The sequence below is a fragment of the Medicago sativa genome, chromosome 1 (assembly GCF_051527215.1).
Source record: "Medicago sativa cultivar Bolivia chromosome 1, Bolivia_mono, whole genome shotgun sequence".
Taxonomy (NCBI): Eukaryota; Viridiplantae; Streptophyta; class Magnoliopsida; order Fabales; family Fabaceae; genus Medicago; species Medicago sativa.
In genome coordinates, this window is record NC_140749.1 from 94609748 (window position 1) to 94670695 (window position 60948).

Sequence of the window (60948 nt, forward strand, 5' to 3'; positions counted from 1 at the left end):
AAGCCCCCAACTTTAATGAGTATGCAATGAACTCAACTTCCAACAACTTAGACAACGACGTGTACAACTCATACGACTCATAATCATGGACAACTTCTTAAATTCCAACAACATAGACCGACTCATGCAACCTCAAGACACTAACAGTCGACAACAGAAAACAGCAGCAGCATACAACAATTAACAACGCTTGAATGTGTTAACATTCACATAAATAATTAATTACATCAATATAAATATCATAAAACATCATTATAGCATTCATGCAGCAACACTTCTAATTTCAGTCACCATAACAGACTTCTGGAGCTTATGAAAGCATCCTAAACAGCTCTCTAACTTACTTCTAAGGTCATCTCAAGACTACACGTGCGAAAGGATCGCATCGGGACAATTTTGGGCAACTAACAGCCTAACTCGCAGTGGCGAGTAACTTCACTCGCAATGGCGAGCAAGTGTGCATTCTGGGTCCCTACGTATTTACTCGCAGTGGCGAGTTATTCTGCTCGCAGTTGCGAGCTCACAGGTCACTCGCAGTTGCGAGTTGTGTTGCTCGCAGTTGCGAGTTCTGGGTTCTAGCTCGCAGTTGCGAGTGTTCTTGCTCGCAGGTGCGAGCGATGAATGTCAGTACGGCCAGAAACCTAAAAATCACAACTTTTCACCTATATTCATGATTCCTTCATCCAAATAGCATCTAATTATCATCTTAACTCATATCTAAGGTCTGTACACTAATTTTGCATCAATCTAACATCTGTTCTTGATTCATTCATCAAAATTGATCCTAAACCTAATTCTCAATTCTCACCAAAACTTAACCTAATCATGCTAAATTCATCCTATAGAATTATACTCTTAATAATATTGAAAATTAGTCTCACCCTTACCTGGTTATGATGAAATCGCAGCTCTCCCTCTAGTTCTCCTCTTTTCTGCCTTTTCTCCCTTTTTCTCCAAAAAACGTACGTATTCTGTTTCCTAACTTTTGTTGTCTATTTATCTCTCCTAATTACTCTTATCACTACTAATTGCTCATCTCACAACACAGCCCAATTTTAATATTTTTATTTTATTTATCAAATCTTATTTTATTTAATAATAAAATAAGTCATAACAACATAACAACTTCACCACAACAAAATATCCCTCATAATTCAGTTATAAATCATATAACCCACTCAACTTCATGAATCATAAAATTCACACATATCAGTCATGAAAATCACGTAAATCATATATATAAATATATTTTTAAATAATCGAATAATTAAGACGGGCGTTACACGGCTCACATACAACTGACACATTAAGAGCTTCAATAGTACAAGAGATTAAGTTAAACTAAGCATCTGTTACACTCCCCCTCAATCACGAGGGGACTATGTAGCATGAAAGCAGTAACCCTGAGCTTTGATCGAAACTGGAGAAATAAAGAAGAAGGAAGAGGCTTGGTGATGATATCAGCCTTTTGATTACAACCAGGAATGTGAGAAACATGCAACACCTTGCTGAGAACCTTCTCTTTAACAAAAGAAAAAGGTAAATTTTCATATGTTCTGTTTTAGCATGATAAACTGGGTTGTGGGCCATGACAACAATACTCTAGTTGTCACAATAGATGATAGAAGAAGAAAATATCACTCCTAGTTCTTTGAGAAGGGTCTGAACCCACAACACCTCAGTTGTGTGTTGAGCTATATACTTAGCTTCTGCACTGGATCATGTATAAATATCAATTTAGTGATTCTCCCAGCTTCAGCTGCTTTGTAGATTTTCTCGGCTTCAGTTTCAACACTGGATTTTTATATATAACAAATAAACAAACCCGTGTATGAGAGAGAAAAAAATTGAACAAAAGTTGATATAGTTTTGTATTATTATGTCTTTGATTTTGTTGTTGTAATGATAGCTCATAAAAAGAAGGCGACTAGATCCACGACGAATATGAAATTTTGAGAAGGATGGTGTATTTTTTTCATGGTTGGGGGACTGACGAAAGAATCATTGTTTTTATGTTTGAAGAATAAATAATACATGTTGAGACAGAGTTTGAGAGAGATGAAAAGAGAGAAAGAAGAAGATGCAATAGAAGAAAGAAACCGTACGTATGAAAGAAAGAAAGAAAGAAAAAAGGCGTGAGCCAGAGAAAGGAAGGATGGGTTGGTCTACAGTTTTTATTAATTAATATCTTTATTCAATATAGCTATTACAATTTTAAAAAGGAAAAATACCAAAAAATGTCTTTAAGACACTTGTTAAGAAACTTAAAGAAGTAATTTTGTCTTAGGATTGATGCATTCAATACATTGAAATTTGAAAAAGTAACTTTTTCTACATAAAATTTATCAATTATTTCTATTTTAGAATCCTTAAAGACACTTGTTAGCAAGACCCTTTTAAAAACTATTTTTATACTCATGATATTAATATAATTATTAAATAATTGATTAATTATTAAATATTACAATAACTTTTTAATTTTCAATGTGAAGACATGAGACATGATATTTGGATGGGATATAGCGTGCTTAACATGTTTGGTTGTTGAAATGAAAAACATTAAGAAGTAGATGAGACATTATTTGCATGAATCAGAAATGATAAGTGGACACAAGTTTTTTTACACATACAAGACACCATGGGCAAATAAGTAATTTTGACTTTAAAATATAGGGACAATTTTGTAATTTCATTCCCATCCTCTTCTTCTCCATTGCGACCCCTCTCTTCTTCTTCTTCTTCTTCTTCTTCTTCTTCTTTTTTTTTTTTTTGAATCTGATACCCCTCTCTTCTTCTTCCACCAGCCAGAACTTCTTCCTCCCCATTCTTCTTATTCCCGTGTTTACTCCGACCACCACCCAGAACCTCTTCTTCCCGTTTTCACTATACCAACCCACATCCATGTCGGCCGCTTTCCGGCTAAATACCCACCGCCCTTCAGATATCTACTCTTGCACCATTTTCACACCGTCGGAGTAATCAGATCGAAGTTTCTTGGTTCTCCTTGATCTGGGTCGGACTCAGACCCTGCACGTCCTTCTTCCATGTTTATTCGTTCAATAATGACATAAGGGTTATCTCTCTCACGCCGCTGGAGAATGACGACGGTGAGAAAGAGGTTGCGCGGCGAGTGACACAGACGACGATAGAGATGTTGCCGGCGAGTGACACGGAATAGGAAGATGAGAGAATATCAGAGAAGAGAAAAGGAAGAGAGTGACAGCAAAAAAAAAAAATATTAGTGAACAGTGGAATACGGTATATGGTGTCGTATTTGTGTTTGAGCTTTTGTGTTTGTTTATCAATCCTGTTGCATGAATAGTGTTCAACATGTTTGGATGCTGAAATGAGAAAAATATCGGTGTCTCATTTGCTTAGTCTTTTTATTTTTTTTAAAGAAACGGCTACAAGTGTTGTCGGGACATAATACATTTGACTTCTTTTAAAAATAATTTATCATTTTAGAATCCTTACATAATATATTTGACTCATTAGCAACAATTTTTATTATATGATCACTTGATTAGTCTTGCTTGGTTACCCCTCATCTCCCTTCTTAGGATGCAAGAGAAAAGATATCTTACCTTATTCCCATCCCCCTCCATCTTATTCTACTAGAGATTTATCCTTAGGTGTGAAATAATTTCTCATACTAAACTATATGTTAATATAAATATTATTTTTTTTCCTGAAGGAATGTTAATATAAATATATTATGAAAGTATTGATCAATTAATAAAACAAGTCAAATTATTGAAAATTTGTATCATGTCTCTCTACCTTTATTTTATTTTTTTTGTCATTTTCAATTACGTAATCTTAATGATATATGTCATAATTGTTTTTAAATAATAGTCAAAACAAGTTTTCGGGATTTATAATCTGAACATCCCTATAAAAAAATTCATATTATATAACCCAAGCAAGGTGTTTTACGGAAAGAAAAAAAAAGACACATGAGAAAAATATAAGGTGAGAAAAGTTATAGTCATGTTTTTTTAATAGCGTGAAGGTAAGATGTGAAGAACTCAAATATAAAATATTTGTTTTTTGTTATATAACCGATTATAAATTATTATCCAAATTACATGAACTATTTAAAGTATGAGAAATGTTAAAGAGTGTCTTATATGATATCAATTAAGAGGATAAAAATAAAAATATTACATTGAAAAATAATGAATTTAACCTTTTAAAAGTTAAAATATTGTCTAATATTTTTTGTTTCCTTAAGAAATGTCATAAAAGCCCTTGGGAGCATAACTCAAAATATTGATCCACTGATTAATTTTGATTGTAAAAAATAAAAACAAAATAAAGGAGTAATTAATCGAGTTTTAAGGAGGGAGTGACGCGTGTACATGCGCGCATCTAAAATCGAAACCGTCCGTTTGTTGCATGGAAATCTAGCCGCCCAATATATTCTCATCAGAGTATATAACACTCTGTTCGGTTAGCGTGACCATATCAAAATCAAATCAAGAAGAAGAAATAAGATCCATTTTCAACCAACGAACGAACGATAACCACACTTTTCTTTCTTTCAATCCATAATACTTAATAATCAAATCAAAACCTCCTCATTCCTCTGTGAAATCTCAATACAATACACGATTTCACCTCTACAACAACAACTCTTTAATTTCTCCAATCTGATTCTTAATTTAGGGTTTCCAATCGATCGCTGCCGATCAAGATTTTTCTGATCGGCAATTAATTTTTGTTTAACCAAATTTGAAGATATCGTTGTTAATTTGTTGTACGTAGGGTTTTGTGGTAACGATGAACGATCAATCTCAGATGATGATGAATTTGAACCAGATGATGAATCCTCAGATGATGAATCCTCCGCCTCCTCAGGTAATTAACAACCAATCTCAGCAACAACAACAACCTCAGTTACTCTCTCACCAACCGCAGATGAAGATGATGACTCAGAATCAACAACAGCTTCCTCCTCCTCCGATGATGACCCAGAATCGTGGTGGTGGTGGATATAATAACAAGGTTTGGTCTCAACAGCAGCTTCCTCTGGATCCTAACATGAAATTTCAGAACCCTAATATCAAACCTAATTTCCTTAATTCCAAGCCGGGACGAAGTAATAATAACAATAACTGGAAGGGAAAGAAGGTTAGCGACAAGCGCAAAGATATTAGGAGAATGGAAAAACCCAACCAAACTATTCCAAATAATATTCTTGGTTACCAACCACCTACTCTTCAGGAGTTACAATCTCAGAATCGTTTGAAAGCGCGTAAGTTTTACCCTAAGAAGAAGTTTAATGCTAGATTTGCTCCTTATGCCCCTAGGAATACCACTTCCTTTATTATCCGTGCTAAGAAATCCGGTGGTATTGCATCGCTCGTGTCACCTTGTCCTGTGACTCCCGCGGTGCTTCCTACACCTATTTTGTCTCCTTCTAGGGAGATGTTGGGAGACATGGCGAAGGAAGAGTGGGGTGTGGATGGATACGGATCCATGAAGGGTTTGATTAGGCTGAGAGATGTTCATGATGATGAAGATGAGGAGGATGGTGGTAGTGGGTCGAGTGAGAGTGATGTGGAGGAACATGTGGAGGTGGAAAGGAGGCTTGACCAAGATTTGAGCAGGTTTGAGATGATTTACCCTAATTATGGAGGTGGTGACTATAATAATGTCTTAGAGAATAGGGTAGATGATCAGGATTCTCATATAGCACAATTGGAGGAAGAGAATTTGACATTGAGGGAGCGTCTTTTCTTAATGGAGAGGGAGTTAGGGGATCTGCGAAGGAGGATGCTGTTTCTTGAGAGGCAAAACCAGGCTGTGGTTGAAGATGTTAATGAGGAAGTGGTGGAGAATGGGTCTGATAATGAAAGTGAAGGGGGGTCTGATGTTCCTGTCATGGGAATTGAGAACAATGTTGAGATGGTTGATTCAATGCTGGAAAGTGGGAGAAATGAAAACATTGAGGCCAATGTTGCTGTTAAGTTAGACAATGATGGAGTATCAGAAGCTGAAGGTGTCGATGATGTTTTTATGGAAGAGTCTGTTCCAAGCGAGATGGTTTCAAATCAGGATGAGATTAAAAGCAATAAATTGGGAGGTGGCTTTATGTTTGATGATGTGAAGGAAGAGAAGGATAAGCAGAAGAACGAATTAGCTACACAACAATGTTTGACAGATGAAGGTTTTGCCAAGGAAAACGATCCTGTGAATCGAAAAGAGAGTGGCGATGAAATGATCGATAGAAATGACGAATTGAAAACCGACGAAGAAGCAAATGAAAGTATAGATGGCTTAGTGAGTGAGACGGATGAGTGCAAGAATCAGATAGTTGGGAAAAATTCAGAGACTGCCAGAGATGATGATTTATCTGTTGCTCAGTAGCTGAAGCCATTCCTCAAGTAGGCTTTTGAGGGAAAGGCTAGTGAGCGAATTCTACTGCTTTTAAATGCATACATTGTTGGTATTTGCAGACCCGTAGATTAGTAGTTTACTCTTATTGTTTTTTTTTTTTTTTTTTTAATTGTATGGTTTGGTTAAATGAAAGATTAGAGAAGGGTTGTCTTCACCGTCACATCTCTTGGTTTGAGAGATGCGACTGTAGCTGAGTTTCCTTCTTTCCTTTTTTTTTTTTTTTTTTTTTTCTTCCTTCAGGGCCGGGGTATGGGTTTGGTTGGCTAAGTCTCTGTAGAAAATAGTAGGAGAGGTACCTAAGTTTGCAGGTTCCTTTGTGTACAAGGGATTAAAGTGTATGTCAAAATATTCTATGCAGTGGCATGTAAAGAACCTGTGAATTTGTAAGGAGAACTAATGATTACCATGTACTTTTTCTATTTTTAGTTAATTCATGAAATTAATTTTCTTTATATTATTTGTTGTTCACGATACTCCCTTAAATTATTTGTTGTTCATTATACTCCCTTCTCTTGATGAATTTTTCTTATTCTTAGAAAATTATCTTAGATATTCACGAATTACCATTTAATACGAGATACCTGTTTTATGTCAATTTGATTGGGTGATTGGATTGTACAAAGGTTGTGCTTATTCCATGTGATGATGGCAGAAGTATTTTTTAACCCATAGATTAATTATATATGTAGTATTTGTTAATTAATTCAGACTTACAAATTAATCGAAGTCACTTTTAGCATGAATTGTTAAGTGGTAATGACATTTTCCTTGCGAGTGTAAGTGGATGGAAGTCTTAGCATGACCATGGTACATATACAGGGAGCTGTCATCACACTGAAATTGATGTGAAACCTGGCTATTGCTCTTGTAGTTTGGGAGCTTGAACTCCAGTTTGATTCGAAGCAGTATTTCTGTCGGATCTTACAAAGAGGTGTCCAATTTCAAAGTTTGATTTGCCAATTTTCTGGAGTTAAGCTGAATGATGTACATGGATTTGCACGGAAAAGGATGCTGAGAAACCACTTCAGAGGAGAAAATGGAAGTGATTATGATGGTAACTGTATTTTTTTCTTTTGAATAGGTTGAATAGAAGGATCTTTGATCTTTTTTGCATGCAACACTTGGTCATCCGGTTGATAATTTGTCTCAAGCCTGTTACACTTCTGTATTGTCTATCCTAGCTTATATATACCGTTGTTTACTATGTTTGCAGATACTATTCGAGCTACAAGGTCAAGGGTGGAAAATGCACCACTGTATAATATCTGGTTACATATTCCACAATAGATTTCATAATAAAATATTGTGATTATATGGTATCAGAAAGACATGGCAATATCTTTGAATTTACGAACTGATTGGGGAACGCATAACTGTTGCTGCTTCAATTCAAACTTCAGTTAGAGGGGATCTTTATCTAGCCTCTAGGCTTTCATTTTTTCAAATCCAATGTAACTGAACGGCATTATGTCATGAGATCCTTGCAACTTGCAAGGGTCAGTTAATTTGAATGGCATGCTTTACATTTCGTGTTTTCAATCATGTTTCTTTTGAGCATTGTGAGAATGTGCCACAGTTTGATTTACAAATGGCTTGTGCATAGGAAACTCCTACTTTAGGGTGGGTGCATTTTTTGAAAAAAGACAATAGATGAAATACTGGTTGGCAGCGTGTTCATTAAGCATTCTCTACAAAAAAACGGTTACAGTATATATTGTAAAACAGCTTCTCCTTAGAAAAAATCCAGCCAGGATAATCCATCTGTTTTGCCCAACCGAAATAAATTAGTCACGGTTAAATGAATGATTTGTACTTGTAACAAGTTTTTGTTTGTTTTATGGAAAAGGCTAATAAATGCCGTTATTTTTATTTATGTTGCGGATAAACGGTGCATAACAAGGAGACTAAATAAAGAAGGATTTAATTGATATGCACGACCAATGTAATGTAAATATCTTATAAACTATTGAGTGTCTATTTTAAAAGTGAAACAAATGATACATTGTGATTTTATATAATGAGTAATTTAAAGGGAGAATCAAAATTAATCTCAATAAAGAACTAAAAAAAATAAAAAAAAATCCATATGGATATTGTGTGATGAATGATTGGCAAGAGTGGGACAGACATAAACATAATCTTGGCGCCAGCCACACACATAATAACATAACAGAAAAACACTCTCTCTGTCTGTCTGTCTGTCTGTAACAATGGCTCTCACTCTCAGAGTTGTGAATGTAAACAGTATAGGATTTGAGTCATGTTCACGTTGTTCAACTTTTGTTTCTCCCAATCCCTCAAATTCTCGCTTCGTGTCTGCTGGGTGTTCTAAAGTTGAGCAAATTTCAATAGTTACTGAAGAATCTGAAAACTCACTCATCCAAGCTCTTGTTGGCATCCAAGGACGTGGACGTTCTTCTTCTCCACAACAACTCAACGTCTCTCTCTCTCTCTCTCTTTCTTACTTTCATAATTTTATATCAATATGTATGTTCCTTCCTGAATTTTACCATCACCTTTCAGGCTATTGAGCGTGCTATTCAAGTCCTAGAACGTATAGGGGGTGTGTCTGATCCGGTTTGTCTTCAATTTTGCTCTCTTTGTTTAACTTATTCATTATCCTTTTTCATGAGATGATAGACCAATCTATTTTCTCTTCTCTTTCTGTTCTGCAGACAAATTCAAGTTTGATTGAGGGTCGCTGGCAGCTCATTTTCACTACAAGACCTGGAACAGCATCACCCATTCAGGTTGTTATTATTATTATTATTATTATTATTATTATTATGTTACTGTAAAGCTGCATATATTATGTTTCTCATCTTTAAATTTAGAAATATACTTCCAACTTGATAATACCTACCTAACACAACAAGGATCACTCACCTGCTTAATCATCATATCACTCAATATGGTATTCTTTCTATATTGCTCTTTCAGAGAACATTTGTTGGGGTTGATTTTTTTAGTGTATTTCAAGAGGTTTATCTTCAAACAAATGATCCACGCGTAACCAATATTGTGTCATTTTCTGATGCCATCGGTGAGCTCAAAGTTGAGGTAATACTAAGTAACTACAATTGGAGTTATCATAAATTTAATACACACCTCTGCTTTAAACTCTACTTCATTTTTTTTTTTTTTTTTTTTGTAATACTATGCGAGACAGACTGAAACTAGTAAGTTTTTTAGTTTAAGAGGCTTAGTCAATATTGTGAAATGAATTATGCCACATAATTCTAAGGTTGGCTACCTCTTCAAAAATTTGTTAATAGTATTGTTAAAAATTACAGCGAATTTACTTGCTATGTGCTTCTAAAGAATCAAGAGTTAATATAGATAGCTTTCTGGCTTTCTTCGTGTCTATCAGGATAGTTGAATTCCCGTTTGTGTTTGTGCTTGTCATACAAAAAACCATTATATCATATAGCTGTTCATATATTTTACTATTTTATTCTCTGATCTTTTGAGACTTTGGTTTTTTGATAGAGTGAATTGATGTTGTTTGATCTATATGTCTGACCCTATCTCGTGGGACAAAGACTTCATTATTGCTCTCGCTCTTGTTCTTATACTCATGTCCTTCAATTTAAACAGGCAGCAGCATCCATTGGAGATGGAAAAAGAATCCTTTTTAGGTTTGACAGAGCTGCCTTTTCTTTCAAATTTCTTCCATTTAAAGTTCCATATCCAGTTCCATTTAAGCTACTCGGAGATGAAGCAAAGGGTTGGTTAGACACCACATACTTGTCGCATTCAGGAAACCTTCGTATCTCGAGAGGGAATAAGGTGATTAGGCATTTCCAATATAAACATCGTCATAATATATAGTCTTTTGTTCCTCCCCTCAATTAAAATGCTAGTTCGTCTAGCACATCAAATCGAAGCATTTTTATAAAAACAATGTTTCCAAGACTTAACAGCAACATATATATAGTGCAGGGAACCACATTTGTGCTGCAGAAGCAAACTGAACCTAGACAAAAGTTATTAACAGCAATTTCATTGGGGGTGGGTGTTCGAGAGGTAAGGGTGCTGGTTTTTTTTCAATAAACATAACTGGAATATTTCCATTGTCGCTATTTTTCACATCCTTAATTCCAACAGGCAATAGATAAACTCATTTCCTTAAATAAGAATTCTGGGGAAGAAGATCCAGAACTAGAAGAGGGCGAGTGGCAGATGATATGGAATTCACAGGTAGAGATTTTGAAATACAAACTAAAAGTTCCAACTAATAATTTTGTTTTTCTCATTTGAAGTTAATTTTTTTAGGGAGTACTGTTTGAAGATGATTTAAATGTAAACAATTATCTTACAAGGTTTTATTTTTCTGATGTAAACAACTTATTCTCTTTAGACTGTGACGGATAGTTGGTTAGAGAATGCTGCCAATGGTCTGATGGGAAAGCAGGTATCAAGTTCATCTTGTGCATTTAATTTAATTGCCACAAGTTCTGCCTCACGTTTACAGTTTGTGTATTACAATGAGTGTTACAGATTGTTGGGAAGAATGGACAAATAAAGTACGTGGTTAATATCTTGCTTGGGCTGAAGTTCTCCATGTCTGGAATTTTTGTGTAAGTTTCCATTGTTTAAAGTTTGCTAATGTTCAGGGGAGGGTCCTTACAAACACAATAAATATGAAGGAATGTAGACAATGAAGATAGGAATCTCTGAATTTTGAGAGTAAGAGAGAGAGAGAGAGAGAGAGAGAGAGAGGGTAGAAGTAATAACTGGAACCTGGGTTAGCATGTTAGGAAAGACTTCATATATTATACGAATGCTTTATGGTTATTAACGCCTTTCAGCAAGGACTCTTTTCTGTCTGCATGTCCTTGAAGTGGAGATGTAACGTAGGGGATTTCATGTTGGAATGTGATAAAGCTGGAACTCGATTCAATCAGAATGGGTTGCCTTCTATAAGTGGTTAAGACTAGACTTTTACTAGGTGTGCAGCTTAAATATTTTAGGGCATGGTTAAGGTTATAAAGTATAGGTTATAAAACAAAGTTGGTTTTCCTTCAAATCTCTTAATTACCATTTTCCCTGTGTGAAAATGAAAACTTTTAATAGTCATCACTAGATTATCAGGGATAAGGGGTCAGCGATTTTAGTTTTAGACATTAACAGAGATGAACTGAATATTTTTTACTTGACAGAAAAAGTAGGCCCAAAGTGTACGAGGTTACAATGGATGATGCAGCCATAATTGGTGGCCCATTTGGATATCCCCTGGAATTTGGCAAGAAGTTCATCTTGGAGATTCTGTAAGATAACAACATCTTCTAAGAAATAATGTTCTCTCTTAATCCATTTGCTGCTTAAAATAGTAGATTTTGTATGCTGGTTTAAGGTCTTTCTATTTATTCCTTTGCAGATTCAATGATGGTAAGGTCAGAATTAGCCGAGGAGACAATCAAATTATTTTCGTACATACTCGCACAAATGCATAGTGGTCACTTATTTGTCAACCACATATCATTGCTAGCTAAATCAGTATTCTAAATACAACATGGAAGGTCTATTACTCTACTCCCTCCGGTCATTATTATAAGCAAAAAACTACTTTTTAGTTCATTGAATGAGGGATGTATGTGGTCATTAATATAGACACATACGTCATTTATTCAATGAACCTAAAAAGTAGTTTTTTTGCTTATAATAGTGACCGGAGGGAGTATTTAGTATTAGCTTTCATTTTTAGCTGCGATATGAAAGATAGCTACAGTATGTTATTACGTTTTTGCACGTTCTTGGGGAACTTTAATATTAATATGAATTTAATTTTTATTTTAACCTTTTTTTTTGTTGGTCAAAGCAATGTTTAAAGCTTAATTTTTAATATTTTTTTCCTTCTTCATTTGGTTAAAATAAAGATTTCATTAAACTAAGTGTTTGACTCAAGTAGTTAACAAACTTTTATAGGAGTTGAAGGAATTTTTGAAGAGAAGGAATCAGAGGATTAAAGACAAAAAGACTTCTTAGTGGTGTATTTAAAAGTGATAAAAATAAATAACATTACAAATTAGTAAAATTTAAACTTATGGTGCATGTTTCGCAAAGGTAATATAGTCAAAATAATAAAAACAGCAACATTTTTTTTGACAAAAGTAAATGATATTCATTCATTTAAATTGATAGAGTGCATCGATACAATACAAATCCAAATTCGCTAAAAACAAAAAGGATGAATCTATGAACAAACTCACAACATCCATGTTAATAGCATAAAACGGCAAAGTATCCATGTTAAAAAGGATTTCCAATACTATATTCAAGTCTCCAGAATACTCATGTCTCCGGATCTGCAACGTTGATGACGCCAAAGTCATTGTCATTGATCGAATCTGCACTTGTTCAAAGTTAATCTTTCAACCTGGATCAAATAAACACCGCACTAAGACGGGAAATCAAAAACACACCGCACAAAGACGGGAAATCAAAACAAACAGAGTCGTTCAGAGACGACGAAATCACAAAACAAACGAAAGAAAACAAAAAATATGTGAAATCACTTATTCAATTAGTATAGAAGGAAAAACAACTCGGAGGGGTGATTTTTGGGTCAAAATTGACCCTAAATCACCCCTCTGACAAGAAGAAGAAGAAAAGGGTGACAACTAGGGTTTGAGAAGGAGAGGAGAGAGAGGAACTATCAACTTCTTTAATAAAAACGGCAACATGTCATGTCAAAACACGGGTAGCATTAATAAGATTATTATTTTAATCAAAGTACAACAAGAATTGGGTTATTTCAGAAAGATGAGTGTTATTTGAACAACCAATTTAGTTGACATCTTTTATGACAACCATAATTTACAAAGAAAAGGTTGGTATTTGCACAGAAATCAAAGCAATAGAGAGATAAAGTAAAAAATAATGTGAGTATGAGAGAGAAGTTGTCACAAAAGTTGTCATCAAATGGATGTTCAAATATCATTTCTCTTTCAGAAAATAACGAGAGCTACAATTTTCGAGTGGTGATAGGGATACATCCCAGGTGGCAAACCCCCATTCTACACCTCTCAAGTGGCATTTTTTATTCATTAGATTAAGGGCAATTTTGTATAACTACAAAAATTGAGGGGCAATTCAGTAACATAAACATACGAGTCCTTTCCATCTTCTTCTCTCTGTCTTATGTGCTATTTTCCACGTTTAATCAATCCAAACTGATAAAATGAGAAAAATAAAAAATAAAAACAATCAAGCTAGAATCAAGTATCAAGCGACGGATCTGTCATCGCCACCGACTACACACGACAACGACGAGATGGTCTTCAAATGTGCACCACTTTACACGGCGGTGGAGGGCGAGTTTTCACGGCGACGGCGTCGTGTCATTTGTCAGGCCAGATCCTTCTACGCAAAAACAAATTATGTTATGCAGGAAAAATATTTTGGTAGTGAAAATGGAGAGCATTTCGTATTTCAGGAAAAATAAAACACAAGGCTTTTTAAGAAGATAAAACAATGATTTCTTCTTCTTTCCCCTCTATTCAATTCAATTACAAATTTCTCAAAATTCTATCATTTTAAGATTCTTAATTTAATTTAATCCATTGGTGAATAAACGGGATTTGTGTGGCATGAGTGTATAGAGGGGTGTACAGAAAAGAATGGTCCATGTATCTTATCTTTTTCCTTTCCGAATTGAATCTCATTTTCTTTTTCCTTCTCACTTTTATATATAATAATAATCTGTGCAAAACACATAGTATTATGATCTGTATAAAGGTGAGATCCATCACAATTCATACACTTTCTTTCCAATACTATTATTCTTTTTTTTTTTTGTTGATGAATCCAATACTATATTATCCTATGACATAATAAAGAACAAACAATTAATGAAATATATGAAAATATATGTTCGCCTATAACAAAATTACAGACAGGGAACTGATTTCTTGCTCCTCAAACCGTCTGGGGAAGGGCAAAGTGAAATATTGATACTATCTTGTTTCCAACTCATCTTGTACTTTAACGCCATTTCCCTCATGTTGACTTACAGGGCTTTCTACTACAGCTGGTTCTTCCACATTAGTAGGTTTCCCCTATTCAAAGTCAACACATAACAAGGTTTTTAGCCACAATAAAGAACATTAGCAATTATAATGATAAATCATTGAATCTTGCTGTTGAAACAAACCTTGTTTCGATCACCCCATCCAAGTCCAAATGGTCGAGAAAGCAAACTTATCCTCCTGGTAGGGGTATCCGTCGTAGGCTCTTGATTGTTTCTAGATCCGGGAGATTCTGGCTGTGAAGATCTATAAAGCAAGACGGCAAAAAGACAAGGTCATCTATAGAGGGCTCTAAGCATAAACAATATAGAGCAGTTATTTTTCATTTCCTTTCCGATATTTCTCCAGCAACTTTTGACATTTTTATTAAATAGAAGAAATTGGTGTTTATTTTTGGGGAACTCAACCATGTTAAGGTTTAGGGGACGGTTTAACCACTATTTGTGGTGCTTACTAGATACTGAATGTCGGTAGTGATTTTAACTTCGAAGAGAGAATAAATCTAAAGCTAAACCCAAAAAAAATTGAGGGTTCACATGTATTTAGGAGTCAAATATTTTGAACACTTAAAACATACCGTGGAGATGGTTGCAGTTTAGTTTGGCCAGACTGATACTGCAAAGTAGCTTCCAGCATAGACTCAGCCATAACTGCTCTCTTCTCCATTTCTGCAAGTGCAACAGTTGCTTCTTCATACTTTTCCTGCAAAACAATAATATATGATGTATGCTAGTAAGATGTTACGGTTCAAAAATTCACCATTGTGATGATTGAAATATAATTTAGCAGTACAAGGAAGCATAAAGCATTAACAGGGACATGACATAACGTAGTTCAGCATATAGATTTCTAACTACTAGTGCATTCAAAAGAAGCATGGAACAATGCAACTCGTGTGATGCTAGAGGAAGCTATTTTTATCCAGCATTCAAATTATTATTACAGAAGGGTCATCAACATTAATGTGGCATAAAATTTTACCCTTAATGTAGGGATTCCAGTACAACCTATGGCAGAATAATTGTGAAATTGATGCCACACCACTACAATACAACGACACTCAGAGGAAAGAATGGCTTTGAGATATGAGTCACATCATCGAACAACTCAGACACTCCTAACGAATACCATAATGAAAAAATATTATGTTAAATGTACAAAATGAACAACAAAACCAAAGTAATTGTCCCAACTACAGACCAAAACTGATTTCTATAACCTGAAAGCACCACATCTTATCAAGACAAGTGTTGAATTGATATGCTTGCGTTTGAGGTAGATACTGATGGAATAGAATGGCAATAATAAAATTTGAAAGAGAAAAGGTAACCTGAAGCACTTGGGAAGCATATCTCTGTGCAGTTGCATCTTGCTCAGCAAATCTGCGAGCATCCTCTGTAACCTTTTGTTCTTGCTCTACCCGCATCAAGACCTATCAGAAATAAATTCTTACATTGTCAGTGACACAACCTATTTTGCCTAAAGAAAGTATAAAATTATGAGTAAAAATGAAACCTGAAGCATTGCAGTTTCCTGTTCTTGTTTATCAGAAAGTGCTTGTCGAAGCTCAGCAACCTCTTCTTCTAGTCGCTCTACCTGGAGATGATAAGAATTTACACATAAACTTTGTAAAGAACAATATCATAACTCACACTGCAAGATAGCTAATGTAACAAATTGGGTTCATAAAGAGTTATTTAACAATATAAGCACTGCAGACAACTTAAACTAATCTGCATCCTGGATAGTAACTGTGCTTTGAAGGTGGTAGGTATACCAAGAAAATATAGAATATGCCAAAAATTGATAACGCAATATTATTGTTTCAGCGTAGCATACAAATATAATAAGAAAACACCAATTTTGGCATATTGGTGCATCATACAAGACAATAATTAATGATCATATTTGCCACAAGCACAGGTCTAGCAATAGTCACCTAGTGAGATTCTGACAAATCGACAAGTTTACAATATCTACCTATTCAACACTGTAATAGTTGGTTTTTATTCTTCAAATTGGGGCATGGATATGATAATAAACCATGGTTGATTGGCAGTTTATGCAAATGAGATGAAGTCTTCCCACAACAGGCTATCGGTTGAGAAGCCCATCAAAAAAAATAAAAATATTTAAGTGGGAAAGAAGCAAAGCAAAGGTTCGCCACAATCTATCCGAGGAGGCAAGTTGCCAATTCAACTGCTTGATAAGTGATTACTAGAGAAGGAAAATTTCCTCCTATTTGCAGTACAATGAGAAAGCAGCAAATGCAGAGGATATGCATTGCAATGAATATTTATTGATGCACGAAGCAAAATCCATTCTGGACTAGTGCCTTACCTTGGCGCTCAGTTCCCGCCTGTTGTCCTGCTTAACCATCTCCATTAATGCTGTTTCAAGCTCCTCTGCTCTGGTAAAAAGGAAGAAATTTGAAGGCATAAATGTTACATGCAAAAGTGGGGGAGAAAACCTTTTGTAATTTAAATTGATACTCTCATTGTAAAGGAGGGTACATTAACCACGCTAATCTTATTATTATGTATACAACATTAACCACTGTAGTGGGTAGGGTAATCCCCCAAGTGGTTATAGAGTATGATCACCCACTGGACTTTCAGATACAAACTCCTTAAAGAAACAAGACTCCTACACCAATGGCCATGTCCAAGCTCTTCAAATGTAAAAAACATAATAATTTGTGTTACTAAAATTACAGATTTGAACTTCTCCACTGCCCAGTAAATCAACATTTGTGTTACATCAGATAAGACTATAGGACTCTAAGACTTTTCCACTCAACTTTAGTCTGGAGTCCAGACTGCCAAGCCTAAGTCTATAGTGCAATAACGGAAGTAATCAATTCTAAATTTAGAACACTCACGGAATCCCCCGTTTCCAGGCCAAGTGAGACCACGGTTCGAGTGTGTCCTTAGTTTCTTGCATAGGAATTGCCTTGATACAATAGACTATCTTTTTCCTTAGTTATGTGTAAATTCTGCTTTCTCTATAGTGTGTAATTCTGTTTATGTTGGAAATATATTCTACCATCAATAAAAGTCAGTTTCTACAATTAGATTGTATTTTGGTACCAATTTCTACCACCACATTCCTGCTTCTCCTATATCTTTCTTTATTTTCTTCCATACTTTCATATCTCCATTTAAAAAAAATTAATTCTTACCAAAGAGCCAATACCATTTTAAGTACCTGAGAATAGCTGATCTTTTCTCTTCTAATAATCTGCAAAGTTCAACTTTCAACCATGCAATCTGCATAAAGTGAGCAACATAAGATCAATACCACGTCGTGGTTAGTTGCTTTCTTCCTTTAGATTGATGATTATTAAGGTTAGACTTCTGGGTCAATGCAATAAGAAAAATTTAATCATGTATTGTATATATAGCTTTGACAGCAGTCATTTTTAACAAAGATACAAATAAAACAAGATATATGGTCATTTATGGATTTTAAAGTATAATTGTATTCCGTGGCCAAGTTATTTAAAAAAAATCAAATAGAATTTATCCTCTATTTTAACTTAGTGACTTCATGTTACTAATAAAGATTTCACATGGGAAAAAAAAATCATTTTCATTCTCGTTTTGTTTAAGTAGCGTGTATCTATAACCATAAAAACCTAAATAACAGCATCATGTAATGAAACCACCCTTACTTAAGAGGGTCACATTATGCATGAACTTTTCTCCTTTCACTATCTGTTTTTTTTTTGTTCGGTAATGACCATTCATTCAAGTAAAACTAAAAACCGAGTTCCTAACCTTTCCTAAACTTTTTATAGGAGATAAAATTGAAAAAAACCCCAAACAGTTCTCATGTTCGCATTGTCCTAGTTTTCTGGTATGCATTTGCCGTAGTCCTTTTCAAATTTAGGTTTTCAAAGTAACAGGTTGTGGTGATAAATAATTAACTGAACCGAGTGCTATACAGTAAAACAAAACCAACATCTTACATCAATGTCGCATGGAACACAATATCCCAAGTCACTAGAAATTGTGCATTCAATATTTAACAATAATGTACCAAAACACTGTCCAACTTTGATAAAATGCAGAGGCATTGAATTAAAAGTAGAAACCAAAAACATTTTCACATGTTTATCAAGGAATAAAATTGAGGTGAAGGACCAGTTAAGGACAAAAATTATCCTCAACAGCCAACAAACCCACTTGAACTAATTACATACCAAAACACTGCCCAACTCTGACAAACATAGAGGCATTGAATTAATAATTGATACCATAAGTATTATGCAAATGTTTATCAAGGTATAAAGTTGTTGAGAGAAAGGACCAGTTGAGGACCACAATTATCCTCAACGGGGCACTAACTGCACTTGAACTCATTGAAAATTTGTGGCGAACAGTTCAGTTAAAGATAAATGCACTAATTGGTGGATCCTCATGAACATGTTATATAACTGTTTTTTTAACTTTCTGTCTTGGTAATTAGTGTCATTACTTTTTTTTATAAGAGAATGTCATTAATTGTCAAGATTATTAATGCATCCTTCAACTTCATGTTCTAACAACAGAAGGGGCGGCGGGGATAAAATGAAAGACGGAATTAACCTGCTCTGGAAGATCTGGAGCTGAATCTATCTCACCCTCTCCAGTAAGACTAATCAAAATTTCATCTGCATTTGTAGAACCAGATTCTGTACGGGATAAATTCCCAAGCACTTGCGCATTATTCGATTGCTCAAATAGCTTTGATACCAGACCCTTAGCATCCCTCAAAGCTTTAAGCCCTTTTGATCTTTCTTCAATTGCAGCTATTACAGCTGGCCTATGTTTATTCCTCAGCTCCTGCAATCGAACTTCATTTATATTTTGGTAACCCATGCAAGCTGTCAAAACAAGCTGACTGCTATCAAATGTGGAGCCGGCTAATGACTGAAGTAAAGTTACTGCATCTCCAGCATCCTTTGTTGTTACCAAGGCTGGACCTACAGGACAAGGTGCAATTAAGTCTCGTGAAGATATGGATAACTTAAGCATCTAGTTTACTTTTTTCCAATAAACAACAAACATTTTCAGCCAATACCATATAGCTCCATTAAAGCAACTGCAGTTCTAAATAGCATGACTCGGTTTCCTTCAAAAAGAAGCACATCCCACACTCGAAGCACTGAAGTACAAATAATTACAATAAATCAGGAGGAAGCTTAGGTTATAGAATACAGGCGCTCATTTGAAAGAAAAAAAACTAAGCTACAGTATTCAGTAGATAAAACATAAAACCTGACCACTTTCCCAGGGAAGCATGTTCACAAAAATGGAAAGAAACCATGGTCCAGTCACCCATGCAACCTGCACTCCCAGATAATCTAGATGATTGGCTGCAAAAGAAGCACACACAAGAAATTAATAATTAATTATGGTACACTAAGAACAAACTTCGCCTGGTGAGTTCAAAGACATGAAAAAGATTTAAATCGGTATACAAACCCAATTTGGGAAACCTCTCCCGCACCAACTCTTCAAAAACAAGTTGATCCACCTGATAAAATGAATATGTATTTGAATATATGTCAAATTCAAACAACAGTTATTTGTAAGCATTATTGAATTTACTCAAATGTCTTTATAAGAATAAATAAATACCTGAGACTCTATCATATCCTCTGAATAATAGCCATCAAAATAATCATCTAAAATGCCCATCAAGGTCCTGACAAAAAACCATAGCTAGTACAAATTAGTACAGATTTACAATATGAAAGCTGCAAAAGTAGGGTGCCATTCCTTCATGACAGCAACGGTCGTCATATGCAGGAACCTTTAAAAGGATGAATACAGTCTATACTTCGAAAAAGTGCACATACTAAATATATACCCTAGAAATCCAAGAAAGCTTAATAAGGACCTACCAAAAGGCATTTTCCTCAGGCATCAAAAGCAACAATAAGCCAGCAAAAAAATTCATGGCCTGCAATTTGAATTATCCCAACAAGTCATTAAAATATTGAAAAATACCGGGGAAAACTTCTTTTATAAAAATACGTAAAAACATGAAATTATTTTTCGAATCAAAGACCTGACAGTAACCAACAGAGGGATTATGTCGAGCATATGCAGTAAGTAATCGTCTCAAAGCATTTCTACCATCCTCGTCCAAAGCAGGGTGACCAGGAAATGTCCGCGGCAGATCCTGCACAAACAATCAACAATTGGAGCCTTTTGACGAGATCTTATTTGATAGCGTCGTAAAGATAATATCATAGCATCATGAGCTACGAGGTGAAGTGTCACAGGTACGGACCTTCTCAATCTGTCCTTTCCATTTTTCTGGTACATGTATGAATTCTGCATTTGTTTTCCCATCATTGTCATCTAACTGCCCGTTTTGATGATTACTTTTAATTCCAGAATCACCATTGGAGGCCAGTAGATCCTGATAATACTTCTCTACCCGCCTTGCTTTGACACCCACAAAAGCTTGCCAGAGCTAAAGCACGAGAGAAAACATGAGGGTAGCTTTCTAAAAAATAAAAACACTTGACAAGAAATGAATATCTTGTATCTCATATTTATAATATAATGGGTACCTCTCCCCTCAGTGCCATTGGAACTCCCCCACGAACAAGAACTTCCAACTCTTCTTTCCAAGGACACGAAGCCTCTAGTGGTGCAGCAATACCATTTGTTGAGGTACTCAAGCCATCAACAAGAGGAGTATCTAGACTAGGGTCTGACCTCTCAACATCATAGAACTCCTCGTCAGAATCTTCCTCACATGCTCCTTTTGGTGATTTTGCACCATCAGCAAGAGATAGTGACTCAGTTTCAGTGACCAGCTCATCTTTTACCACACCTTTCTTGTTTCTTTCATCTTTTACTGACCCAGTTTTCTTCTTAACACGAATGCTCATCATATCCTCAATAGTATTAAGAGATGATCTTATGGTTGACCATAACTGGACTCTATGAATTCTAGTCTCCTCAGATGCCGGTAACTCCTCCTTTTGACTACCATTTTCAGGTGGAGTATCAGCGCTTGCTTGTTGCCCATCAACACCCTTCTCTGAGCTAGCATCAGGCTCTTGTCCTACAGATTCAGCACCAGAAACTTTGTCCTCTTCCCCCACAGGTGTTCTGTTTGTGTCCATTACAGAAGACTCTGTCTCGGCCTGCCTATCTAAAAATGACTTCCACCGCTCAGACCTTTCCTCTTCTTCCTCCTGAAATCACAATTAAGTACACAAAAGAAGTGGGAAATCAGGAAATACAGATTTTCTGATTTGATAAAGTTAAGAAAAACAATTAGAAGAAACGTGTAATGCACATATTGTAAAGATATAAGATAATAAAGTTAAGAGAAAGGGATTTCCACTGAAAATTGAAATGTGGCAAAGGATGGAATGGAATGAGAATACCTTGTAAATGCTAGCGTACTCACGGTATCTTTGCAGGTGTTGAGGTCGCACAGTAAATCCATAGGCATCCCTGTTGACACACACACACACACACATATTAAGAAATGGATGAAAACAACAAAAATAATAAAAAAGAAGCAAAACACACTCACGACTCAGCATTGTATCATTCTCAATAACGATTCTAACTAAACGAAACGATTGAACTGAGCAGCAAGTGAGAGTGAATTGAGTGAGATGGATGGATCGATTAATTTGATAATTAGAAAGATAAATGCAAAAAGGGTTTAAAATTGAAAAAGGTATAAATCGTGAACCCTAAAAATGCGATGAGAAAGTAGAATTAGATGGATCTAGTAGAGTAGAGTAGAGTAGAGAATGAAGTGAATAATAATACCTCTTGTGATCGAATGTAATTACAGGAGAATTTGAAGAAGAAGAAGAAGATTTGCGAGTCTTGTTCATTTTGTGGATCGGAAGAAGAAGAGGATCTTGTTGAAATTAACTGTATTTCTTCTATTCAATGAGCGTAAGTAAGCAGATACTGCTAGTAGTAAGAAGAGAGCACATGCATACTCATCAAGCGGTGTGGTGTGGGACTATGTTATGTGAGCGAGAATGGCGTCACGTTATTAAAAATATGTGCTGCGTGAGATACCTTCACGGAACGCCAAAAGCTATAAACTTTTCCTCATTTTCCACTTTTCCTATCCTCTTTTCTTACTTGACCACTTCCTCCACAGTCAACTTACCCCATCCATTTTCACCCATATATTCTTTTTTTGTCTAATATTAATAATAATCAACTTCTCATTTGTTCTATTTTCTTCTATTAGTAGAATCACATCACATTTAATCAATCAAATTGGAAATATCTTCTCCCATTAACTAATTCAATTTATACTCCTATTATGCTATTCTAACAAATAATTTGTACACTTTGTGTCGTGCCTTTTTACCCGAGAGTTGGTGTGATTCAGATTCAGGTGGACCCCGCCAATTTCATTGTCCTGCTTTCATTTCCACACCGACACTAAATTATTTCTTCCCCGTCGTAATAAATTCTCAATAAACTTCTTTCTTTTTCATTATTGTCTTACTACTACTCCTTCCATTTCAAAATGAGTGTCGCTTTAGCCAAAAGAAATTGTTTCAAAATGAGTGTCGCTTTACATTTCCAATACAACTTTAATTTTTTTCTTCCAACTTTACCCTCTCCAACTTTTCTCTCACACAATTTTCAATGCAACTTTAATTTTGTCTTTTTCTTATAAAGTAAGGGCGGTTTAGTAAAAACGTTATATCCAATGATTATTTCATTCTATTTCTTAATCTGTGTGCCAAAGCCTAAAGCGACACTCATTTTGAAACGGAGAGAGTAGTAAATTTCGAAATTAATTAATTAATTAATGAAAATGCAAAGAATGTTGTAGCAACTGACAATTCTATTGTTTTGCAGGAAATTGTTCACTTCATGAGAAGATCCAAAAAGAAGAAAGGGTTTGTGGCTTTTAAACTGGACCTTGAAAAGGCATTTGATAATGTCAACTGAGAGTTTCTTAAAAATTATCTGCATGATTTTGGCTTCCCAGACATTACCAGCAAGCTCATTATGCATTGCGTCACTTCATCTACTTTCTCAATTTTATGGAATGGAAACAAGCTTCCGCAATTCAAGCCAACTCATGGTCTTCGCCAGGGCGACCCGCTCTCTCCTTACCTATTCATCTTGTGTATGGAAAAGCTCTCTATTGCCATCAACAATGTTGTCAGTCAGAGAAGGTGGGATCCAATTCGTATCAATAATATCGGGTCGTACCTTTCCCACCTCCTTATTGCGGATGATGTTCTCCTTTTTACTAAGGCTAAAAGCTCCCAATTCCGAGTTGTTTTTGACTTATTTGATGGTTTCAGTATGGCTTCAGGGTTAAATATTAATTTGTCCAAATCCATAGCTTTTTTCTCTTCAGGGACTCTTCAGGCTAAGATCCACAAGCTCACTTCTATTTCCGGAATTCGAAGTACTACCTCTCTTGATAAATACCTTGGCTTCCCCATCCTCAAGGGGCGGCCAAAAAGAAGTGATTTTACTTTCATCATTGAGAAAATGCAGAATAGACTGGCTTCCTGGAAAGGCAAACTTCTCAACAAAGCAGGTAGACTAACTCTTGCTTCTTCGGTCTTGTCATCTATTCCCACATATTATATGCAGATTAATTGGCTCCGCCAAAACATTTGTGGTAGCATTGACCAAACAACTCGCAATTTTATTTGGAGAGGCAATAATAACAGAGGTGTGCATCTGGTTAATTGGAATAAAGTCGCTAGCCCGAAGCAATTTGGGGGGTTAGGCCTTAGAGCATCTAGAGAAGCAAACACAAGCCTTCTTGGTAAACTTGTTTGGAACTTGGTGCAAAACAATGATAAGCTCTGGGTTAATCTCCTTTATAGCATTTATGCGGGTGGATCCGATTTTCTTTTTAATGCCTCCACTCATCGTAATAGTTCCCCTACTTGGTCTTCAATAATTCGTGCAAAAAATGTGATAAAAGACGGATACACTTGGAGAGCAGGTTCAGGAAACTCCTCTTTTTGGTATAGCAACTGGAGTCCGCTTGGTTCTATTAGCCCTCAGGTTCCTTATGTAGGTATTCATGATATCCACCTCACCATTCATGATGTTATCACCAATGACGGTAACCACACTCATTCTCTCTACACCATTCTCCCTTCCCACTTTGCTGATATAATTAACAACACAAGGTTTCTTTTTAATCAAACCATTAAGGATGCTTTTATTTGGCCTCAAAACAAGACTGGTATTTACTCCGCCAAGAGTGGTTACAACTGGTTAATCTCTCAGCAGGCTCCTCATCAACACCAAATTGATTATTGGACTTGGATTTGGAGACTCAAAGTTCCGGACAAATTCAAATTTTTGCTTTGGTTAGCTTGCCATGAAGCTGTTCCCACGTTAACTTTGCTTAATCACAGGAATATGGTGCCTTCGCCTACTTGCTCAAGATGTGGTGTTCATGATGAATCTTTTTTCCATTGCATGAGGGACTGTAAATTTTCAATGATTATTTGGAAAAAAATTGGTTTTTCATCCCCTTATTTCTTCTCTTCCAACTCGGTCCAGGATTGGTTAAAGGATGGAGCATCTTCCAATCAGTCTACTCTTTTTTTATCTGGATTATGGTGGATTTGGAGGCATAGAAATATCATGTGCATTGGAAATGAAACGTTATCTCCGACGTATTTGTGCTCCAATATTCATGCTCTAGCTGAAGCAATCAGACCGGCCTTTCATGTCCCCGTCGCAGCGCCTGCTTCAAACAGATACATTCGATGGAACAGCAATAATCATCATTGCACTATATTGAACGTTGACGGTAGCTGTAATGGTGCCCCCATCCGAACTGGTTTTGGCGGTATTATTAGAACTCACGAAGGAAGCTTCATCTCAGCATTCTCAGACCGTATTCATCACTCTGAAGATATTCTTCTTGCGGAGCTCACAGCTCTCTATCAGGGCTTGGTCTTAGCGGACAGTCTGAATTTCAACGAGTTGGCATGCTACTCAGATTCTCTTCTTACTGTTAATCTCATCAAGCAAGATTTAAATCATTACCATGTCTATGTTGTGCTCATCCAGAACATTAGGGACCTCATCAGCTCTAGAAATTACTCTCTTCATCACTCGCTAAGAGAAGGCAATCAGTGTGCAGATTTCATGGCCAAGATTGGAGCTTCAAATGATGTTGATCTGTTAATTCACTCCCACCCTCCAGAGGAGCTCCTCCCTTTGCTGCATTCTGATGAATTAGGAACGCTCTTTTTGAGGCGTTAGTTTCTGTTTGTTTCTTTTGTTTCTGTGGTTTTTGTTTCTTTTTATTAGCCTTGTAACCAAAAAAAACTCTGTCATGGGAGGACGTGAGTTTGAACTTGATTGGCGTTTGAGAATAAGCAGCTTTGTAACTTGTAGTATCTGATTTCCAAAATCCCCGAGCCAAGTAAAAATAGATTTCCGGACATCTAATGCCGCATAGCAAGAAAATAGTAACAATTTCTTTGTCTTGAGATAGTAAATGAACCATGGTTTCAAAGAGTAGATATCCTAATTCGTTATCATTCTAAAACAAGATGGTGTCTACTTTACCCAACATTTTTTGAATAATCCAAGTAAACCAATTAATTTTAAATTTACCAGCTTTTCCAAGTAATCGTAATGTATCTCCACAGTCCTTCAAAAGTTAATAAATTTGATTTAAAATTTGTATTAAATCAAATATGTTCTTCATCGGTCAGAAAACTACTCAGCACGTGGCCTAAATTTATACGCGTCTTAAGGCACATCAGCTTAATTGCACCGTGCCACACAGAAACGCGCCCGCGCGTGAAGATATCATACATGTGTCCTCCTCCGTCCCTAATCACGTGTCGCATAACTCGGAGACGATTATGACCAACACCAACACGCCTATATAAGGGTGAACTTGCTTCACCCTCAAGGTATGATTCACTTTTCACAACACTCTTTCTTAGTTCCATTATTGACTTGAGCGTCAAAGTGCTAACGTGCATGCATACACCTTTCGTTCCATCGCGGAAACTCATCGCCACCGTACCGGAAGTCGTTGCTGTCACACCGGAGCATTCTCTGCCGTCGTTGCCACTCATTCGTTCTCACCAGACAGATCATTTGGTGCTAGAAGGAGGGATCATTCGCTAACCGCCACGGTCCAACAATCCTCAACCGTAACCGTTTTCAGTTACACATTCCTACACTGCAATGGTTAAGAGTTACCCTCCTTTCTCAGAAGTAATGGCTAGGACTCGCAAGAGAACCTCCGCGAGTTGTTCCTCCACCACACAAGCACCGTGTTCCACGATCCAGATCCTCCAAAGTCGAACGGTTCTGATTTTTGAACTGGTGAATCCTGAACGAGACGCCGCTATCCTCCAAAGTTGTGGTTACCATTCTCCAAGCGTGAAGAGATGTGTTGGAAATTTCGTCTTTATTATGATTCGTCTAATTGCAACATTTGAGTTTCCTCGTGTTGACTTTGAGTGAGTAGATTTAATCTCACATCAATGATAAAAATCTTTAGTAGAATTTTTAAATAGATGACATTCTTCACTTTACAAATCGATTTTATAAGGATGAATAATGAATTAGACAGTGAAAATCTACATTACATAATGTGTGAGGACATATACATAATGTGTGACTTGACAGTAAGTAAAAAAGTACTCTAGGTATTGAGATGACAATAGTTACATATCTAAATGAATATCACCCTGTGAAGCCCGGATACAAGACACAATACGGATACGATACTGCACCGATACGTTGATACAAAAAAATTTAAAAATCAAGATACGATACGGCTGAGATACGTTAATAAAAAATGATATAATTAAATGTACAATATAATTATAGCCATTTTTTTAATATGCAAATATATTAACAAACAAAAGAAACCAGTCATAGACTCGTAGCACATCAACATAAATATAAATAATATTGACGATTAAGAGAGTACTGCTATACTATATCCAAAAGGAACATTGTTAGTGTTATACTATATCGATCAAAAAAAGAAGCACTATATCCAAAAGAAGAACACATCAGTACTACTCAAGAGTTAAGTTATTTTAGTTAACATTGATCAGGAAGGATCGGTGCGGGAAAAAAATAATTTTTGGATACTCTTCTGATACACAACGGAAATTATCGGATAGGTATCGGTGCAAGATACGCAAGAGATACAATACAACGTCGGGTCCCATTTAGAATGGACAAATGCAATACTTGTGCACAAAACACAACTTGTGCATTTACCTACAGCTGCAGGTTTTGGTGGGGTCCAGTGACCTGCTAAAAATAAATAATTAATAAAATAAAATATATTATATTGGGAAATATTGGTTTTATTGTTTTTGCTAGAAACACCCCCCAAAACTGAAAATGTAGAGTAGCAATTCAAACTTACTAACTACCAACCCCCATTTTGAATCTCACGTGAGTCTTCTTTCTCTCTTCCTTCACTTGAATCTCACAAAGAATCATTTTCATCTACCACCATTTTCTTCATATTTTCATAAATTGATACTCACTATCAACCTACCCATTAACTTAAATTTCACCCTCTTGAACAAGATTGTTAAATTTTATTTCACTTTCCATTAAAGTTTGGAGATTGCAACTTAGTTTGGTTTCTAGATCTGGATTCATTAAATCTCATTGTTGATTTCTGAAATCTTTGAACTTGAAGGCATGTATAAGAATTTGTTAAACATATTTAATTTTTTATTATGATGTAAGGTTGTTGAATACTAGTAGTGCTCGTTTGGATGAGCGTTGGAAGGCACTGAACCCACGTTTAGAGGGCTTAACGTGATTTTATTTTATTATGAAGTTGTTTGGATTGAAAACGGTGAAGTGATTCTACAACTCAAACTCGATTCTAGGTAAAGCTCAAAATTGGAGCTTCTGCGGCACTTTGAATTGATTCTGAAAATTTACTGATCCGTGGGACGTCTATATTTTCTTTATTCCAAAATTATCCTTTGTATTTTTATTGCTTAGTTACTACTTTCTGTACTAGCTGACCTTTGAGCTATTGCTGCAATGAATTAACTGGATAAGCTTCTACAAAATGTGTACAGTAGTAGTGGTACGTGGAGCATTTAAATATTATTTATAATAGAAATGAATATATGATTCTTTTCAGTGCAAGAAATGTCTATTTTTAAATGATTAAAACACCCTCTTAAAAAAATACAATTAAAATTCATTTTGGTAATTTAACATCTAAAAGCAATTTTGATGTAAATTATCCAAACAACATGAGTAGATAAGAATCAAGTTTTGAAATAATTATCTAAACTGAGAATGGAAATTTAGTTAAATATAAAAAAAAAACCGATAATTACTTCATTGATGGTTGTTCTGGGACAGCAAAACACTTGGTTTAACATAGCAAAGATTAATTGATTAAATCTTAATTATTTTACGCATCAGGGTAAGAAACATAATAGAAGAAATCAATAAACGTTGACTGTAGTTTTCATAATTGGATTAGTTATTGCAGATGAAAACTATGAATATCATCATTAGATTATGGCAGCAAGAATTTATAGGTATTTTAGAAGTTCAGGAAATACAAGGGTTTTTACTCATTCACAACTTTAACAAAGGTGTAGCTTATGATTGAGTAACACTCCAATAATCCAGCACTGATAGCACTTTCATTTTCAAAAAGGAACAAGAGTATTAAAAAAAATGAAATTATTAGTGTTTTACATATTCCACCAAATGTCTGACTGAAACACATCATATTTCAATCCATAGTAATAGCCGCAAATTATGAGATGTGTGTGGGGTTTCTTTGGTCAGATGCAACCACTATTATACTCCAATTTCAACAATGAGCTTAAATGAATTTTGATATTAATTCCTGCAAATACATATTCATCTTCTTTGGGGCCCTTATTTTATTAGAATCCCACAGATTGTGTACTGAGAGTAAGCTCCTGATTGCTTGGCGATAGGTGCCCTTGTTAGTTGTTACATGATCCGGAAGATCAAATGCATCAACAAGTTCCTTTGCAATATTCCTCACTTGGAAACTTAGATATTCTGACAGTTTGTGGATTGCTTGTGAAATGGAAAAACATCATTATTCAACAGTAATTTAGATTATAGTTTTAAAGAGAGCAAGGTCTACATCCTAAATCTCAGATTCAACTCTGTGCTTCTGGCGTTGTTTTCCCTTGTTTTATAATAATTTTATTTCAAAGAAATTTTTTATGTACCTTGGCTTTGTTGGGAGCCACATAATCAACATTGCAGTACGTTCCAATGTCATTCCATATTCGATGAAGAGCATAAAGATAGCAGACAAGCTTCAGAGCAGCTTGAGCGCTTTGATCAGGACAACTGGTGCAGAAATAGGCCGTGTTAAAATTCGAAAAATTCTGCAATAAAAGGTTAAACTAGTCTCTAATAATAAAGTCATGTAACGAAATCCAAACCATATGCAAGCGTATCACAATTCCTTCATTCATCTATATACAAGAAAATGACATGAATTAAACAATTCTTTTCAGTTTTAAATTGAAGTCACATTGTTGCTAATAATCATGGATTACTTTTAAGGTTTTCTGGTGGCTAACAACATTTAAAAAGATTACCTGGTTTAGGGGCTCAAATAATAAACTATTACCTCGCCCAGCTCTTCTGCTATGGTAGTTGCCTCTAGCTTTGCCTTCAACATCTCTTCCTAAATAAGAATATCAATAGAAAAACAAAAACTTTCATCAAAATCACCACCATCCTACACAACATTGGCAAGAAAATGTGCACTCACACTCTCACATACCTCAGTAACTTTAAGAGCGCGTTCAGTTTTGCGGATTTGTTTCTTTTGTTCCTCATTTATCTCTTGAACTTGTGGAGAATACACTACTCAAGTCAAATCATCCTAAAAAAGATTATGTTTTGATGATAAACTGACATTATTAGATGGTTATAGATGAATATTTTTGAAATATAAACAATAATATCTTCTTTTTTTCATTAAGTGGTTTGGCCCATAGCAGCCATGAATCATAACAACTGCACATTTGGCTAGTGACAATGATTTTAAGAACAACAACAACGACCCAAAATAGGCAATGTGAATAACCTTGGGAAGTGGTAGTTGTGGGAGTGTAGTAAAGGTGGACTGAATTATACAGATAAAAAAAGTTAGCAGGGGTAACTTCTGAGCTCTCGTGGCTTCACCGGTTAAATTCCTTCCTGACAAGTTTCTAATACAAGGTATTGTAACCAGTAAAAACCCGTACTACTTTAACTTGAAAATATTTATCATGGCAAAATGTTATGTTGTTATGCAAACAATATAAACATTTGCCTACAAATTTTCATCATGCTTCTGACTTATGTCTTATGTTTTTCTTGAATATAACTACATCGGTATCTCACACTCTAGAGTATAAACTTTTGGAAATCAAAATTCTAATGTGTTTTAAAAACATAAGCCATAGATGACTTATTCACAGAATTTGCTAGACTAGAAGTTAGCATGGAATAAAAGTGCAAACATAAAGGTATGGAGACTTTACATATTTGTAATTCTAGCAGGTATAGCAGTACTAAAATTCACCCACTCCCATGGAGTTAAAACGCAAGGATGGCCTTCATTCTTTGGGATAATTTCATCACACAAGGAGGAAAATGCATTTACGATTCACCCCAACTAATAACTTTGAAATCACAGCAAAAGAAATTGTTTAAGTTCCTGCAAAACCCATAACACGAGATCCTCCGTTCAAGTTCCTCCGATTCACGTTCCTGCAAAACCCATAACACAAGATCGATCAAAAAACCACTAACAAAAACAAGAAATTAATCAACACCCATTACCCAAAAAATAAAAAATAAAACAACATACAAGTTCATCGTTGAAAGAATCAACCATCATCGAATGTTAGCGTCGTCGACGGGATTGAGAGAAGGGTTCGATGGTGGATGTGATTGGGGGAATGAATCAGATCTGATTTTGTGTTTTGAGATTAAGAGTTCGATTGTTTGTGAGATTGAGAGATCGATGGTTTGATTTAGGAGTTTGAAGGGCTTGATTGGGTTTGTGAGGTGGTTTTGGGGTGAATAGAAAGAGAAAGGATAGAAAGTTTCAGATTTGGGAGAAACGACAGAGAGGAGAAAAGAATGGGAAAAAAAATTGTTAAAAAAAATGGAAAATCTTGTCTCTTTGAATTTGAAATTTATTGAAAATTAGATGAGGTGAAATGTTGGAGCCATGGTGAAATCAAATTTTAGAGCCATGTTAGAGATGAAATCGAGAGGAGGGAAAAATTATGAGGGAAATTTTGTTTTTGACAAAAATAAGGAGGGAAATTAAATTTGATTATTTTGGGAGAAGTGGGAAAGTGAAAAAATTCCGCCAAACAAGAATGGTTAAAGTGAAATTGAGATTTTTTTTTTTTTTTTTTTTTAGCAAAAACTCAATTCATCTGGTCAATTTAGTCTTTGACAATAAATAAAACTTAAATTGTTCTCTAATATATTATATCGAAGACAAATTAATCTCTAAATCATTGTTTTTTTTTTGTAGTGGTCGGGGTTTGAACCCCGGACCTTGCATATTTTTATGCATTGTCCAACCAACTGAGTTAACCTCACGAGGACCTCTAAATTATTGTATTAGAAAGCTAGAGCATGTTTATTATAAAAAAATTAAAAAATTATCATTTTTAAGAATATTACACCTGTTTGCTATTGCTTTTTAAGAAAAATGGATTTAAAAAATAACTAAAAACAACTTCAACGGGAAGTTGTTAAGAGTAACTTCTCAAAAAATAGACTCAATTTATTTTGCAATAAAAAAATCGTTTTATGTAGTTGTATAAAATAAAACTAATATATTTTGAGAAAAAAATGATTTTTACTACGGTAATCAGATGCAAAATAGATTATAATTTTTCATAAAATCTCTAAATTATTTAATGTCGAAATCACTTTTATTTACTAACAATGTATAAAAGTCGATGTCCAACAAAATATCATAATCGAATTTATTAAAACTCATGATCTCCTTAATTTTATGTGCATAATGGTCACTTTACAAGATTCTTCGACCTAAACTTTTCAAGATGTTTAAACGACTGATCAAACTCACAACTTTTACCCTAATTGAAAAATCTTGTAGTCAAGGTGCTTGGATGAGCGTTCAATGACTAATCAAACTCTCTATCAACTGATCAAGCTTACAACTCTCACCTTAATGACAAGATTCTTCGACCTGAACTGCATCCAAGATGTCAGAACGACTGATCAAACTCACAACTCTTACCCTAGCTGCAAAATCTTGTAGTCAAAGTACTCGGATGAGCGTTCAATGACTAAACAAATTATTTATCGACTAACCAAGCTTACAGCTCTAACCCTAACGACAACTATAACCCTAATGACAAGATTCTTTGACCCAAACAAATACAAAGAGTTCAAAACGACTAGTTAAACTCAAAATACTTACCTTAACTGTAAGAATCTTGGAGTCAAAGTACTTGGATGAACGTTCAATGACTAACCGAGCTTACAACTAGGACCCTAATGACAACTCTAACCCTTATGACAATATTCTTCCACCTAAACTACTTCCAATATTTCAAAACAACTAATCAAACTCAAAATTCTTGCCCTAACTGAAAAAGAATCTTGGAGTCAATGTACCTGGATGAACGTTCAATGACTAATCAAACTATCTATCGACTAACCAAGAGTAAACTAGTTACTAAGTTGACTAGTTTCTGAGGGGATAGTTCGTTCGATCAAGCTTGTAACTCTAACCCTATTGACAACTCTAACCCTAATGACAAGATTCTTCGACCTAAACTACTTCAAAGATGTCAGAACAACCGATCAAACTCAAAACTCTTACCCTTACTGGAAGAACCTTGGAGTCAAAGTACTTGAATGAACGTTCATTGAGTAATCTAGTTCGTCCGATCGACTTACCTCCGGGAACCCGGTATGAGAAATTCAAGTTTATATATCCTTTTAAGTCTTAGAAGGTCATTTTGAACGGTCAGATTGATTGTACTTGTTGTCGTTCAGGTAATAGGCACGCTTAGGTCCCTGGAGTAAACTAGTTACTAAGTTTACAACTATAAACCTAATGACAACTCTAACCCTAATGACAAGATTCTTTGACCTAAACTAATACAAATATTTCCCTTTCGAATGATCAAACTCACAACTCTTGCCCTAACTGAAAGAATCTTGGAGTCAAAGTACTTGAATGAACGTTCATTGAGTAATCAAACTCTTGTTATCGCCTACCCAAGCTTACAACTATAAACCTAATGACAACATTCTTCGACCTAAACTAATACAAATTTTTCCATTTCGACTGATCAGACTCACAACTCTTGCCCTAACTGAAAGAATCTTGGAGTCAAAGTACTTGAATGAACGTTCACTGAGTAATCAAACCCTTTAATAGACTAAACAAGCATACAACTACAACCCTAATGACAACTATAAACCTAATGACAACATTCTTCGACCTAAACTAATACAAATTTTTCCCTTTCGACTGATCATACTCACAACTCTTGCCCTAACTGAAAGAATCTTGGAGTCAAAGTACTTGAATGAACGTTCACTGAGTAATCAAACTCTTTTATCGACTAAACAAGCTTACAACTACAACCCTAATGACAGCTATAAACCTAATGACAACATTCTTCGACCTAAACTAATACAAATATCTCATCACGACTGATCAAACTCACCACTCTTGTCCTAACTGAAAGAATCTTGGAGTCAAAGTACTTGAATGAACGTTCACTGAGTAATCAAACTCTTGTTATCGACTAACCAACCTTACAACTTTAACCCTAATGACAACATTCTTCGACCTAAACTAATACAAATTTTTCCCTTTCGACTGTTCAAACTCACAACTCTTGCCCTAGCTGAAGGAATCTTGGAGTCAAAGTACTTGGATGAACGTTCACTGAGTGATCAAACTCTTTTATCGACTAAACAAGCTTACAACTACAGCCCTAATGACAACTATAAACCTAATGACAACATTCTTCGACCTAAACTAATACAAATATCTCATCACGACTGATCAAACTCACAACTTTTGCCCTAACTGAATGAATCTTGGAGTCAAAGTACTTGAATGAACGTTCAATGACTAATCAAACTCTTTATCGACTAATTAAGCTCACAACTCTCACCCTAATGACAAGATTCTTTGACCTAACCTACTTCAAAGATTTCAAAACGACTGATCAAACTCACAACTCTTACCCTAATGAAAATTACAACTATTTTTTAAACACATTGAAATAAAAATAACATAATAATACATTAATTAAATGAACTCAAGAATAAAAAATGCAAAAACAAATTCTTAAATATACAAAAACTCAAACTGGCTAACGAATAAATGTTTTGCGTATTTTAATGTTCATTTATCTTAACCCATTCAACAATTATATACACACTTCGGTCACCAAAATAAGCAAAACTAGAAATTTTAGATTTATTCAATAAATTATCTATGTGGTCTTTAATATATATCACACACACTATTTATAATAGTGACTGAATTGTCTATTTATTACCCAACAATTACACCCAATTTGTTCTTATTCTTAATTTTTGAAATAAAAAATAAATTCCAATTACAAACGTTTACATTACTTCTACTAAAATTTTCATCATTTTCGAATTTTCCATTTAAGTAAAAAATATCTAATTGCAGAAATTATATTTTCGTTTTTTGTGGGATTACAACAAAGTTTAGTGATATTAAGTGACATTAACCAATTGTAAGTGGGATTACAACAATGTTTAGTTATAATAATAGCAATTTTTATTTTTTCTAGTGGTATTAATAACAATTTTCGTATTGGGCTTATACAAAGACAAATTGGAAATTTTACCCTATACCCCGACATATGTACTTTCACCCCTACAAATTTTCAAATATTCCAATTTTACCCTTTTTTCTATTTAACCTTTTATTATACATTAATTTTTCACCCTCACTTTCAACACTTCCCAAATCAATATGAGTTCACCCCTACATAATATTCTTCAAAGTATATATTTCTAATTTTTTTTCTCACTATATAACATTTCCGAAAAAAATTCGGAACACTCATATTCACGTTTCCGAATACTCGTCTTTCCGGAATGTATACCGGAAATCTCAAAAAATCCTTTCCGGTGCATGTGGGTGTCGATAAATTGAATAATTATAATTCTAAAATTGACAAACCGGAAACGTGATGTGCTAGTGTTCCGGTGTATTTTTTTCTCAATAATTCCAATTAAAAAAATCCAACTTCCGTAATCGATAAAATCATAGCTTGTCTTTTTTCAATACTTCGTTTGCAACAAATCCTCACTCAATTCAAATTTCGTTGAACAACTTGCACACATATTTCCCTTAGCTTATAAAAACAATTATTTATTTTATTCTTAACTTATGCATATCTTGATTAAAACTAATCTTAACTGGTGGAGAGAACACAGGAAAAAGGCTTGCTGTTTGTTGGAAGCAGAAGCAGAATAAGTGTTTTTTCCGGAAAAAGGGTTGAGCCACCCAGCGAAGTGTTTTTTCTACAAAAAGGTGGGGGTGAAAAGTGAATGGATGATTGTGTTTTATTTTATACAAAGGGTAAATTTGGTAGTTTATGTCAAATGTTGGGGTGAAGGTATAAATGTAGGGGTGTGGGGTATAATTTCCAGACAAATTATATTCAGCCCAAATTCAGCCCAAACAAGTGACCAAAATACAGCAATTAAATATTCTGATTTATTCAACTGGTGGGACCCGCGTGCACTGTTCACGCAGAAGCTTTCAGCACCCATTGCTTTCTCTCTCCAGATCTGAACCGTTAGAATATAATACTAATATATCAATGGCTCATAATGTCTGTCGGACTTATATGCACAAGTTGTGTTTTGTGCACAAAAAGATAAATTTGGGCATTCTAAACTGGGCCGATTTGGAAACACAATGTCACCCCAAAATTCTGTCCACGAGAAAAAAAGGTTCCCGTCTATTGATAAAAACAATTATTGTGTGAATATTTTTTTTTTTTTTCCATTGACGGAGAAAAAAGTGAATTGTAGTAGTTTATTTTTATCTTAAAAATAGTGATTTGCTTGTCCGGTGAATTGGTTGATGATGTCGGCCGTGAAACTGAGCGCAACCGCTTCTTCTTCTTCTATCTGTTTCCTCCGTTCAGCCACTGCCGCCAAGTCCAGGACCAAACCCATCTTCATCTCTATCCCTTATAGAAACATTCACCACCAACATGGACGCGTCACAACTAAATTCCCAATTTCTTCTTCTTCTTCTTCTTCTTCTTCTTTCTCAGACAAATTAGGGGTTTCTGGAAAAGCTCTTGTTTCAACACTTCCACCACAACCAGAACAACCTGAACCTGAACCTTCCAAATTGCTCACTCTGCCCACCATTCTCACTCTTGGTCGTGTCGCCGCAGTCCCCCTTCTTGTTGCTAGTAAGTCTTTCACATTTCCTTCCATCCATCATATGCCAATTACAATTTCACATTCATTTTTATTTTTATTATGTTTGTATATAGCTTTCTATATGGATGGTTGGCGTGGAACAGCCGCTACTACCACAATTTTCATTGCTGCCTCGGTTACTGATTGGCTTGATGGCTATATTGCTCGCAAGGTACTTGCTTATTCATTTCAAACACCCACACTTACTAACCCTACTTTTCCTATTTCTATGTTTGATATTTGATATTTTCAATGCAGATGAACTTAAAATCCCAATTTGGTGCATTCTTAGATCCTGTTGCTGACAAGGTACCTGTACCTACCTATTCCTATTGCATATTACAATACAATACAATACAACTCTCTCTCTCTGTCAATAATAAGTAACAACATACATCTCTTCTACTCATTGCAGCTTATGGTTGCCGCCACATTGGTCTTATTATGTACTAGACCCTTGGATGTTGGTGTCTTTGCCCAACTACCCTGGCTACTCCCTATACCTGCCATCGCCATCATTGGAAGAGAGGTAATGCACACTTATCTCATTTCTAACCCATGCTTTGCTTATAACTTATTAGCTCTTCTTTACATCAACGCCAACCATGTGAGGTTGCTTCTTCATGTATCACCAAATTCATGCATCTTAATTGTAATGTGTTAGTGTACACATTAACGACTAAGAATTGCTAATGATCTTATTTTTCACATTATTGAATGAGTAGTAAGACTAGACGGGATAGGATTAGGAATGACACCATTAGAGAGAGAGAGAGAGAGTTGGGGTAGCACCTTTAGTAGAAAAGATGATAGAAAATAGGCTTAGGTGGTTTGGGCATATAGAGAGAACACCGATAGATGTTGTAGTACAAAGAGTAGATCAGATGGAGGAGAGTCAGATTAGGAGAGATAGAGGAAGACCTAGAAAAACAATAAGAGAAACTGTTGGGAAAGATTTAGAGGTTAATGAGTTGGATCCAAATATTGTTTTGGATATAACATTATGGCGAAATTTGATCCATGTAGCCAACCTCACTTAGTGGGATAAGGCTTGGTTGTTGGTATTGAATGAACTGAGCCAAAGTAAAGGCAAGTTTAATAATCAGTTTTCCTGTGTGTTGGATTGGAGAATTCATATTTCCCTTGTCTGGATCTCCAATGTTTGTTTCTCAAGCAATTGATGATCTACTGTTTTAATCTAGAATGCTCTGGAAGAAAAATCTGTGATAGTTTAATTAAGCCAGACAATTTGTTGGCATATCGTGCATATACCTGTAATTGTATTTTGCTTTGCCATGGTCATGATGCATAGTTAATATATAATTACTCAAAAGCTTCATTGTTTAATGGACTGAAATCCATATTTATATGGTAATTAGCCATACTCTCGTGTATTTTCCTTATGCTTTTGAGACATCATATTTTCTTCTGATTTACTGGTTTTGCATTAGTGACCAAATCAGATTCCTTATTTTTTTTTTTTCGTGACTTTCCAAGTAGATTACCATGTCTGCTGTCAGGGAATGGGCAGCTTCCCAGGATAGTAAGCTTTTAGAGGTTTGTTTCATCCCCTGTACACTTGAATCAACTAGCTGGTATTAGCACAATGTCATGAGCTTGTATAATGAAACTTGGTATAATAGGCTGTTGCTGTAAATAACTTGGGGAAGTGGAAAACAGCCACACAGATGACTGCGTTAGCCCTCCTCCTCGCGACCCGGGACTTGAGGTATCTATTTACTTTGTATTTTGAGGAAATACTCTAATTATTAACTGAATTGCTATAAAAAGAAAAGTTATGTGAAAAACTCATTCGTAAATGAGCAAATAATTTGCTCTAAACTTCAGGTGTCAAATGCATAATCTTATTTATATAGAAAAATAACTCCTTTTGGATTTGAGTTTATAAGAAGTTATCTTAAAATGATAAGCATTCATTTTGCTCCCCTGAAAATTGTGTTTTAAGCACTGTCATTGACTGAGAGGATTTTCTGTCTTTTCCCATTTTTCTTCAGTCATGGAGGAGCTGCCTTTGTAGTGGGGTCTGGTGTTGCGTTGCTTTATACTTCTGCAGGGCTCGCCTTATGGTCATTGGTTGTATATATGAGGAAAATTTGGAAGGTGTTGTTGAGGTAGCATGCATGATGCTCCATGTATTTCACATATATATCCAATTTTTTTTGGCTCCGATTCTCCTGTTGTGTGGTTACCGACGTCACGAAAGGGAGCTGCATAGTGGCATGTAAATGTAATATTTATTCTGCACAATGTCTAACTTATACAGCACCATTTCTACTATTCCTGAAAGTTATCCGCACACGTTTTTGTCCCCAGTCACTGTAAGTAATAAAAAGAAAGAAGGCAACTAGATTTTGGAGTCATCGGAGCGTTGCCACCATAGAAAATTCGAAACATGAACTTTTCTGTGAGCCTTGTTTACTTTTCAGTTACCTTTCTTCTGGTATGTTATTATTCATTATGTATAAATATAAGCACACCAGTTAAATTGCAACTACAGTGTGCATAGAGAAGCCTTGATCGAACAAACTATAACTTGAAAACGTTATGATATCGGGTATATTAGATAATGTGGACGCGGGGAAGTTGAACTTGTTTCTTTTCAGTTAGACTCCCTTTGGAAGTTAGTTTAATTAGGTATTTATAACACATACTTATTATTAAAGTGCTCATGTAAAACCTGTGGAAATAAATTAAAAACAGTTTATGGACAGTATAAGTTGTTCTCGTAAGTTCTTCTAAACAGTTTTAAGTTTTTTTTTTTTGTCAAAACAATTTCATGTGTTTATGTTAGTAGATAAGCTCAAATAAAGAATCCAATCAGACCTTTAGTTATTAATTGGAATTACTATTACAAATGCCCTTACAGTTTACTTTGCCACTGCCTCAGTAGTAACTTCATATTATAAACTTTGGTTCAGAATAATAAACATGCAAGTCACACGGGCATCTTCATATTATCTAATAATCATTTCAATATGTGGCATTTAATGGATGACATGATCAGTCTGTCTAGCGATCAGTGCCTGTCGTATGCTTCCTGTTCCCTGGATGGATATAATGCATTTGACTCTGATTTTCTGACCCATTTTGGAACTCTTGACTCCTACTATGATGCCAAACATTGAATTCATGGATTTGCCTACATATAATAAAGGATTATGGATAACACAGCAATTGAGTGACATTGTGAATTCAAAAAATGTATTTAGTTCTGTCTTATTTATGATACCAGGAATCGCTTCTTGTAGCTTTCAACCAACTTCTTAGGATCAGAACGGGTTATTTTGTAGCCTTCAATGCTGTTTATTCCCTGTATTAAGAGCACAATTTTAATTATTGAGTGAAGCTCAGGATACAAGTTTATGTAGTGTTGAACCTGTGACATATTCATGTCATACCCAAGGTTCCATCTTTATTGGTCTACGTTAGCAGCCTAATGTCCAAGTGTATGCTTGAAATCACAATGAGTTTGCCATAATCATGGTGGCATCATGTTTTGGCAAACTTACCCTGAATCCAAACGTCACTAACTTCTGGACCCGCTGTGGCAAAATATGTTACCATAAAACGACCTCAATGCAATGACAGGTAGATTTCCCATAGTTATATCATCAAATATTTTCTCAGTAACTGTAATAAGCATACACAAATAAATAAGATTTTACTGTATGTTCTACCTCAATCCATGCTGTCAGTCTAGGCCTGCCCACTGTAATGTTATAATTTTTCACATCCATTAAAAACGGTTGAAATCTTTCCATGAAAGGAGCATATGCTATATCCACCTGAAATTAATAGAAAACTTTGACAAGTTCAATTTAATTGTGAAAATGCACAAGAAGAGTATACCACTATACTGTGCATTATTGACATTGCTACGAATCGATATAAGTATACGCACCAGACTGAATTGGCCAAGTAAGAAAGGTCCGCGATCATATTTGGAGAGAACAGTCTCAAGGTAATCAAATGCAGTGCCTAATGAAGCAGTGTAACGTGAGTCATGTTTTACATGCACACAAATTCTTTTTACATTACACAGAGTTCACATAGATTAGATTCTCACATTCATTCTATTATGTCTCTCTCTCTCCTTATTTCCCCCTAAACAATGAAATGACGGTTCTCTCCCCCTTTCTCCAGATTTAACATTTCTCTTGTATCATTATATGTATTTATCTATATGTAAACAACATCAATTTTACCAGCCTCAGTTGCATCTCCTTTAAAATAAGCAACAACTGTCTTGTAAAATGTATCTGTGTAAGATAGCAACTCTTCAGCAAACTCCTTATCATCAGGACCCTATTTATTAAATAGTAAAGTTTATGTTTATATTTTGGACCTGAAAATAAAGATCAAAAGTGAAAGAAAATATAAAGTATCTCACACTAGGGTAAAGGGAGGGTCCTTCAAAGTGAGTGTCAATATATTTAATCAGATCCAGACTCTCTCCTCTAACTTCATTATTGTGTTCAAGAGATGGAACCTGGAATTGGAAATACATAAATAAGTAAATAAAAATCACTATTTAGAATGTGGTACACTTGAATTTCCACAACAAAACATATCATTGTTTTGGCACAAAGTTATAAGGATAAATAACCTTGTTGGGTGGGTAGACTTTGTCCTTGTACCAAGAAGGTCTGTCTTGTAGATCAATGGGAACTAACTGTATCTTGTCCTGCAATCCCTGCTTCCATAACATACATAGAGATCTTGATACTACCAAATAAATTGTGTGAAAATCACAAACCGTTAAAAAGGTGTTTGTTTTATAGTAAGAACTTATGTATATACTGTTTTTACAACAGGAGAGGAAACATAGTAAAGTCAGCATAAGTTGAAAACTGTTTATGACACTAAACCAATATATGAAGAATAACCTTAGTGTTACGGGTAATCCATACACGCTGGGCATAGGGGCATTTGTAGGAGATATACAACCTTCAGTTCAGTCACAGTCACAGACACAAGAATACATAAATATATCATTTAATTTGTGTTAATTTGTTTGGTGAAAAAGAAGATAAGAAAGTAAGAAACCTGGTGGTTCCATCAAATAAGGAAGGTGGAGGTGAAGTGGAAGTAAGGGGTGGTGGAAGAACTTCTTGCACACTTCTTCAGTTCACAATATATAATAGAGAAAGAAAAACAAGTTTAGTTAAAAAGAAGCATAATTAGTTAACTGATTAATTATTTAATTAATTAGAGATACATTACTACTGAGCTCAGCTTAGCCTCAGCAGGCAAGCAGACATACCCGGTTGATATGGCAACTGTTGTCACGCGAACATGGCACGATTTTGTAAAAGAATTAAACCGCCGTCGAAGGTGAAGCTTATTATGAGGTGAATAGTGGAAATGGATGGCAGATATGGACATGAAAGGAAGGGAAGAAGTAACCAAAATCTGTGGCCTTGCTGAGACTGAGAACAAACTATTATTGGTTAATAATGATGATGATGATGATGATGATATAGCCATAATTCCTATATGATGATGACAATGAATATTCATCACTCACTGTATGCTGATGCAGCTTAGCTCTTCCTCACTCTATTTTATAACGAACGTGTGGCCATGGCGCTGTCTCTAGATCAATTTAACTTTTTTTGTTTGTATTATACGAAAGTGAAGTGACTTTGCATTGCTGGATGCTTTTATTTACTAGTAAGTAATATTAAATTCGTTCCATCTCATCCTTGTCTTAATAAATTCAAAAGTAATATCATACTCTTTGATGTGGTACTGGTGGTCAACCATGTAATGTATAATTGAAGAAAAAAACCATCATCATGCTTTCGTAGAAAAGCTATACACCTAGCTTCATATTTTCATGTCGAGGTTAACAGAATTATTATAGCAGTACAAAAAAACTGAATTATTGTAATTTTTTAAGTAACGAGCTTTTATAATTAAAATAATTTCCACCATTTCCTGGAACTATATTATATGTCAAAATTTTACGGAAAACGAATTTACATTTAAAAGAATTACCACAAATAATTGAAAGCATTAACCGAGTGCAATCGTTTTTGGAGTCCTCGTGTCAAATCTTAGTAGTAAGTAGTAACATATTTGTATTAGCTTTACCATCTTTGTACAAGTCTTTGGTTGTTCAAGTGTCAAATTCTTTTTGGGTAACCTTATTGGTGTGAAGTATTCACCGGCTTTGCCAAGTTTAAAGGCGTGTCCGTGTGACGCATTTTGGAGGCATGGAAGACAAGAGCTTTGTTTTCTTTTCTAAGTAAGTTATAAAATGTTTCTAAAAAAAGAAAGAAGAATGGTTGCATTGTTATATGAATATATTTCATGGTATTCGTTACATTTTCTAACAATATCAGATATACGTTAAAGCACAGACCTAACCATCCAAAACTCTCCTCCAAAATCCTCCTCCCAAACACACTCTTAGTAGGGTCTCCCCTCCCAACCACAACTTTTTGGTTGTTCAAGTGTCAAATCGTCACTTATAATAATGAACAAAGGTGTAGTGAAGATATTTCTCAAATAAAACTTGGGAAAAACCACATGTATCTGCTCTTCTATGAGGCCCAGTCTCAAATATAATAGTGCCTTCTATGGAATAATAAGGAGGGGGGGAATCAAACACTGCATAAAAATTTGATGGAAAAGGATGAAAGTTGAAACTATTATCCCAGGAATGGTATGGGACTATGAGAAGAAGAAAATTTACATTTTGAATACCAATTTAAGAGATGATAGGGAACTTCAATTGATATAGAAGTGGAAAAACTCTCAAACTAGCCATTTACAATACCAATACCAAAATCACCACCTCCTTTAATTGAAACGGCCGGAGCACGTGGATTATGCGAATCAAGATACACAACTATAACCGTTATGTCGTCATGGAAATGTCTTCGCACCCCACGGTCGATCTTTTTCAAGTCCGAGTATCTCATTTCTCTTTTCTTTGCAGCTTCACAAAGCGCTGCTTTGATCAGTTTCTTCGCTACTCCCTGTACAACAGACAGCACAGTTGTTGTTTATACAATGACGTGAACATTGAATATAGCAGATCAGAAGAAGATTTAGAGCTGGCAGAAATAGGGAAAAAAAAAAAAAAAAACTCAACTAAATTAGAATCATACATTTCGTGGACAGTTCTGGACAATGTCAACAGCTTCTTGATTGCTCAAGTGCTCCCATAATCCATCTGATGCAAATATAAGAAATTGATCACAAGGTTGTAGTTTCTGTACTTGTATTGTTGGTTCAGCTTTGAGGATAGGCGTTTCAAAGGGTTCTGGGAGCCGAAATTTTGTTAACAGTGGTGCTTGGTTAAACTCTTTCTTCTTTAGATAAGCGTCGCCAATGGATCTTGAAATCTACAATGTAAATAAACAATCTAAACAACACAACTCTATGATTTTCAGAAGACATTCATGTTCATGAACACATACCTCCAACATGCACATCAACTCATAATTTTAGGAAACACCAACACAGGCATTGAATGTGTGCACGTGTATCTTACATTACATGAAAAGAGAAAATGAAACTTGAGATATAAAGCTTTTAAATAGTCACCTGAATGAGACCCTTCACGCGCCAGACCGTGTGCTTCATCACTACAATCTGTGGATCATTGGGATGCAATGAGCGTAGCTCCTCTCTTACAGATTCCAGGCTAGCATTGTGCTCATAGGATAGTTGAACCGCTTTAATCTCCTTTGTAGCCTCGTCCAGTCTACCTAACACTGCTCGTGAGTCTCCTGCATTTGCAATATAGAGCTCCCCACTATATATTACACCTACCAAACAGCAAGATCCAACTGACGCTATCTGTGGTTTGTGTTGCCACTGCTTCTTTACAAGAGCGAGAAATTCTTCTTCTGTAGCCAAAAATGCTTTAGTGATAACATCAGCTGACATTCCCTGATTTTCTGAAGTGAACTCTGCATATAGATCAGCTGAGAATTCAGAAATCATATGAACCAGGTAAAGTAATACACAAAAATCACCCCCTCCTCCCTTATGTCATCTTACAATACTTTTTCAAAAAGTAACAAATAAGCAGGCAAAGGAATAAAAAGTAATCTGAATTTTATCAATACTTCACGCCACTACAATTTGATCGAGTTTAATAGATAAAAAAAGTTCTGTAAAATCTGGGATTATTAGTTACAAAGAGTAAGCAAGCACCATCTAGTGACCGTTTGAAAACAAATTTTCTAATCAGGGATCAAATTATTAGATCACAAAATCAGTTAATCCCCGTGGAACTTGGTACCATCCATCTTCCATTGGATGTCATCCACATGAAATTCCATAAAGATAAAAGACAAATATCATAAAGATCTTGAACAATAAAAACAAAAACAATCATACATTGAAACAAATTGTGAATATCATAAAGATCTTGGCTCTGTTTGGTAAGCCCACCAAATGAGCTTATAGCTTATAGCTTATAGCTTATAAGCTCGTTTGACAAAATAAGCTCTGTTTGGTAACATTTTTTTACAACGAGCTTATAGCTTATTTCACGAATTTCCACGAGCTTATAAGCTATTTTTCAGAAGCTATTCCAAGTAGCGTTTGAGCTTATAGCTTATAGCTTATTATCATTTATTCCATTTTTACCCTTATTATTTTAACTAAAATCCATATTTACCCTTTATAATTTATTATACTTGAAAACTAATAATATAACGTTATTGTGCGACGTATTTTTTATACTACAAAGTATGCATGCTTTTATTTAGCACTCTTTCAATGTATTACAATGCAAATGACACCATTTCATTTCATGTAATGACACATGCAATTTTTTATATTTCCCAACTAATAAAAAAAAGTTTAATTTTCCTGGGTATATACTGACTACCAATTTTTTTTTTTTTTTTTGTGTTATTCTTTTAACACTTTTTTCTTCTAATCTTATCGATGATTATTTTTAACTTTGTTTATAGGATAAAATTTTATACTTTAATCATTCATAAAGTATAAAAATTGAATGAAATAAACTTAAAATAATTTCTTAATGAAAAATATATGTTGATTATATTAATAAATTTAAATGACTAAACATCTTAAATATTAATTGGTATAGATTGTATTATAAACTCTTAAAAACATTATTATGAATAAAACATGTCCTTTTATGTCAATTTACAACTATCAGCTAGTTGAACCGCTAATTTTACCAAACACTTTAATTAGCTTATCAGCTATAAGCTATCAGCTATAAGCTATCCGCTAAAAGCTATCAGCTAGCTTATCAGCTAAAAGCTATCAGCTAGCTTATCAGCTAGCTTATAAGCTATCCGCTATTTTTACCAAACAGAGCCCTTGAACAATAAAGACAAAAACAATCATACACTGAAATAAATTGGGCTTTTAGAAACGTGGAGAAAAAAGAATCAAAATATGCAATTATTTGTATTACATGGTTCTTAGCATCTAATAAAAACAACAACTAATCCATATCCCATCATCTGCATGAGTTAAATAGGTTTAACAACTCTTAACAAAAATCTGAGTTCCTCTAAAACTATTTATGGTAAGGTTTTTCTAGTGGACGTGATTTTTATAGATGAAAAGAAGGGAAAAATCCCTCTATAGCTAAGGATCAAGGTCATGCCGCAAAATAACAAGAATCCAATTAAGACCAGCATGAATATATATCTATCTATTAAAACAAAATTATGTTGCAGGGTGAAGAGAGAAGAAAAGCATACTCTTGATATGTTTAAATAGGCGTCCATTGACAAAGCGGGCAGTTTCTGGACCTCCATGCCCGTCATATACACCAACAAAAGTACCTCGAGGACTTCCTTCAATTGAGCTCATGGGTCCTGATTCAACTTGACATTGATCCTCCAACAAATTGTTTGCTTGAACAACAGCCATTGAGAAATCACCATCCGAATGTCTTCCAAAATCTTTATACCATAACAAACCATCGGAACGTCCACTTGCATCGCCAGAATTTTCACCCTCAATAGATGGCCTCCAACAGGGTGACACAATTCGCCTAATTGTAGCAGATACCATGCCTTACAACATAACCTCACCCACACAACTGATCAACAAATATATCATCAAATAAAAGTCAATGACAATACAAAAAAAATGACCTAGTTTTTTTTTTCTTTTTTTTTCCCTATCTTATAATCTACACCATCTATCTACGTTACAGAGCCAAAGTCACTATCACAAGCTCCAGAAATCAAATGCCTAGTAATGAATACTGACATCATAATAATATGTAAAAGTGGAAGAAACCATCAAAGACTTTGTTGCTATTTATTTGCAACAATGTCCCAAACCTGCACAAGGATTTGAGATCAAAATCAATAAAGATAGCCCATCATTGATTATTAATCAAATTAATACCATAATGAGGGTTTCATCAATCAACAACCAAAAAGGATCAACCTTTACAATCATAATGAATCAAGGGCATCTCTTGAAATTATTCAAACAAAAAAAAAAAAAAACACAATGACATGTAAAATAAAAATAAAAAACCCAGATATTAAAAATTGAAAAGATTTAATTTTTGATCGTACCTTAGATAGAAGATTTGATTAAGGTTTGGGGGCAAAGAGTTTTGAGGGAAAGAGGGGTGAGAAAGTTGAAGGTTTGTTTGATTTGTAGATTCGGGGGAATTGAATTGAATTGAATTGGTATACTATATGGGTCTTTCTCTTTCCTAATTCATTGTAAATTTTGTACCCATAAAAAGGAATTAATTAAAAAAATAATAATAAAAAAAGAACTAGGTTTGGTTTGGTGGTGGGGGAATTTCCCAAGCTAAGGGCTTTTGGGGTTGATTGGCAATTTTGGTTTTTTTCTATTTTTTTAATTAATGCATTGGTGGGGTTTTGACTTTGACCTTCAACTAACCACATTTTTAGCCTAATTTTCCTCCTTTTCTCTTCTTAATTTAGTAATAGTAATATTGAAACCTTCTCCTATTCCAATATATCTCACTCTCCAATATGCACTTTCTAATTTTTATGACAATAGCTTGGACCATAACACTACATGACCTTGTGTATTGTCAATTGACCTAATTATATTTAAAATAACTCACATTGTTGAGAAGTTGGAAATTGTATATTTCAACTCGCATCAAATGTTGTTGTATCTTTTTACCATATAATTATAGGTATGTGACATCTAAGACTTTACTATAATAGTATAAGAGAATATTCAAAATTTATAATTGAACGATTCTCACTCAAATTTACTTAGGTTAATTTGGATCTTGCTTTGTAATTGGAAGAGTTTGAGACAACGTTGGGAGCAACAGCGGATTAATGTTTCAAACCCACAAAAGAGAGAGATATTAAATCTTCATCTAAAATCTTACGACATTATATATATGTGTGTCACATCTTTTTTTTTTTTGTTTTTTTTTTGAGGTAATGTGTGTCACATCCTTTATATATCCAATATTGTACGCAACTTAATCACCGAGACGTAAAAACCCAACAATCTTTCTCTTAAGTGCAAGTTTCCCCTTCTATGATATCCAAACACACTATGTCACTCAAGCTCCCCACCAATCCCTCAGTTAATTTTTTTTTATTCCAATTACTGATAATGTTAATTAATATTAAAATATAATAAATTTTGATTATCACACACTTTTATTCATAAGAAAGTAGGATATACATCGAGAGTGTAAAAAAATACACCATCGTCGAATAACAAGTGTGTATTCCATCAAAACACTCTACTACCTCCGTCCCTAATTATAGGGCCCTTTTGAAAAAAATACGGGAACTAAGAAAGTTGATTTTTGAATTAATTTGTTGATAATTGTTACTGTTTTACATGTTTACCCTTTATGAGAGAGAATTAGTTAATGTTTTCATAGAGTATTTATTATTATATATTGTAGAAAAATATGCAGCATAAATAGGGATATAGTGGTAAAGAAATCATTAATTTACATTGAAATTTGAAAAGGGTCTTATAAAAAGGGACAAAGAAAAAACATAAAAGGGTCTTATAATTAGGGACGGAGGTAGTATTAAACTGCACTTTATTAATGCTATAATAATGTGAAAAATGAATTTACACCGACGAAACATATCCTTCCAACTCATAATTCTTTGCGTATTAAGTTGCATTCTCAAATTTTGAGACCCCCTTTATCTAGAAACTTCCTATTCCACTAAAGCACGTTCCCATTTCTCAATTTGTTATCTCTGGCTGCACGTGCATACTTTCTACTCTTTATCTTGGTTGATGTTTCGTTTTGTAGGTTTTCAAATCAAAAAACATTTAAAAATAGAGAAATTGACATAAAATGAGGTATTGAATGAGTGTTGGAAAATTAATTTCACACAACTATTTGTGTCCATTTCAATTGATTGAGTAAAATATATTATTTATAAGATCTCTTATTTAGGGGTTTGGGTCATTTTTAGTTACTTGCTGTGTACTCCATAATTTTTTATGTTGGCAAATCAGTGAATTGTTTGATTTAGCGTGAACCGTGTTTCAATGTATGATATGCACATTCTAATCACGTTATTCATAATTTGAATGAAACTAAACAAAGGAAGTTTTAAATAAGTAATTACCAAGAACTGTTCACAAGTTAAGCAAGCATAATGAGAATGCTTTGTTTTCAGTAAGAAATCCTTTATCTTGAAATTTTTACAATCCTTTATCTTGGAAACATTCAATAGACATCTCATGTTTCAACAGATAGATGTTAATGATCTTCATGGACTGATTTATGTTCTTAAGTAACAAGATATGTAATCAAGTCTAAGGAGGGAATAAACTATGGTTTGTGTCATTTGACAAGTATTGGTGCTTAAATTTTTTGGGAGTTATCATAATCCTGCAAATTCAGAAAGAAAGAAAGAAAAAAATTACATATAGGAGATGCTTGTAAGTGTTTGTAATTAAGAAGCATCGCCTTTTTTCTATAATACAAATCCTGCTGAAACCTTGGTCTAAATTTTTAAATTTCAATACAAAGCATGAAACAAAAAATAAACTCTTCTATTATGTACTTAAGAAAAGGAAATCGATCAACTGATTATGCAGAAGATAAAATCTTGGAGAAGACTCAAAGAAACTTGTAAACTAATAAAATCTATTTTTTTTTTCTTTCTAAATTAATCTTAATGGCAACAAGAGTGTCTGCATCATGGTTTCAGCACACTGTTGTTGGAATGGTTTCGATAACATGTCTCTACCAGAAAATTATTAAACCTTACTTAACTATTAGACTTAATGCATACTAAATACTTATATGAGAAAAAATAATTAAATAACTAAGTAGACTTAGCTATAATCTGTTCCATCCAACTCTGAAGTTCCTTTACATGTTCTTCCAGAACATCTATTTCAACTTGCTGGTTTTTCTGATCAACCAAATTCGTGGCCACGGCAATTGCAGATTCGATCTTCTCAATTTCTCCTGAGGTGAGCATCGAATTAATATCCTCTTTCTTTAAAGCATTTCTGGTTTTGTAAATGTAGTCATCCAATGCATTCCATGCTTTAGCCTTCCTTAGAAATTTCTTGTCTTCAATACGGTAATTATCAGCTTCCTGAATCAGTTTTTTATTGTCCTCACTTGACAACCTTTCTTTGTGATTCGTAATTGTAATCTTATTTGAACTGCCAGAAGCAATCAATATTCTTAGCCGAAACTGTCAAAATACCATTTTCATCAATAGAAAAACAAACATTTGCAGAAGGGGAGCCACGAGACAAAATAAAAGAACCAAGCAAATTGTTATCTGTAACACCCATACCAGACGTATCTAGAAAGTCTGGCACGTGCGTTATTATTAGTACTGGATACATTAAAATATACAACAATTAAAAACTTCGAATGAATAATATTTACATCAAGTTACGTTCGTATAAATAATAATACAACACCACTCATCCATACATAATAATACATCCTAGATGTCCACATCGTCCTGCAGCTTTACGAACGAACCCTTGAAGTAATATCCATCCGGCTACGAACATGCATAACATCCTGCTTATCTGAAACAAATAAGGATTGGGATGAGACATAATGTCTCAGTGAGTTCCCCTAAATCCTAGGCTATAGGCAACCTCAAGGGGAAACCTAAGGTCACCACGTGTCTACATTACAACCTGACGGTTGATTATACGTGTGTGGGGACTTGCATACTTAGACGGTAGTGCATACTAGAGCCGTCATAATCATATCTTACTTGTTATAGGCTTCACTTCCTATACGTGTCATGGCGGTCAGAAGGGAACCTAGAACCGCATTGCCAAGAATACGATCTACGTATCAAGGCCTAACATAACATAATCATGGCACGATTCTAAACCGGACGATTAGGGGAAACCTAAGATCGTCATCGGCATCATGTTCATAACTTGCTCTATACATAACTTGTACTATATCATATCTTGCTCTTGCTCTTAACTTAATCATGAGCATAAACATGAACATAACATAATCATATCGTGCATAAACGTATCTAAGTTCATTCATTAGGTTAGCGTTGAACAAACAGTTATTATCTTGATTCATTTTACGGATAGTCCCGGGTGGAGTAACCCCGAAATCAATCCCATACATGACCGATGTACGTACATCGGACTCCCTCGGTGTCGTGCGGGTCCCTTGCGGCTTGAACCGTTCCCCTTAGGTCGAGAACCTCCCGTATCCCCCTGGCGTGGATAACAAGAGACACGAACACCTACGTCTTGTTTACTCGGTGACATGCGGGTCCCTTACGGCTTGAATCGTTCTCATTACGAGAACCCCTTGTATCCCCCTGATGTGGATAGCAAGAGACATGCCACCTACACTTATTAATCATGGTCTTGTCGTGCATATAAGTTAAACATAATCATACATACATGTTTACCTCGGAACCTTAATCGATCCGATTAATGGTAACTTATACTTGTTCATAAACATACTTATCGTGGCGGAGAGATTATCTAGTCAATCCACGGCTTACATATTTGCTAAGTCATACTTGATCATAGGCGAAGAACATACACTTCGCATCTTATCTTTCTAGGAATTCATCCTATACTAGCCATACTTATTGTTCATGCTATCTTGCTAGTTCTCAACACTATGTTGAGGCTCTACATTCATGCCCATTCTTATTTCATAGCTACCCGAGTAATATCGGCTTAATCTCTCTTGATTCACTCTTGTCATTCTTATTAGGTTTGCCATGATTTTCTTTTCAAGAATCGTTTGATGTTATGTGCATTGCCTAGATGTTGTTTTAGGGTTATGAAGTTGTAAAACGTTGAAAGAAATGCTTCGGAACGCACTACCGACCCGAGGGAGGCCCAACAGGCCAAAATTAAGTTGGCCATTCCAGAGGGCTGCGCTAATAGCGCCCCTGGAGCGTGGCTTTTCTGGGGAGCTACGCTATTAGCGTAGAATTTCGCTAATAGCGTAGTTCTTCGGGTCTGTGGTACCAAATTTCCAATTTTGACCCAAAACTTGTCCAGTTCGATCCTGCAATGCACCATAATCATCCAGCAACATATATATACATTTATAAACTTATTTCATGGCAAACTAACAAGTAATCAACAAGAATTTATCAAAAGTACATTTAGGTTCAAAACCTCTCTTAAACATAATTCTATGCTTTAAACATGGAATTTACACAACCCAAGGAAGGTAAACTATCTATGGAACTCACCCTATCATGTTTGCTTGCTTTCCTTCAAGTCCAAGCTCAAACCCTAGCTTTTGCTTCAATCTTGATCTTTAGCTTTTCCCACCAAGCCAAGCTTTAATCCAAGTTTTCTCTTGTTTCTTGCTTACCAAGCCACCATATGCATGATTTTGGAAGACTTTGATGCCTTAGAGAGGAAAGATTGGGGGCGGTTCATAGAGAGAAGGAGGAGAGAATTTTCTTCCCAAAACCTAGAGAGAGAAAGTGGAGTGGGAAATGAGTAATTTGTGCCCCAAACATACTTATATACTCCCTTATGCGAGATTACTTAAATACCCTTCGTCTCAGTCGTGTTTACCTGCCACTGATACATAACTCATGCTTAACTGATATTACTTATAAATATCTTTCGTCGTACTTAACTTTCTTCATCATAACCACTTTCCATAAACCTGAGCCCTCTGCTACATTTAACAGATGAAATTTCCATTAGCTGACGAGCGGGATGTTACATTATCACTGGCTCTTGTTCTCTCACCTTCATAAACATGAATATAGGAAATGGTTTGGTTATCTTTAGTTGTTATATAGGCTTTTGTTTTATTGACAGGAATACAAGTGTTCCTAGGAACCACTACATTCATTATATTTCCTATCACTTCCATGCCAAGAGACAAAGGTGTAACATCCTGCAGCCCCAACTTTGGAACATTCTGAATGCCTTCACTCAACAATGCAGCCTGAACAGCTGCGCCATAAACTACAGCCTCATCGGGATTAATGCCCTTGCACAACTCCTTCCCCTTGAAAAAGTCCTGTAACAGTTGTTGTACATTGGGAATCCTAGAAGACCCACCAACAAGGACAACATCATCTACCCTGCTCTTATCCATCTTAGCATCAATAAGACAACTTTCAACGATCTTCATACACTCCTTAAAAAGGTCCATATTCATTTCCTCAAACTTGGCCCTATTGATCGATGAAGAAAAATCAATGCCTTCAAATAAAGAATCTACCTCAATAGTGGCGACAACAACGAAAGGAAGTGTTCTTTTGGCCCTCTCACAAGCAGTTCTCAATCTCCTCAAGGCTTTTGGATTCCCACTAATGTCCACTCCATTCTTTCTCTTGAACTCTTGTACAAAGTAGTTCACCATTCTATTATCAAAGTCCTCTCCACCAAGGTGAGTGTTTCCATTAGTGGCCTTAACTTGGAAAACATTGTCCTTAATTGTTAGTAGAGACACATCAAAAGTGCCACCGCCAAGATCAAAGACAAAAATATTCCGCTCTCCAACAAAGTCTGTTCTCTTGTCAAGGCCATATGCAACAGCTGCGGCAGTAGGTTCATTCATCACCCTCATAACATTGAGGCCAGCAATGGCACCAGCATCTATAGTGGCTTTTCGTTGAGAATCACTAAAATAAGCAGGCACAGTAACAACTGCATTCCTCACAGATGATTCTAAATATGTGTCGGCGATTTCTCGCATCTTTGTGAGTACCATAGCATAGATGATACTTCTTCAGCAAAGAGTTGCTTCTCCTGATCCTTGTATCTGACAGTAATCATGGGTCTGTCATTATCACCGACAGTGACCTTGAATGGCCATAACGATATATCATCTTGAACAACAGGATCACTAAACTTCCTACCAATTAACCTCTTAGCATCTGGAAAAAGAAAAAGAAAAAAAAAACATGATTACTGTCGAGAACAAGAATTTGTGCTTCTTGAGAATTAACCATGCATAGGCAAACAAACAATAATAACAAAGGAGTATGAAAATACCAAAGACGGTGTTTAGAGGGTTGGAAGCAGCTTGATTCTTAGCACTATCACCAATCAACCTATGATTTTGGGAGAAAGCAACAAAAGAAGGGTGTTGTACGGTTGCCTTGATCATTGTGAATGATCTCAGCACGACCGTATTGTTCATGCCATACAGCAACACATGAATACGTAGTACCAAAGGTCTATTCTATTCCCACAGCAATTTCTCTTCAAAAAGGAAAAGACTCACTCGAGAGGGTCTAATGCCCCTAATAGGTTATTCCATTGATTTCTCCAGCTCTTTTCAAATACAAATACTCTTCTTTTCTTTTTATTTACCACACGGTTTCACACTAAAGTATAAATGTTTTTCAAATCAAAATCAAATTCATTCAACAAATATAAACCACATCCATCTCTAAAAAAAAAAAAATTATATCCGATTGAGAGCTATGACCCAATCAAATTTTACACATAAAATGATAGATTTAAATTTATGATCCGATCGAAAGCGAAATTGAGGTGTCTATCGAGCAATTTTAACAAACTAGCTTGCCAGTGACAAATATATTGACATCAGCCCAATTATCCTCTCATTCTCATTAAACTTGATTTTATCATATCATAACACATTTACAATTATAATATTAAATTAAAATCAAAATAAAATAAAATCAATAATATTTTTGCCATAGTTAATAAAAAAAATCTACTCTCATTAGCTTCTTTGATTTAATCAATAAATCAGTCATTAAATATAATAAGATGTTCGTAAATAACCATCAAAATATCAACCCTTCCCTAAAAAAAAAGAAAATCAAAATATCAATCCTTCAAAAAAAAAAAAAACTATCTCGAGGATAAATACTTTTCTTATTTTGCCAAAACAAAACAAGTATAATTTCATACGTATTTTCATTATTATATTTCAAAATAAATTTATCTATTAATTTTTCAAAAAATTAATCATTTTACCTAAAAATCCTCTGGACCCTACCAAGTTTCCAAACATTCATAATAACATCGACTAAATTAATCTATTCTGAAGTAATATTTATCAAAGAAATAAATATATTTTTTTCACTTGTACTTGTAAATATCCATTCAATAATCAAAATGCAAGTAGATTTTTCTCAAAATAAGAAATAAAAAAACAAGACTGAAAATAGTAGTTCTAAAAAATTCTTCAAAAAAAAAATGTTCTAAAAAACTAAACTTCTAAACGTTCTATACACAAATCACGTAAAAGCTACTATGTTATTTGGACAATTAAAATTGAAACATCCAATACAACATCCTATAGCATTGTGAGGTGCACAAAATCAAATATTTGATAAAAATATATTTATAAATTTAAAATAAGTTGTTCGTTGTACAAATTGGTTGTGCACGTGTCATTTCTCTTAAAAAAATAGCCAAAATTTATCGTGAAAAATAAGAACAATCAAGCAATGACAGCATTCATGAGCCTGCTCTCACCCTATTCCTCAGACTCAGAGCCCACATGTTCAGCCATTGTCAACAAAAATATTTTATTCTAGTACATAAAACCAAAGAACCTAGAAAGCATGGCTGCCTTGAATTCAACTTATTACTAACAAAAAACTTCACCAGACTAGATGTCAATTAACTGGGGTTCCTTTGGCAAACATAGGCCAACATTATAGACACATCTAGATAAAATTCTCAGATATGAGCCAAAAGGAAAATTTGGAAGGAAAAAAGCTCAATGACAACACTAAATCATATCACAATAAATATAATCTTACATAAAATCGGGCTCATACAATCATCATCAGCGGCAGAAAATTCAGAATACACATTAAAATACAGGACAGAATATGGTTATACAATACAAGCAATATATGTCCCTAAACATGGTCAGCCCTGCCATCATCCTCACTCATTCCATCACCAGCGTGTCTGCAGCATCAATGAAAACCAGAGAAAGGTTATTGCTAATGCTCTGAATGCTATCATAACCAACTACAATGCTCTGAATGCTATCATAACCAACTACAAAGATGGTGATAAAATATGAATTTTTATGAGTAGTGACAATAATAACGTCAGAATTGAATCAAAACGAACCGCCAAGATGATGTTAGATTCCTAGCTTTTCTGTCCAATTGAAGATTTTCCAGAGCATTTGATGCTTGAATTACATCTTCGGGAAGTTCATCGCTGTCATATCGCCAATTGTACTCATCCTTTCTGTATGAAGACGCGGAGGGTCCTCCTCTTCTATCTGAATGCTAGAGTGTAAATTAAACGAAATTTCCAAGCATACAAGTAAACTACTCTAAAAGTTAATCACAGTAAATACCCACCAGATGCCTGAGATGAAGGAACAGCCCTGCAACAAAATACATGTGTTACTTTAAAAATTTCTACTAAGAAAGAAATAGAGAAGTTGTAAAACAAATAAAGAAATTTAAAATAACAATAAGGTAGACCAACTTGCAAAAATAAACCACGTTTTTAACAGCAATTTTCATGAAAAAAAGCACTTCATAAAAAAATATCATGTGATCTTCTGAAAAGAAAAAAAAGGTGTGAAGAAACAACAGGATTTCTGGTTATTTTGAAAAGCTGCTGAGTAGCATCTAAAAAATAAAAACTGTAATTGAGAATACATTTTAAACTACAAAGTGTTTGCTATAATGAAACCAAACAAAAAATATATTCTGTTCTATGTGAAATATCTAACAAACTATATCATCCTTTTATGCAACTTTTTTTTGGACAGAAATCACTCTTTTATACGACTTTAAAAACATTTTTTATGCTTAAACAAATGTTCACTTAAGGTCAGCTATGCACCTTCCTAGTGGAGGTAAGCCACCAGCAACAGATGATGAAGAATGCCTTCGCGTGTTCCGTGATTCCGAGTTTGGCAAAGGCTCGGTGTCTGAAGTGGTAAGCCTCCTACCGCTAGCTCTTGCTTGGGATAAGTTCTATCAAATCATAATCACCATGTAAACAATCACTAAACAGTCAGTACACATTTGCAACTATTCTAATATCTGGTTTTCAAATCGATTCATTATTTTTATTGCACAGGTCAGATGAAAAAATCCCCAATTGTACTATCATCAACAGAAGGTAGAAATTCCTGTACAGATGAAAAGATCCCCAAAATGATTTCTTGTTTTTCTTTTTACATTATTTTGTCGTCAAGTGAGTATACACAATCGCAGTACAACTCAGTCATAGATCCCTAAGTCAGCAGAAAAATCAGGCTGCACCGTATAGGTCACTCAAGCAAGGCAGCAGTCTTAATTTCATGTCATCTATACTCTAAATTGTCAAGATGATATTTCACATTTAGAAAAAACATCATCTGTTTCTATATATCGCTGCTTCCTCAATCTCTAATTTGAAATTTCACAAGTCTCAGATTACAACATTTCACCTCAACAATTCTCAAAATCATAATTAACCCAACCTAAGAAAACTACAGCATTTTGACATAACTCCAGCTGTAATAGGATTTCTAGCTAGCCAAACTTGAGTTATCACACTACATGCAACATAGGACATGTGGAAGGAGAACAGTTCACAAGCTGTGACATTAAACACGGTAAGCGCTTTCTAGCTTGACCAGAAGAATACTAGAATGTGAACAAAAAGGTTTAGCTTAGGTTCAATCAAACAAAACCAAATAAAACCTGCAGCTTATGCAATCCTTGATTACATTATAATAAGATCCAAAACCCATCATAACCACAACGCAGTACAGCCTAGAAAGCCCAGATAAAAAAACAGCACGGTAAAGAATGAAAAAATGACATGATGAGTGCAACTGACTGACCTCAAATTTCAAGAATCCTTCAAGAACATCCAGGAGCACAGGGGCATCTCCATTTCTATTAAGATCGTATCCATTTTTGCTGCTAAATTCTTTCAACTCAGACTTCCAAGAATCCTTTTCCTGCAAGAAGGAGTATGTCAAGTCAAAAGCAACATAAGAACAGGAATTAACAAATAGCAACGCGATAACAGATACAATGGCAAAATATAAATAAATATAAATGGATTGATTACCAAATTACACTCTGGAAGATAAACTTTTAGTGAGTGGTTTAGCTGGGCCCAGTCAAGGTATTCACATATGAGTGCAGTAAGGAGCCTACCTGCATGACGAATAACCGAAAGGGAGGACAAAAGTAAGTAAGATGAGGATTTCATAATAGATCATAAACATGAGCATCTGAAAACAAAACATAAGAGTGTGTTTGGTTGGAGGGGAATCAAGGGATTATTTTAAATTTGAGTTTATCTCCCCTCAAAAATGAGAGGATTTGGAGGGGTTGGTTGAACTAAAGAGAGCATAAAGCATCTCAAATCAAAACACAAGGGTCGGATCGGAAAGGATAAAGGCAGGCACGGGAATATCTATCTGGTAATAAGTAAATTTATATATATTTATGGTTATGTGCAGATGTGCAGATAAGAATTGGCTCAAATGAGTAGAATATTGGTACTGACCAGAAGGAGAAGCATGAAGCTGTTTAGCACGATCGTTGCAGCTACCTAACAATGCAGGTGGCAAAGCTTGGTCCTTTTCAATGACACGATCTTCTTCTTCAATAGCCTCAAATACACTGGCTCTAAGCTCAGCCTGAAACAAACAAACAAACAAAGAAGAATTGAATTGAATTGAATTGAAGAAGAACCCTAAGTTAGAGACGAATTAGATCTAAGAAGAAACCCTAATTAAGATTGAAATTGAAAAATGAAAAGGGGGAAAAGTACGTACGCGGATCCTGGCGAGAACGCCTTTCTTCTCAAGAGTGCGAGTGACGAGTGTTTTGAGGTCCATCATTTCTCGTGTATAATCGTCCATCTTCTCTCTCTCTTTCAATTTTCCAAACTCTGTTCCCTCTTAATCTATGCTTCTTCTCTGTGCGCCAAATCCCCAATTACGTTATTTCTTTATTCATTCCATTTTATTTTATTCTTTTTTTTTTTAGAGTTTTTTTCCTTTTCTTTTTTTCGATTACTATATTATTATTGTTTCTTTTTTATATATACTAAACTACATAGATAGATGCTATTAATTTAATTTCATATGCAATTTGAATTTCTATTTGGATAATTGGTCACACTATATAGGCTCTAATCTTTAATATAAGAAACACATTGCCTATCGTCTCTTATTCCTTCCTATTAAAATGGTGTATAAAATACAAGAAGTTTAAAATGAGAAAAAATCATAACTCGATGGATCTTCCTCATCTATTTTTCTTCTCTTTTGTGCTTCAAGAATTATTTTTGTTATATCTTGTAACCTTTCTGTGAAGAATCTAGATGTTCATATATTATTTGATTTATCATTATGTCGTATTGTGCATGCATGCTCGTATGTTTATTCTACACTAAAATATGATTATAGTTTTAATTTTCATAAAGCATGTAATGTATGATGAATTATTAGATGTTTGTTTTCTTCATCCTCGTGAGCTTGACTCAGTTGGTAGAGACAATGCATAGTATATGCAAGGTTCGGAGTTCAAATCTCGGTCACTGTAAAAAAAAATGTTTGTTTTCTTCGAAGTCACTTATTTGAAAATTAGTAGCTCTTTAACCTTTCTGACCTATATATATATATATAGTTTTGCTAGAAGCCACCCATGAAGGTGTCTTTTAGCAATTTACACCTCAAGGTGTGATTTCCACTTTTTAGTTATAACTTTGCTAAAAGACACCTTCATAAAAATTAATTGGTGTCTTTTAACAAATGCTCATTGAATAACTTGTTAAAAGACACCTTCATAAAAAGGTGTCTTCTAACAAAACTCATATATATATATATAGTCAGGATCCGTTGACACCAGGTGTCAATAGATTCGTTGACGCCAAATTTTATCCGTTGATTTTATTTAATCCAAAGGCTAATATTTGTTCACTAAAGACTATCATGTACCATATCCCACTATGATTTTCATTTCCTAATATGTTCTACCGATTTTCACTAAAAGAAGGGATCCATTGACTCCAAGAGTAAGTCTAAACACTTATTCCAAATCTTGACCCTTCATTTTAATAATACTTAATGATTGTGATTAATTCTAATAAAATTGTTAAGGTGGGTGTTTTCCTCTTGTCCACACATTACACCACAATAAGCATCTATCTTTCCTTTTCTTCTTCTTCTTCTCTCTCTCACTCAATTTTCAAAAGCCTCAATCCTTCTGTTTTAGGGTTTTTTATTAGCATGTTGAATCCTTATTTATCAACGTAGTTTCACAGTGAAAATTCTATTTTTTTTCTTCCTTCAAAACTTTAGTTAGGTTTTATCCGATACACAATCTTTGATTTTTATTTGATAAGAAATTGAGTTTATGTGCATGATACAGAACGATTGAGGAATATTTGAGAAGCTTAATTAGTTCAATTGCTACTTTAAGGTGTCTCATGGCTTTTGAATGATGGCACACAACACCATTGTTTTGTAATGGCAAAAATTCACGCAACCTTTATGAGATAAAACAAACAAATTAACAAGATGTCATATGTTTGTAGTGGCAGAAATTCACGCAACCTTTTTAATGGTCATACATTTATGTAAAATAAAA

The 60948-nt window shown here is 34.9% G+C and overlaps 8 protein-coding genes, 2 long non-coding RNA genes and 1 pseudogene across 14 annotated transcripts; 4 read left to right on the forward strand and 7 right to left on the reverse strand.

Moving 5' to 3' along the window:
- The first annotated feature begins 4465 nt into the window (after positions 1-4465).
- Positions 4466-6854, forward strand: LOC146959449 (uncharacterized). The gene has a single exon (XM_085741005.1). It carries the CDS (start codon positions 4783-4785, stop codon positions 6370-6372), a length of 1590 nt encoding a protein of 529 aa, XP_085597131.1. The 5' UTR covers positions 4466-4782; the 3' UTR covers positions 6373-6854.
- Positions 6855-8549: 1695 nt separating this feature from the next.
- LOC146959450 (Plastid-lipid associated protein PAP / fibrillin family protein) lies at positions 8550-12201 on the forward strand. 2 transcript variants are annotated; one of them, XM_085741006.1, is made up of 12 exons: positions 8550-8840; positions 8926-8979; positions 9078-9152; positions 9343-9462; positions 10000-10191; positions 10345-10428; positions 10510-10602; positions 10763-10816; positions 10903-10982; positions 11565-11672; positions 11783-11935; positions 12084-12201. In XM_085741006.1, the coding sequence occupies exons 1-11, from the start codon at positions 8613-8615 to the stop codon at positions 11856-11858; spliced, it is 1164 nt and encodes a 387-aa protein (XP_085597132.1). In that variant the 5' UTR covers positions 8550-8612; the 3' UTR covers positions 11859-11935; positions 12084-12201. The 2 variants fall into 2 exon arrangements, with proteins under 2 accessions (XP_085597132.1, XP_085597133.1); XM_085741007.1 differs by lacking the exon at positions 9343-9462 and having other exon boundaries at positions 8551-8840.
- A 1906-nt stretch (positions 12202-14107) lies between these two features.
- Positions 14108-22434, reverse strand: LOC146959451 (uncharacterized). The gene is made up of 18 exons (XM_085741008.1): positions 22226-22434; positions 21829-21898; positions 21001-21633; positions 20715-20900; positions 20490-20603; positions 20323-20381; positions 20057-20123; positions 19901-19952; positions 19699-19791; positions 19497-19580; positions 19022-19398; positions 17640-17701; positions 16773-16842; positions 15948-16028; positions 15763-15864; positions 15010-15134; positions 14558-14678; positions 14108-14462 (listed from the first exon to the last, which is right to left on the reverse strand). The coding sequence occupies exons 1-18, from the start codon at positions 22291-22293 to the stop codon at positions 14361-14363; spliced, it is 2466 nt and encodes an 821-aa protein (XP_085597134.1). The 5' UTR covers positions 22294-22434; the 3' UTR covers positions 14108-14360.
- Positions 22435-25054: 2620 nt separating this feature from the next.
- On the forward strand, positions 25055-25681 carry LOC146959452 (uncharacterized). The gene has a single exon (XM_085753764.1). The coding sequence runs from the start codon at positions 25055-25057 to the stop codon at positions 25679-25681; it is 627 nt and encodes a 208-aa protein (XP_085609890.1).
- Positions 25682-29680: 3999 nt separating this feature from the next.
- On the reverse strand, positions 29681-31560 carry LOC146959453 (uncharacterized). The gene is made up of 4 exons (XR_015024959.1): positions 31293-31560; positions 30964-31192; positions 30219-30320; positions 29681-30119 (listed from the first exon to the last, which is right to left on the reverse strand). It is a non-coding gene; the product is annotated as an uncharacterized LOC146959453 (long non-coding RNA).
- A 4986-nt stretch (positions 31561-36546) lies between these two features.
- LOC146959454 (CDP-diacylglycerol--glycerol-3-phosphate 3-phosphatidyltransferase 2-like) lies at positions 36547-39303 on the forward strand. Its single transcript, XM_085741014.1, has 7 exons — positions 36547-36912; positions 36997-37094; positions 37181-37231; positions 37338-37451; positions 38423-38479; positions 38566-38651; positions 38938-39303. Exons 1-7 carry the CDS (start codon positions 36573-36575, stop codon positions 39056-39058), a joined length of 867 nt encoding a protein of 288 aa, XP_085597140.1. The 5' UTR covers positions 36547-36572; the 3' UTR covers positions 39059-39303.
- Positions 39304-39748: 445 nt separating this feature from the next.
- Positions 39749-42481, reverse strand: LOC146959455 (glutathione S-transferase L3-like). Of its 2 annotated transcripts, none has more exons than XM_085741013.1 (10): positions 42207-42481; positions 41990-42061; positions 41830-41890; positions 41550-41636; positions 41334-41432; positions 41149-41248; positions 40845-40921; positions 40621-40728; positions 40173-40253; positions 39749-40082 (listed from the first exon to the last, which is right to left on the reverse strand). In XM_085741013.1, exons 1-10 carry the CDS (start codon positions 42461-42463, stop codon positions 40071-40073), a joined length of 954 nt encoding a protein of 317 aa, XP_085597139.1. In that variant the 5' UTR covers positions 42464-42481; the 3' UTR covers positions 39749-40070. The 2 variants fall into 2 exon arrangements, with proteins under 2 accessions (XP_085597139.1, XP_085597138.1); XM_085741012.1 differs by having other exon boundaries at positions 41990-42064.
- Positions 42482-43569: 1088 nt separating this feature from the next.
- On the reverse strand, positions 43570-47576 carry LOC146959456 (putative protein phosphatase 2C 38). 3 transcript variants are annotated; one of them, XM_085741011.1, is made up of 6 exons: positions 47485-47576; positions 47168-47241; positions 46651-46994; positions 44501-44868; positions 44062-44298; positions 43570-43929 (listed from the first exon to the last, which is right to left on the reverse strand). In XM_085741011.1, the coding sequence occupies exons 3-6, from the start codon at positions 46964-46966 to the stop codon at positions 43711-43713; spliced, it is 1140 nt and encodes a 379-aa protein (XP_085597137.1). In that variant the 5' UTR covers positions 46967-46994; positions 47168-47241; positions 47485-47576; the 3' UTR covers positions 43570-43710. The 3 variants fall into 3 exon arrangements, with proteins under 3 accessions (XP_085597137.1, XP_085597136.1, XP_085597135.1); XM_085741010.1 differs by lacking the exon at positions 47168-47241; XM_085741009.1 differs by having other exon boundaries at positions 46651-47241.
- A 2522-nt stretch (positions 47577-50098) lies between these two features.
- On the reverse strand, positions 50099-55383 carry LOC146959457 (heat shock cognate 70 kDa protein-like; annotated as a pseudogene).
- Positions 50751-52755, reverse strand: LOC146959458 (uncharacterized). The gene is made up of 2 exons (XR_015024960.1): positions 52615-52755; positions 50751-50947 (listed from the first exon to the last, which is right to left on the reverse strand). It is a non-coding gene; the product is annotated as an uncharacterized LOC146959458 (long non-coding RNA).
- A 710-nt stretch (positions 55384-56093) lies between the features above and the next one.
- On the reverse strand, positions 56094-59294 carry LOC146959459 (protein TONNEAU 1b-like). Its single transcript, XM_085741015.1, has 8 exons — positions 59130-59294; positions 58859-58991; positions 58415-58503; positions 58182-58301; positions 57191-57324; positions 56698-56723; positions 56459-56615; positions 56094-56290 (listed from the first exon to the last, which is right to left on the reverse strand). Exons 1-8 carry the CDS (start codon positions 59214-59216, stop codon positions 56239-56241), a joined length of 798 nt encoding a protein of 265 aa, XP_085597141.1. The 5' UTR covers positions 59217-59294; the 3' UTR covers positions 56094-56238.
- Between the last annotated feature and the right edge of the window lie 1654 nt (positions 59295-60948).

Excerpts from the sequence above, each read along its gene's own strand:
- LOC146959449 (XM_085741005.1), top strand. The coding sequence starts at position 4,783 with ATGAACGATCAATCTCAGATGATGATGAATTTGAACCAGATGATGAAT.
- LOC146959450 (XM_085741006.1), top strand. The coding sequence starts at position 8,613 with ATGGCTCTCACTCTCAGAGTTGTGAATGTAAACAGTATAGGATTTGAG. Across the intron at positions 8,841-8,925 it reads CTTCTCCACAACAACTCAAC|GCTATTGAGCGTGCTATTCA; the intron begins GTCTCTCTCTCT and ends ATCACCTTTCAG. Across the intron at positions 10,817-10,902 it reads ATGGTCTGATGGGAAAGCAG|ATTGTTGGGAAGAATGGACA; the intron begins GTATCAAGTTCA and ends TGAGTGTTACAG.
- LOC146959451 (XM_085741008.1), bottom strand. The coding sequence starts at position 22,293 with ATGAACAAGACTCGCAAATCTTCTTCTTCTTCTTCAAATTCTCCTGTA. Across the intron at positions 19,792-19,900 it reads GGAGAGGTTTCCCAAATTGG|CCAATCATCTAGATTATCTG; the intron begins GTTTGTATACCG and ends CTTCTTTTGCAG. Across the intron at positions 14,463-14,557 it reads GATGGGGTGATCGAAACAAG|GGGAAACCTACTAATGTGGA; the intron begins GTTTGTTTCAAC and ends GACTTTGAATAG.
- LOC146959452 (XM_085753764.1), top strand. The coding sequence starts at position 25,055 with ATGTGCATTGGAAATGAAACGTTATCTCCGACGTATTTGTGCTCCAAT.
- LOC146959454 (XM_085741014.1), top strand. The coding sequence starts at position 36,573 with ATGATGTCGGCCGTGAAACTGAGCGCAACCGCTTCTTCTTCTTCTATC. Across the intron at positions 36,913-36,996 it reads AGTCCCCCTTCTTGTTGCTA|CTTTCTATATGGATGGTTGG; the intron begins GTAAGTCTTTCA and ends GTTTGTATATAG. Across the intron at positions 37,232-37,337 it reads TAGATCCTGTTGCTGACAAG|CTTATGGTTGCCGCCACATT; the intron begins GTACCTGTACCT and ends TACTCATTGCAG.
- LOC146959455 (XM_085741012.1), bottom strand. The coding sequence starts at position 42,463 with ATGAATATTCATTGTCATCATCATATAGGAATTATGGCTATATCATCA. Across the intron at positions 42,065-42,206 it reads ACAGTTGCCATATCAACCGG|AAGTGTGCAAGAAGTTCTTC; the intron begins GTATGTCTGCTT and ends TGTGAACTGAAG. Across the intron at positions 41,891-41,989 it reads TTATTTGATGGAACCACCAG|GTTGTATATCTCCTACAAAT; the intron begins GTTTCTTACTTT and ends ACTGAACTGAAG.
- LOC146959456 (XM_085741010.1), bottom strand. The coding sequence starts at position 46,966 with ATGGTATCTGCTACAATTAGGCGAATTGTGTCACCCTGTTGGAGGCCA. Across the intron at positions 44,869-46,650 it reads CCTATTTAAACATATCAAGA|AGTTCACTTCAGAAAATCAG; the intron begins GTATGCTTTTCT and ends ATCTATATGCAG. Across the intron at positions 44,299-44,500 it reads GCGTGAAGGGTCTCATTCAG|ATTTCAAGATCCATTGGCGA; the intron begins GTGACTATTTAA and ends TTTACATTGTAG.
- LOC146959459 (XM_085741015.1), bottom strand. The coding sequence starts at position 59,216 with ATGGACGATTATACACGAGAAATGATGGACCTCAAAACACTCGTCACT. Across the intron at positions 56,616-56,697 it reads TCCTTCATCTCAGGCATCTG|ATAGAAGAGGAGGACCCTCC; the intron begins GTGGGTATTTAC and ends TCTAGCATTCAG. Across the intron at positions 56,291-56,458 it reads AATCTAACATCATCTTGGCG|ACACGCTGGTGATGGAATGA; the intron begins GTTCGTTTTGAT and ends TTGATGCTGCAG.